This window comes from Barbatula barbatula (genome assembly GCF_947034865.1).
Source record: "Barbatula barbatula genome assembly, chromosome: 3".
Lineage (NCBI taxonomy): Eukaryota > Metazoa > Chordata > Actinopteri > Cypriniformes > Nemacheilidae > Barbatula > Barbatula barbatula.
This window is the reverse complement of record NC_136764.1, coordinates 20,682,971-20,755,059: the sequence shown is the minus strand read 5'-3', so window position 1 is coordinate 20,755,059 and position 72,089 is coordinate 20,682,971. Positions and strand designations below refer to the sequence as shown.

The window sequence follows — 72,089 nt, the reverse complement described above, 5'->3', positions numbered from 1 at the left end:
AATCTGTCTGAAAGTCAGTCAGCATTGCCTTACTCTGTTCACCTTAAAAGATCACAGCTGAAACAAGAGGGATTAAAATGTGAATGCAAATGTACGCAAGGAGTTTTTCATTTTTCATGCAGAGCTCCTAGATGGTCTCTGCACACCAGGATGGAACAACTGACTCTTGAAAGGTCCCCCGATGTGCATGTGATACAGTCACGGCTGAAATAGTTCCTGTTAATGGAAACGTTTTGATCTGACGGAAATGTTTATCATCTACAAAATGGTCCAATCAGTAAAATGTCATTGCCACCCTCTTCATTTCCTTCCTATATTTAAGAACTTGTTATGGATTTCTTTTTGCCTCTCTGTTTGGAACACTGTGAGAGCTTTTGAACGTTTTCTTTTGTAAGAATTCAAGGTTTCATCAGTTGGACCCCATGGGTAGCTGCCAGCAGCTTGTTCTTTCTTAATTCCCCCCGTTCATGACATGAACAAAGTGCATGTATGGAAGAGACATCATTTGAACTCCAGTCAGCATTATACTTATCATAGCCTTGCTCTACACAATGTAATTTAAACGAAATAGAATTTTAAATCATAACGCACACCTGTCAAATTCAATATTAAAGCTAATTTAATTGCTAATAAAATTGCGAGCCTCTACATCAGAATGAAAAATGAATCATTGAAATTTAATATAGTACTCATTTACAAACTTGTTAGATGAGATCTGAGTCCACATACAATGTGTCACACAACTCTGTTGTCTGATTGTCTCAACCATCCTCTACAGCAGTGGTTCTCAACTTAGGGCCACGGTTCCCCGGGGGGGCCCAACGATGGATCCAGAGGTGCCACAGAATTTTTGTCATTTTATAAAATATAGAAATTGTTCATAAACTGTATGCAATCAAACGGAAAAAATAAGCCCACCAACCAAATTAACTGATGTACCAGCAATGTAAAACTGCATTGTTTTTGGTTTAACAGAAATTCTAAGTTTAAGATTGTAAGTCAATATTTGGGGGGGGGGGGGCGCAACGCGATGCACCCTAACCAAAGCCTTACAACGAAAAAATTTGAAAACCACTGCTAATGTATGATGTATTAAATTCGAGCCTTGACATTGCATTATATTAGTCTTGACGCAAACACAAGCTTCTGACAATGAAGAAATCTATAGGATATTTAATATATTCATCCCTCTGTGCTGAAATGCATAGCACAGGCTTCTTTCATGTGTAATGTGCTCAGTAGTAGATATCCTTGAACTAATGTCGAGAAAACTATGACTACCAGATCAGAATTCGTCTTCTGCACGTAGCCTTTAAATCTTTGAGTTGTGACCTCTGGATATGTTTTTCTCCTTATGATGTTGTGACAGACTTGATTAACGGAACAGTACAATGGTTGTTGTAATTATTCTCTCTTCTATAATGCATCATGGATAATATTTCCCCATGATTTATACCGCACACCGCAAACATATTCATAAAAGGTGACCCAGCGGCAGTCACACAACCGTGTGTCATTCCAAATAAAGAGACAGATGAATCAGCAGGAAGGAAGATGAGCGCAACAAATTCTTGACAATTGTTGGAGGTTAAATCCACAATATATTGACAAAAACAGGTTTAAAATTATTATTTAAAAGCAATTGACCTAGGAATATTAGGAAAAGTCATCCCTTAAAAATGGATAGTTCATACAATGTATTCATACTTTATTCACCCTTGTGTCATTAAAAAAGATGATTTTGAAAAAGTTTCAGTGGGTTTCTGTGTTTACAATGGAAGTTTGCCAATGTTGTTTGGTTGCCAATGTTCTTTTAACATTAAACAATGTTCAAAAATATCTTCTTTTGTGTTCTGCAGGAAGAAAGAAAGTCGTAGAGGTTGGACTGACCTGAGGATGAGTAAATGATCAAATCATTTTAATTTGGGGGTAAACTATCCATTTAAAACCAACATAAAACAAGTCATCTTTAAAACCCCAGCTAAAATAACAAGCTGCGTTTCTGAGATTCGTATTTAAAAGTAAATGTGTAATGTGGCCATGTGTTGTTTTACTGATGTTTAGATTTTTTTCAGGATAAAAACGACCCTTTTAAACTTTAATAAATTAAAAGATTTTTTAAAACACAGAAGATTTGCTTAATAGGATTGGTGTTACAATCCCAAATTTTCAGCACAGTTGAATTGCCCAATAGGACATTTCCCACGCCATATGCAATAACAGGGGGAAGCAGTCAAGAATATGAACAGAGGAAAGGAGGTCTGAGGCTTCACTTGGTTCATAGGGTTGGCATCCTCGGTGTTTGGGGGATAAATGATTATAGAAATACATGGCATACTTACCTTTCCTTGCTATTATCAGAAAGACATCTCACGAGTTGTGTGTCCCACTTTCATCACATCCATTGTCCTGGGTGAAAGATGCCTATTGGTGAGGTGTTGCTGATAATGCCCTTTGTATGGTTCCCATCAATGCGACACATCGTCAGTTGTGCACCTCAGCCTCATTGGGTGTTTCGGCCCTTTATCACACGACACCCTCAGCCAAGCGAGGCCCATTGCAGGTTGGTCAGACCTAGGTGTGTGTCGCATTGTTACAAGATCATCTGGCAGCCCATGCTGACAGCAATTGGCATCTTCTTTCCGCACCACTGGCCAGTTCTTGATTATCCTCCACTAGACCTGTCTTGAATACATGACCATGAATACACCCAGAGCAGTGGGCAGCTATCACTGCAGCGGAGAATCGAACCGGCATTCTCAAACCATTAGGCCACGACGGCCCACACTGTAATGCATGCTCAGTCCCCGGGTCCCGTATGGCATAACATTACAACACATTACCGAAATCAACGCAACCATACGCGCCAAACCCGTTGACTAAGGCTAGCCCCACTGGCACCGTTAAAGCATGCTCAGTGCCCCCGGTCCCGTATGGCATACCATTACAACACATTACCAAAATCAACAATTCATAATGCTGAAATCCTAGACATAATGAAACAAAATAATTTGGCGGTTTCTGAGTTCAGATATAGAAACAAATATGGACACACTTTGCAATCAGAACAGAACATCATGAATCAATACATATTGAGATGAAGAGCAAATGATGAGATTGTTTACTGACCATCACATAGTCAGTAAACAAACTGGGGCTCTACATGATCTCACTTCTCACACTAGATGTAATGCAACTCCATTGTACTTGTTAAGCTTTTAATCATTTCAAAGAAATTGTGTTTTTGTTCCTGCTAATTAAAGGATAGTTTTTCAACTCTGAATTCACACAAGCTTCTATTAAAGCGTTTCAAAACTCAATCTCAGTTTGATGCCAGCTGCAAGCAGATGGAGACACAGCTGGCAGCTCTTGTCTTTCTACCCGCTATCTCAGCTCCAACCGATGTACACTGCTGGACACCTCCCAGTCCTCATATCCAATAAGCGGGCAAAAATGTACTCGGGTATGCGCAAGCACTTCAAATAGACAAGTGGTATACACGGGTGCAGTACTCAGCATTTATCCAGAGGAGTTACGGGATACCTGCCGAGAATGATTATAGATCGTATTATACTCTCCATGCCATCTCCATCTTAATTTATTTTCGAACAAAAGGCTACGTTATTTAGCATGTCTTTGTGGTACTGTATGTAAGGTACTTCCAAACATGTAAAGTCTTTGTTATAGGATTAGTTTACCTAAAAATTTAAATTATTTTTATAAACTCACACTCTCCAGACTCAGCGATTTGCAGGGAACAAAAAAGAAGGCTTTCAAGCTGTTTTTCACTTCACAAAGTGGGGGACCAAGAATAGCTTTGTGTTACAAAGAGCAATTTGGGCTTGCTTCTAAAAAGCTAATTTTGCATTTGATAATAAATAACAGATTTTTTATTTTTAGTTTAACTTTCCCCTTTAAAAAGCTGGGCGACTTACTTCTGACAGATTGCATTTGCCAAAATTGCTCATTGCAAATTTCGTCTGTGTGAAACTCATCTGACTAAATGATGTGAGCTGGAAAATATGTAAATCTAAAGACGCAGTTTACGCTCACTGTTTTACGCACTTAAAACCTCAAGCTCCACCCAGAGCTGTTAAATATGAGAGTTACGACACTCACGTAAACCTCCATAGGAAGAACGGCATGCAGAAGTAACTCACATCTCAGAGCCTCCAATTAGAGGTCTGCGTGGGACTGTTTTTTCGTCCCGCTCCTGTAATTCTATTACACACCCACCTGGGTGGTCACCCGCTATCTGCTTAGAATGATATTTGTCCCGAATTTAGATCACGTTTCCACATCTCACATAAACATTTCTCCATAAAAAATATAAAATACGCTATTCAAAAATACATCAGTTATTTTTTTCGACTTTTCAATATACAAAATGTCACAGAGACAAATAAACTAAAAACATTAAATATGCCGTCTGGCTTATACAGTAGCTGCTCATGCAAAATATCATGGACACAAATATGGATTTGATGCAAATTTATAACGGAGTTAGAACTGGTCCACGCATGCAGCACATGCATTTCACAGTCCTCAGATCAGGCTCTACATGTGGTCAGTTAGAAGGATGTCGGGAGTGGGCAGCTGTTCAAAGACCCGCTCCTGTCCATATACCAGTTTCCGACAGCTACCATCTTTTATGCAAAAAGTGTAATCCTTCTACCTACGATAGTTCCAGACATTGCACTGAAGCCCATTCATTTCAGTGTCTCCCAAATGGATTTGCTGTGTATTTGGCGAAATAACTGCATGTTTTTACATTTTAGCAAGTTGGCAAATAAAAATTTAAATTAAACACAAAGACTGATCTTATATTCACATTACTCCCAAGATAAAATCCCACTATACATGTAGCCAACTGAGTAATCAGTGTACACTAATTATAATTAATTGTTGTAATATTTAACAAAATGTATGCAAATACAGTTGCTAAAATCCATGTAAATAGGTTGACAGCACGGATTTGTTTGGAACTATTGAGGGCTCCATGAACCACGACCACACGGCGGTAAGATCCAGTGTCGTAACTCTCATATTCGACGGCTTGGGTCCACCCATCTATGCTTACATACAGCCGCATTGTCTCCTCTCCCATTACTAGCATGGAATGATGAGGGAAGTGAGAATGTGCACTACAGAAAGTTGAAAGCACTTACTGATGCACAACGTGTAATACAACCAGTCTCAACAGCCAAAAACACAGTGATCAAGCTGCGGCGGTGTGTTTTATCCACTGCTAAGGGAATCGATGCATTTGGCTCATACACAAAAGCTTTAATTGGCAGTACACCTCCCACACAATCGGAGCGCTTTACAGCCTGCAGACAATATGGCTATTTATACTGAGAGCCTGCCATTGTCCACAGGTGCCGTCTGGTGGGGTTCAAAACCTCTCGCGTGGGGTTCTCTGTTTGAAAGGGACACAGGCAACCCGGTCATTACTCACCCAGTACATGCTGAGGTCCCTCTCTCTGACTTTATACAAACACAGCGAAGGTTTAGGAGGTCAGTCTATCCATTGTGAATGACCCCGGTGTCGGACTGTGCTATTAGCGCAACCTTCCATAATTCAACGGTTCATATGCTACCACAACAGTGTAATGGAAAAAATAGCCTTGGGTTGTGTTTTTTCAAGTTTTGTGCACCTAACGCTTGGCTTGTTGGTTTGTTCCATATACTCCTCAAGCCACACACTGTACAGTGTGTGGCACATTAAACACACAATCTTAATGACCAAAGTGTTTTTATTGCGCCCTGCCCTGACAATGCCATAACAACTTAACTATTATCCAGGATGATGTCTAACTGAACCTTATTTTCAGACCTCCTCTGTGCTCTAGACCTCTTTATCTTTTTCTTCATTACCCTGGCCACTATTACGGCAGGTTCATTTTCCGTGAAGAGGGGCTTTATTTGTCTCAAGGCTTTATTTGTGTGGACACCCCTCCTGATCCACCGGCTTTCTCCTGTCACATTCTCCCTTGGAGGCGACTGGCTTAGTGTCTACGTGACTTTATCTCCACCTCATCAGCGGGACACTTCTTTCTCCTGCAGCAGACACTAAAGAGGTCTATGCTGGAAAGTTAACACACATGATATACCTGTGGACTGCCAAAAGGGGAAAATCTAATTGAACTGCAATGAAAGCGAACGTCATTATTGTAACATTAGGACATTCAGTTCATTGCCGCAGAACAGTTCTTTTAAATAGTTCTTTCAACGGCCATCGTGTGTTTGCAGATATTACATGCATATGTTAAATTTATGAATGCCTGTGTCTGTCTGTCCATTAACTTTATGTATTTATTTTGTGCGTACTGTACATGTGCACATATTATGTTTTTGTGTACCAGTTTGAAATCTACATTAATGTTCATGCCACATGAGGTCTGTACACAGGGAACAAACACTGATACACAGTGCTTTCAGAAAGTATAGTTAGAGGGATAGTTCACGCAAAACTCACACTCGGTTTGTTCCAAACCTGTCTAAATTGATTTGTTCTGCCAAACACAAAGGAAGATATTTGGAAAGATGTAAGTACCCAAACAAACCACATCCCCCATTTACTGCAATAGTAGGAAAAATAAATACTAATGGTGTAAATGGGGGATACATTTATCTGTTTGGTTACTGACATACTTCCAAATATCTTCCTTTTTGTTCAGCAGAACAAAGAAATGTATACAGGTTTGGAACAATCTGATGGTGAGTAAATGATGATAATTTTCATTTTGGGGTGAACTGTACCATTCGCCTTCTTTACATTTTATGTATATGTCACATTTTATATTATCAAGTATAAAAGAAAACAGATAGCTGGTTGAGTGTGCATTTAGATTAGGAACCTTTGTGACCAGATCAGTGAGATAAAGTCGAAAGAAGTCCCCTAATTTATTCGATCTGCAAATAAATGTTTTAAACCAGCAAACATTCGCCAGGAACTAAAGATTTCTTCATAAAAAAAGACACTGAATAAGGGGTAAATCTGGTACCCAGTGGCATTTTAGGTAGGATGCATTGAGGGAGATATCATTGAAGAAGTAAAGCCAATCTAAAACTACGGGCCCGACTACCTGAATTGCTGTGGTTCTTACACTGCACAACATGGTTTCTTGTCATCAGCATGCACACACACAAATGGAGTGCACCTACAAGACCTTTAGCCAAGAGGCAGACATGACCAACAACAAAACCTGTTTTCTCACAGCAATTCACACAATTACTTCTATTATAGTGCACTATATAGGGTGTGGGCCATTTTTAGTGTGGCCAACACTTTTTACCCACAATGCATTTGGATTTTGTAAACAATTGTACATTTTGAGTATAAAATGCATAATTTTTTTCTCAAATGAAACCAGCACGTCATGAAATGTTCTCCAGAGGACCGCCGGCCTTCAGAACGACTCACATTACGATCAAAAGTAAAAGGCTGAATTTTTTATTTCTGATCCTTACTGCATTGCTTGTGTCGTCATTGCTTTAAGAAAACCGCTTTAGCGTTGTACATGCATAGATAGAGAGATATACAAGAGACAGAGAGCTATTTTGAATCTTTTCCCTCTTTTGCATAAAGTAGATGAAAAACTAAATGGTGAGAAACATCACCTTAAAGTGGTACAGAGTGTGCATATTTGAAAGCCCCTTCAAAAAACGGGATTACATCTTTTAGTCTTTTCAGTTCCTGGAGATTTCTTTTACGATTGTTGAGGCTTGCCTCTAAACATGTGCAAAACATAGGGCAGTATCAAAGCAATTGGACAATATTTGACTCATAAAATGATCCGCCAGAAAGTCATTGTCAGAATGGTGCAAGTGCAAATTATTATGAGTGAAATGACAGAAAGACAGGTATGAATCCGATTCGCACTGTGTTTTATGCTGTTGTGGTGTCAAAAGGGAGACTCAAAAGTAGACAGTGTATAAACCTAACCAAAGCTGCAGGATTCTTGATGTTCATTTACATGACATTAAATTAAAAACTGATTCAATCAAAATTACTTCTGAAGCATGAAATGTACTAACATTTCATATATAAACACTCATAAAACCGACAATTTATATCCCCTTTCAACCAGAGTTGCTTTTCTCTGTTCTCACTTCCAGTGTGAGCTGAACAATTTTACAGAACTACTAAATCTATGGTTTCAGATGCAAAAATTACAATCTTTAAACATGGGTATATCCAAACTTTTTGTCACATGGGAGTGTTGCCATGAGTCACCTGGTGGTAGATTGCACTAGAAAATGTGTCCTTTTTTTGGAAATCTCACCAATTCATGGCCTACATGTAATATTCAACAGAATGAGAGCACCATAAGTGTCCTACAGTAAGAGACATTTTCTATTGGATGCAGCCGATTTTAGGATTAGGAGGATCTATTTACATAGAAGCTAATTTGCCATTCCACCATCAATAAAACATGTGAAACACCACCTGAACACTCAGGCAGTTTACAGTTGGGTTAAAGGGAGCGAAATTATTCTCCTTTTTCCTCCCTCAAAAGGAGAGCAAACTGCCGCGCTTCCATAATAATGAGATCAATTACATTTCTTCGTTGTGTTTTGTGCTTCCATTCCCAATTGATTTCTTTGACGTTTTTGCCACTCCGTTTCTAGAGCCATTTTGCTATTTGTCCTTGAATTCCCAGAGGTATGTACCTGAAAAAAGAACATACCTATGGGATGAAGCATGGTAGAAATATAATTAAAAAAATCTGCAATCCTTTGAAGGTGCCTTGAGTCATACATTTTGGAGGGGACCCAAAATAAAAATGCAACTTTTTTATCTTCCTTTACTGTAGAAACTCAGAATGACAATGCATTCAAATGAGATCAAAACCCCTGGGTTGTCCTTTGAATATCAGTCAGTTTCAATGTATTGCAGCAACTTCACTCTAATGCCTCGCTTCCAACGCGAAAGATCACATTAAAACTCGCTACGTCTTCAAAGTGTAAAAATCATCCCTTGAAATCCCTTTTAGTTCAGATCTTTCTTTCTTCCATTAGTTTTAACCTTTGTTACCCTTGTCTGGAAAATTCATCCACGCCTTTCGAGTCTCCTTTTTACAAGACTTTAGCAAAGCCGTTTAAAACATCTCACCAAAATATCATCAACTACCCCATGCCCCCATGCCATCTCTGTCAGACAGCAATATGTCAACTTCCCTCTTCACATGTGTGTCATCAATCACGCCGCTGAAGCAATCAAGCCGAGCCACTGGGGAAAATTGTCTTTTTGGCGGAAGAGGATGCCGTACGTTGGCCTCTAAAAAACAGCAATATGTAAAGCACCGAAGGGAAAATCTGAAAATCACTGAAAATCTGTCTACATGCTTAGGTTGTTTGTAGACTTTTACAACTAGGCTTTCAGACATTATAGAGTTTTGAAACAACAAGGTCTTTTATCTGTTAGACTCTAGGGATGTGCTATACCACATATTTTCTTGTCAGTCCAAGTACTACCAATATCACTACTTACAGACCTTAACTGCAAATTACCAGTCTTCTGTGATCATGATCAATCGACATTGAAAGTAAATACAAATACAACAAAGGTCGCAGAGCCATTCAAATAAAAGTCACACTCGGATTTGTTGTTGTTGTTTAGTGTGAAATATATTGAGACGATGCTTCTCTGCTGTCATTACCTCCAGCTATCACTGTTCTCTCTGCTTGAATGAATGCCGTGGGTGAGCGTCGACTGCTTGTCTTTTAGCACTTCTGCGAGTGTTCAGATGAGTGGAAGGAAAACAGTTACTATCATAGAGTTTTTTTATACTTTAGATTTTTTACTTCAATGTTTATCATGCATGTGTGTTCACTATGAATATCTATTTGAAAATAAATCACCTTTGATCTTTCGTGACTATGGATGCTCGCAATACAAAAGCACTTAAGTACTACAGTAAGATCGATCTGCCCTTTCTACCTTTGGGCCTGTTTACACCTGCTAATAGGATCTGTCTCGGAAAATCCAATACAAGTGGGCAGGTGAGACGCATCACTGTTAACACCTCATAGTAAAATGGTTTTCCATTCTTGTTTTCGTTCGAATTCAATATTTTTTGTATAAAGTTTTTGTGTATTCGAGATTATTTCAATACGCACAGCGTATGCTTTGTGTTGTTTATGTAGCACCAGGAGGAACATTGTTTATTTTATTGCGCGCAAGCTGTAAACAGCTGAAATATTTATAAAGCTTCTCTGACCCTGACATGCTATCAGTTCTGTTTATCAATGTCTTATTTTGATCAAATGTAATGAGGAAAAAAAGGGCAAAACTGTTTCTGCAGCGAATGATTGACAGGTAAGTAGGAGGTCGTTCGCTGTCATCCCTTCACACGAAGACGGATAACTGTAGCTTTTGCACTTAATCTCAAAGGAAATAAAAAAATGTGGACCTCGTACACCTGTTTTAGCGTCCACGGCCAGCAGGAGCTGGCCTCGATACTTGCGTACAACACCCACGTCGTAAAAACGGAGCAAAAACATTTGAATTTCTGTAGGTGGGATTGGATACATTGCTATGAGTGGGTAGGGGCAGAGCAGTCAAAATGCTTTGTCACAATGGACTGACATTATTTTCTCATGCTTTTTGTCTCCTCCTCACTCCTGTCAGCCTCCCCACTGTGGTAGACAAGCAGGAGGATAATCCCTCTGACTCAACCTACCCTGACATTCACAATGCACCTAGTCTGGATAGAGAGAAACAGCAGGATGCCTGTGCCTCCATATCAAAGCATGAGAGATGAGCTGAGTTTACGCCCAGCCTAAGCTCACTACTCTGTATTGGCTCTCCTGAGGCGCCAACATGATTCATTACAACCGTGCATTCAAACACTATTTAGACGAATTTGCCGTTTCCCAATTTCAGCTGTACCACAGTGACAGAGTGAAATGTTTAACTCTCTTTTAGAACAAATGGAAACAGAATGTGATTTTATGTGATCAATTATACAAATCAAGTGGATTTGTTGTCATCTGCAAATGTCTCTTTTAAGAAACATAATTGGAAAACTTGTTCATTACTGGGTTGTGAGAGAACACACAATGTAAAAGCTCTTTTAGAGCTGTAGAAATATCAACAATGCATTATCAAAGTATTCAAATACACTACATTTTACCCAGTTATCCTTTACTTTTAGATACTCTATGTACTAAAGAGGTACCTCATTTTTACGATTAGTTACGCAGTAAATTGTGTGTAATCTAAAGTGTTACACAATTTTAACCTTTTGACCCCATAGCCTTTTCCATTTTGACGTTTGCATTATCAATGTGGTTTCCACCATGACTATTACCCACAAGTGAACGATATTTACCACTACAAGTAATGGACGTCATATGGACGTTCGACTTGTAGAATTTGACCCGTTGGATTTAAACATAATGGACCTCATGGCAGCACATATTGGTTGGAATTCATGTCAACACATTGACATGTTTAACTGTCAAATATGACGTCAATGAAGCATTTGTGAATCTGGAAGAGAGTTTATAAGTGCAAATGACTGATTTAACGAAAGTGTCCTGAATGAGGCCCCGTAACACAATGTAGTTGTGCAGTTGTATGCCACAGAGGCATTGTAAGAGGTACAAAACATCATTGCTACTCCCCAATTTATGCCACAAAAACGTTTATTTTAACTACAGTATTTAAAAGCCTGAGATTTAAAGTCAGGATTTAACTGAAGTTGCATGGGTCTTTTTTCAATAATGTTTTATAGCATCTAGTATGAAATTGATTTTTTCCTTCGATAAAAGAAGTTGCATTGGTGTTTTTCAATAATGTTAGTTATACGGCATCTAAAAAATGTAGGGAAGGAATTGATTTTGTCCTTTGTCAATTAACTGGATCGTGGACAGTCAACGTCCACCCCATTGCCTAGATATACAGCATGCAGAGAAGAAATGCTGTTCTGAGGGGGGGGAGGAATTTTGACCAGCACAGATAAATTATTTCCAATAAGGCTGTAATATTCCATAAAATAAGAATAGTCGTTTGATTTCCTGATAATTGTCTAGTTCATTTCCTAATGCTGCTGTGAGTAAAACTACATTTTAGGGTGATCACATTATTGAAAGCTTTATATAAGGCTAAGGCTTAATTCATTCTAGCTTTCATTATGCCTCCATTAAGGATGGAATAGCTCATTTGACAAAAGCTTTTATTTAATATCACTCATCTAGATCTCATTAGCCATGCCTGTGTGACCTAAAACTGCCCACTGGTCCCTTATGTAGAAGCCATGATTACAGCTGTATCCCATTTAGAATAATTCATGTAAGTCCCTTCAGAGGAATATGCTAGATGCAATGACTCATTTGATTTCCGAAGCATCTGATCAATTATAGTGTCAGTGAGAGAAATGACACTATGCACATCAGAAAATACTACGCCATCTGAATGAGACTACTAAAACAGATGCAGAGGTCAAAGATACTGAAAAACGTTTATTTAAATGAACAAAATTATTTTATTAAAGGAGGGATGCAACTGTGTTTCATGCATTCTGACAAATGTCCAGTGTTAAACCTGCTGTCTTCTCATGCTTGACATGGTCAACTTGACAAATAACTAAATAAATAATCTACGGGGACTCTATTCTTAGCGGATGTGTACCGGAAGTTAAGTTTGTGGTACAAAAGCGTGCATGCGCAGTAAAGTTTGTTTATGTTGTTGCTTTGAAATCAATACCAACATTGCTATAACCAATAAAAATAACAAATAATGAAAATGGTCCATTCTACAGCATCTATTTACCTTTTAATTCTTGTGTCCTCCAAATATCAATAGCTCTGTTGTACAATCCTTTTTCGTGTTTCAATAACCCTCAATAGGGGGAATGGACGTGTGGTCACTTTACCATGTGAACACCACTGGAGCACTCCAGAGAGGACATTCAGTAAGGTGACTGCTTACAATATCAGAAAACACAATTCTGTACAACATTTCAGTGTCACACCGGAACACCTGATTCCTTTGTAATTCATAGGGAAGTGGTAAGGATCACCGTTGAGTCCAGCTGCTTGTAATGTCAGCAAATTATTGCGCTTTTTAATCCCGGTTTCTCTGTTTTTCCTATTCTCCTCAGCCATTTTGCTCCAAGTTTTACCACTGAGGGGAATGTGTCCTGGCGATCCAGGGGGGGAATCCTGGCGTGTTCATGTTGAAAAGTGACGTCAATGCATACCCTCTATAATTCTTCTTTTGAGGTTTTATTGGCAGTGAGGAGTGAGGTTCAGAATATCAGCTACTTCCCTTTACTTTGTATATACTTTCCCACAGTTAAAACAGTTTAAGATAATAAAAATGATTCTGATTTTATTGCAGCATATTTATTGACGTTTCACCTATGGAGTTACCACAAGCTGGGTTGATAGCGCAGAGTTGTACTAAAGGCTGAAAGGTTTTTAAGGTTGCTATGGATATAGGAAAATTACCTTTTCACATTCTTCAGCCACATTTTAAATGTGTACGTGTGTATGTGTGTGTGTGTTCGTGTGTGTGTGATGTTTAATACGATAAGTACAAACTAAAACTAATATTTTACTTATGTTGGCAAGAAAGATTCATCAGGAAAAGGTAAAATAGAACAAAAATAAGTTTTTTATTACTATAAGTATAAAATTGTATTACTTTAGAAGTTATGATAAATATTTATGGTGTTTATAAATATTTATAATATTTATAAATATGTATTGTTTTATATATGTAGCAGGAAGGGTTAATACCCCTCCTACTTGCACTTGTCATCATTTAGTGTTCGGCCAATGGTCTGGTGTCCGGTGCGTATAAGAGCACGGGCTACCAGTTCCTTAGTGTGCGTCATTTTCCGGGGCCGTGACGTCATACACGCGCCCTGCTGCTTTTTGCTGGAGTGCGCCGCGAGATGTTAGGGTAAAAGTTGCCAAAGCGATTTATCTACCGGCGGTGCTGATCTATGCGCTTTCTATAGAGGTGAATGTGGACATTTGAGACAGATCTATCGGCGCTTCCTGCCAATGAGCTTGCCGGAAACATTTGACTCCACCCACCGCATAGTTCGGGGGTAGTAATCCCGGGGCTGCATGCTTTGTTGCATGCGATAAGGACGATACTGAAGTCTTGAATGTGGATTATCTGCGCTGTGCGTCCTAGTAAAGCCCTGCTTGTGCTGTGCCTCATCAGCTGCTGTTCTGTTCTGTTCTATTTTGTTTCGTTTCGTTTTGGTTTGTCTGTGTTCGGACTGCATCCCTTGGAGTGAACCGCCCCGAGCAAACCGTTTCAACCCGAACCGTTCACGTGAGCTGTTCCTAGCGAGCGGTGACTCTGTTCAGTGATATGCCTTGAGTTTTCACTGTTTACTTGTTTATTTCTTTAATTAATTTCTTTATTTCTTTAATTTTCTTGTTTATTTCTTTACTTAATTTCCATGAAGAGTGTTGTTGAATTTGTATTTGTATTTTGAATTTACTTATCGTATTGTTGAATTTGTTTATTTACAATGGTCTGCTCTGTGTGATTTGTGTCCTCGGGACCAAGGAGTTTGTTCCCTCCCAGAGCTGTACCATAATTCCTTTTATATTACTTTTGTTTTGCATAAAACGGCTCTTTGACGTTTGTTTTCTTTTGTTTGCTGGCAGGGCCTGGGCACCCGGGGGCAGACGAGTGACCAATTAGGTGGTAGCATCTTCACTGTTTGTCGTGGCCTTTTCTGACCTGAGTGGTTGAGTGTGTGTGCGGTGCTAGCGTGAGTGTGCACTGGATAGAGTAATTCCCCTAAAGGTGAATTCTGGAGACTGCCCCTTGGGTACGCCCGGGTTTCTGCTGCAGCCACATTGATATCCAGCTAACTGAACCGAGTGATTGCTGGTCAACACTTTTTTATATAATAAATGATTGTTTAATTATTAATAAAATATAGATTTTTCCCATTACCTATGTCTCTGACTCCAACTGTGATTAGGATCTGTGTGTGCCTTAAGTTTAGAGGTTGTTAAATTCTTGGGGCGAAATTCCCCAAGTGGCGTAGTCGGAAATAATAAAACTGACTTGAGCGGGTGTATGAATTGTTGCCCGTTCAATTCCACCTAAAATAGAGCTCTCCGTCGCTTCGCTACATCTATATATATATATATATATATATATATATATAAATATATATATATATGGTGTTTAAAAAAAGAAATTGGCCTTTTTATACGCATTTTTTGCCAGACAGTATAGTGTTGAGAGACAGAAAACGATGGTCTACAGGAGCTAGGAAATAACCAATTAAACAATGAATACATCTCATCTCAGCTTCTTATGTCAGACTTGAGCGCAAATAAAGAACCTTGCAAACTAGCAACAGTAAACATGGGGGAGTGGCTTTTTAAAGAATCCATATAATAATTATAAACTGGAATATTTATCAAACATTTTAAGCCATTAGTGCTTCACACTAACAGCATTTCCAAAGCACCTGTCAATGCTGTGTAACACATTTATGAAAGGCTAAATAATTTATAACAGTTCAACATAATTAGCTTCAGTTTTTCCGCTTTGTCACTCTTTATTAAAGTTGCGATTTTCTGTACCTACTCCTTGCTATCATTTCTTATTCATTCAACAACTGAGTTTGACTTCCGTGATTCCAGTCACACAAGAAGGTCAAGTAAAAATAGCTCTATTCTTTTGGTAAAGAGCTGCCAAAAATCTGTGACGGTTCCACGGCTGCTCGGGTGAGCTTTCAGATATGCTATTGCTCCTAAGCCTGGCTCCAGGTTATGAGGGCATATGTAATACATGACCATGTGTTATAATGTACGCAATATGCCAGACATCAAGGCTGTTGATATAGATCCTTAACCTGAAAAATGAGCTGCGTTACAGAACTTTTTTTTTCACCGAACAGAAAAATAAAATAAATGTATTGAACTCATTTCAGCTATTTATTTGCTTTTACAGCCACAGATAAAACAAAGAGACCATTTCAAAATGATTTTTATTTTTTCAGAGTTTACTATTTATAGGTATTTGTTTAGGTAAAATTATCGTTTTTGTTTTATTCTCTTAACTACTAGCAATATTCCTCCCAATATTTAAAAATATATATATATTTGGCAGGTTTGACAGGTCAAAATAACATAATACTATTTTTTCAGAACTCAAATACAGCAAAGAAAACAAGTCCTGCTTTTTTATGATTTATGGTACAGGAAATATTTCAAAGAGAACAATTTACTCTAACCATGACACTTGTAAATAAAATACTCTGAAGTGGAAATCAGGAAATCATAAAGAATATTACTGAGTAAAAAGAGAATATAATTTTAATTTTACATTGAGTTTGATGGCAATATATGATATAGCATCATTATACTATGTGATGGCAAACTCATAGGCTTAGTGCATCTACACAGAGGTATGTCCCTGATGTGACGAGTCTTCTGCAGTGTCACAGAGTTAGTGTCAGATCTATGAACTGGCTCCAAGCGATGCCGAAGGCAATGTTTTCACATTCAGCCAAGCTCACGCCTACGACAGTCTGACAAATGATTACTACTTCGGACAGACTATTCCACATCAGTCTCATGTGGCAGTTCTCACCGCCACTATAAAGGAGTCAGTAGTACAGAGACCAACGGTCATGGTTTCAAGCCCGATGAATAACGCAAAGTATGGCTTGGTCGTTTTTGGGTTCAGAGCATCTATCTAGTGGGATTAGTTTTTAATCTTGCCCCATTACAAAACGTACAAGGATGTATGCCATTAAAACAGCACATGTGTGCCATTAACCTGCTTGTTAAGTGTCTGCATCCAATTATCGCCTGAACGATCTGTCCAATTACACTTCTCTTTTTGCAACTGTCGCTTGTGAAATTTATAAGTGGAAATGAAACACGCTATATGTGTTAAAGAACGGTTTCACAGTGTGCGTTTTTGCTGCTAAAATGTCCTGCCCAAATGTGCCACGGGGACAACGCTAATTGTTTTCCATTTTCATGGTGTGAAGACTAGAGTACGTCTTCAAATGTGGCTGGCTTTCTTGATCATCTAAAAGTAGACATAGTCCCATCTGGCTATCTGCTGTTTATACTATCACTTAACAATTTGCATGGATTCCTTGAGAGTGTAGACTTTGTTGCTTTTTGTCAGACTTGTACGTTTTTTTATCTGCTGATGTTGGATAGTGTTTAAAACATGGATTTCAGGCCTGGGCAGAGACGATCATGGGTAATGATGAATAAGGACAGCTGATTTAAGATGGCAGATGAGAAACGAACAAATCAGGACTTTAATTAACTTGGATGAGAAAGAGAATTTCTAAGTCAATATGTGGCATGCAATGTATAGTGATCTTTATTACTGCCTGCTGGCGAGGTATCCGAGTGTCATTCTCGGTGAGATGAGAGTAATGATCTTTTCTGATGCTAAGTTGTTTGTGGTTGCAGTAGCTGTATAGAGCATTAAAAGAGCATTTCAAATGGTTCATTTAATCAGCATTTCTTATTTTGTGTCCATTTGTGGTGTTGTGTGGACATTCCAGTCCAGTCTGTTGTTTTCAATAAAATCAAACGTCAAGAGTAACAGCAACGTGAAAGACTGACAGCTTGACAAGACACATGCAAAAAGTATTTTTTAACTTATACATACATTTACAAATATTACTGCTGTATTGCTTAAAAGTGAACATGAACTTGTTTTCTTTCAGTATTTTCATTTTATGCAAATAGAAACAATATTTTTATTTGAAATTTGGGAGAAATATTGTTAGTAGATCACAGAATGAAACAAAAAATTATAACACATGCCTATAAATAGTAAAAATAAAAAAAACACATAAAATGGTGTATTATTTTTTTCCAGCAGCTGTATGACATATACACGTATAGAAAAGAATAACATTGCCATTGCAGGATGAGTTTAGGGCCCACAATACATACAAAAGAAAGCCCAAGTAACATACTATAGTGTTTGAATCTCTATAGCTGTCCCACCTGTCATTGTCCGAAAAGTTTCTGTTTGGTCAATTTGATAAACTACCGAACAGTAAATGGTACAACAGCATTATATCAGGAAGTCTCCTCTCCACTTTCTTCTTGAGTTACTTTGAAAAAGTGGAAGATCAACAAGTCTTGTTCTGGAGCACACCGTACATCTCATAAAGGGCATGTAGGACCCTGAAAGTAATTTGCCTCAATCTACACACAAAAAGGCTCTGTGTCCTCTATGGGCTAGTAATGAAATGGGCAATTATGTAGTTCGTTATTTTGAACTCGAGCTGCCATGTTGAACATGGGCGTGGAGAATCCACTAGTGTTAGCTCCTGCACCATAAAAGTAGTCATCAAAGGTAGCGTGGAAATTGCTGAACACTGGCGAGCTCTGTGTCGTACGACTCATCACGGTTTGATTCCCCAAGCAATTTACGCAGACGGGATCAAATGCATTTGACATTGCGGGACTCATTCAAGGTCTATTCTTGTGGCAACTAGTATGTCTGAGGGAGACAAACAAAGAGTATGATAATAGCGAAATGAGAATAAAAAAATGTAAGGAACATGAACAGAGGAAGCAATTTTCTTAAATATCTAAGGCTGGGGTTGTGCAGGCACAGACATACATTTATGAATGTACAAACATTTTCAGACGTTTTCTAATACACTTGTGCTTGCCAGCTCCAAGGACCTGTGAGTAAGATTCTTTTAATGACTTAGATTTCTGTTGAACTAACTTAGTAGAAGTAGGCTATACTCTAAAAAGTGCTGGGTTGAGATATATTGTTAAGTTCACACTGCTGGGTTAAAATTACCCAATTGTTTTTCACCCAAACATGAGTAAAAATACACCAGCAGCTGGGTTAAAATAACCCACCAATGGGTAATTTTTAACCCAGCAGTGTGTTCTTTCCAATAATTATGCAACCCAGCACGTGTTACAGTGCATAAAAACAATATTCTCAGAATTTGGTTTTATAGCACATTGAATTTCGTATATTTTTTTTCACACATAAAATTGCTCAAAGAAGTGATTAGCTGCTGGAAAAAATGTCATTAAAAGAAAATCAATGTGGAACTATTCAGGAGAATAGCCAATCACAATGAAATCATAAAAAATGCAGGTCTCATTATGTTTGACGCACACGCACACACACCGGACACAATGAAGAGGTATTGAAATTTAAGCAACCATAAATTATTCAAAAACTTGCTGTGAAAATATGACTGTGGAAACATCATGTTTGAGGGACCTTCTGAGGTTATCTTAAGTTCCAAAAATGTGTATTTCATCCAAATATATGTTACAGTAAAAATAATGAATGCAAATCAACAGTTGACCAACTTTAATTCTTGTAGATCATAAAGACTTACAATTAAGGCATTTTATGACCAATTATGATTTTGTGCTCATTCCTCTATATTTTCTGTAACTGTGACAGAGTTAGGCCACTCGGCTCTGCAGCAAGCATTGATAAATTCCTTAAACACTAATAAGACTCTTTAATGAGAACAGGAGAGGCAAAAAAGACAAAGCTGAGGGATATTAAAGCAGAAATCTGTCAACAAAATCCAAGTTGACTATGAAAACATTTGTCTTTAGTAGGGGCATCCAAAACAAATACAAATCGCTCAGAACCAGATCTTGTTAATTCAGATGCCTCTTGTTACACTGTGCAACTGCATTTTTCTTTTTCAAGGAGTGTTAAGTTAAAAGCAAAGAAGAAATGAAAATAACACCCTTGTTGATGTGCGAATAGAGTTGTGTTAGTTCAACACAGCACACATACTGATCATAAATCTGTTCACACCATCACATCAGAACAGAATAGCACTGCTGTCAGCTAATCAGCAAAAATAAAACAAAATTAATGAAGTTGACAAAACTGCACAGATTTACTTCTTTGCACATTGAACTGTGAGGATTTTTAAATTTTGATGCGAATAATATTTTTTTATCAATAAATGTTTGACTTTAGTTCTTGAAATTCTGAATAGTGTTTAAAAAATGCATGCTTACATAAATTATTATGAATTGAGCATTTAAATGTTACCTTTTTTTTTGAGCGTACTGTAGAAAAACTGTATTTATACTTGACATACGGCATTATCACCTAAACTGAACAGGTCGGTTTTTATAAATTCATTCAAACTATAAAGTATAAAATCAAATATTTGATATGCTTTTGGTTTGACAATGATCTATTCAATATTCTGGTGCTGATGAGCATCCAGTTGTGCAGGAAAAGTCCATTTCAGTGATGAGGCTAATCAACAGACCACCATCATCATCATTAACAGAGAATAGCCTCTTCCTCAGTGCAAATAAACACAACAAATTATCAATCAAGAAAAAAGCATGAAAAAGAAGAAACGTTGATTTCTTTGTGTGACTTTGGGTAGATGGTGGCAGGAAGAGTATATAGAGGCACTTAAACATACAAACACTACTACTGACACCAGATGTGATATTTAGGATGGTATAGAATATGTCAGAAATATTAGCAGGGTTGGCAGGTCTGCTGCTTTCATATTGTTGCCGCAGGTTGTATTATTCTGTGGCTAAAGGTGTAAAGATTTTGTTCATCATTAGTCATTTTTGAAGGTAAAATGAAATTATTTATAAAACAGACTGGGCCCAATTATAAAACAGACTGGCGCATTGGTCTAAAGCACAGGGTGCAAGTGCACTTAAATTTGTCTGAATTCACTTTTGCTTGTTCAAGGACGGGAAAAATGGCCAGCACCGGGCGCATGGTCTAGAAAGGTTGCCCCTGCATGTCCCTCTGTGTGTAATAAGATTAATAAATTAGTGCTGTGTACCCGAATATAGTCGCATATTACTAACGTGCTCTTTCAATAACAAAAAAATATTGTGCTGTTGACTTTTGACCAGGGTCCAGTTGATCAATTGCACAGTTTATTTCAGTTATAGCACACAAAATAGAACACAGCTAGTTTTCAGACCAGTACGCCCATGAGCGCAAATGCATTTGCTATTTAAACAACATGGCACAGGACGTGAAAATGAAAACTGCGTCAGGCTAAAATGAACAAAAAACATTTGCATTGCACCGAGTGTATGTCCCGCTGTCATTATTATAATGCTGTAAAGTGATAATCAAAAAGAAACTAAGTAATTCCTAAAGGTTATTGTGAAATATGCAGTTAAGGTGTGGGCAATATATAATTTCTGCGCCAATTTCGTGTGGGATTGTTTTAAATGCTGCGCCATACTTGTCACCCGTGCAGGGTTTTTCCTGGCGAGTGCCGTGCGTCGCCTAATTGCGAGAGTTTGAGTCTGTGCTCTCAGATCTTTTTCTTTTCGGAGAGCGAATCTGGTCCTCGTGCCCTCCCGCCTTCTTCCTTGCAACAAGTTGTGAGACGAAAGCAGCGGGGTAGAGAACATAAGCGTTCGGATGAGTGCAGGCTCACACCGTCTCTGCGTGCCTTGCCTTCTCCATGGAGAGATGACTCGCCGGTTCGTTAATCTCAGCCTGACCAGCGTCCCTTGGCCTCAGCCAGTGATATGGTCTCATTTGGCGGAAGCGAATTCAAGGAAGACAGCAGAATGTCTTTAGTGGCTTCAGACGCGGAGGAACTGTTGGGCTCATCTAGTGACCATGCCCCCTTGCTGTCTGCAGAGAACAGCGAGAGCTTTTCCGAGTTCTCACAAAGGCTGTGGAGGAGCTGGGCTTAGAAAATGGATCTTCTACGGAAGAACGCGCTCGTGGCCACGTGGATGACTGGTTTCTGCTGGGGCGCCATCAAGCCCCTCGGCAGCGGACTTCACCATTTTTTCCGGAAGTTCATGAGGAACTTACCAGGTCATTGCGTGCCCCCTATTCGGCTCATCTACGACCCTCTTCTTCCACCACTCTCACCACGATTGACAGCACAGAGAAAAAAGGCTACGAGAGGCGACCTCCCCTCGATGAGTCTGTGGCTGCACACTTATGTCTGTCCACTGCCATTCGATGGACGGCAAAAGCAGCCCACCCTTCTAAGCCGTGTAAGATGACTTCGGCCTTCTTGTCCGCCGGCCAAGCAGCTTCAGCACTACACTCCATGGCGGTGATCAAAGTCTACCAGGCTAAATCCAGAGAATGGATGAGTCTGGGGGTGACCCGGCATCCTACAGAGAGCTGCGGAGTGCAACAGATCTTGCTCAATGCGCCACCAAGGCCACGGCCCAGGTGATGCAGATCCATGGCCAGTCTCGTGGTGCTCGAGCGCCACTTATGGCTGAAGCTCACGGAGATGGAGGCTGACAAGATTCCTTTCCTTGACGCTTCGATCTCTCCTACAGGTCTCTTCAGACCCATGGTGGAGTGCTTCGTGGAATGCTTTGTGGAATGCTTCGCGGAACGCTTCACGGCTGCGCAGAAATCTTCGAAGGCCATGAAGCACTTCCTGATGAAATAACCGGGCTCCAGGTCCTTGTCTACCCGGCTGAAGGCAGCACCTGCACAGCAGCCACACAGACAGCTACACAGACAGCGCCAAAGGCGGAGACCCGCCAGCGATCCCGCTCTGGAAAGCGTTTCCATCAGCACCAGGGACACCGGCCGAAAATTATGCTGGACCCTGTGCCTCAGGCACCACCCTGAGACTCAGGTGAGGAAGGACCCAGGTCTTTCTTCCAAGCAAGCTGTTTTCAGTGCCCAAGCACCCTGTTCTGTTTCGGGTGCTGGCGAAACTGTGTGATCATGTCATGCTGTAAATGATGGGCACAGTTTTCGCCCACTGCAACCCGCTAAAACTTTGTCAGAAAAAGATCAATCTTCCTCTTCTGACGAGTGGACCTTCAAGGTCCCATCGTAGTTAGAGCCCACTCTACTAGAGGTATCGCCTCGTCCTGGGCTTTGTCTAGCAGTGTGTCTATCGCAGATATTTGTGCGGCGGCCTGTTGGGCTTCACCGTCCACATTTACCAGATTCTATATTCTGGATGTCCTGGCCTTAACGGCTCAGGTCCTCTCTGTTTAAGGATTTATACTTGGTTGCTGGCTGCACACTAGCATTAGGATGATTACCGGACAGGGCCACCTCTTAGCAGGGCTTCCCTGCTCATGCTTGGCCCCAGAACCTTGTTCCAGGGTGGTCTTGAGTTATGGTTCCTCTTGTAGCACGGCGGGATTGTATTGGTGCCCCATAGCATCCTGCTACGCAGTACGAGTGAAGTATCGATAGGGAACGTACTCGGTTACTTGCGTAACCTCGGTTCCCTGAGAAACGGGAACGAGTACTGCGATCCTGGCTGTGCTTACAAGCTGCATGGTCGTTCGCTTCAGTCGAAGTAACCTGAGGACACTGCGGCGATGTTTCTGCTTATGTAGCCATAAGCCCAGCTCCCTTTGGCAGGCATTAAAAATGTCTACAGTACAATGACCTGACTGAGAGTGAAAATGATTTTTTTTGTTTGTTAAAATTAAGAGCAATGTTGCTATTATTATCATCGTGTTTGTTGATTAAATGTCACGGTCTTAAACACTATAGTTATTAATATTCATTAATGTTACACGCACCTCCAAAACAGTCAAGGTAGTTTTTACAATTAAAGGCCTGAATAATTGTTTTTATTTAATACACCCAGTTTGAAGACCAACATTTACATGGCAAAGCATTATTCTGGATTATCATCATCATTGTTGCCATATTACAGTATAAAAATACTGTAGGTCTTGTCTTGTTCTTATCCAAAAAAAGAAGATTTTCAAATTCACTAAAACGCAGCTAATTATATTGTGTATTGTAAAAATATATAGTCTTGTAACAGCAAGACAGTTTGTGTGATTGGCCAACCAGTACACGTTAGCCTGCGAAGAAACAGTGATTTTATCTTGTCATAATTGTACCCAACTGTCTCTTTAAAGATCATTGGTTTATCTGTCAGCAGGTTTGTTTCCCAAACAGGTTTGCTAAATAACTATTGCTCCTGTCAGAGGAAAAAACACACATGTGAAACTCCCAAAGCATTCAAAAAGCTGTCCTCCTAAACACTTCAACATTATTTCAGACAGCTGAGCACATTTAGATCAGTGAAAGCTGTTGATGGTCCGAAGGCATCATCATCATTAGGTGGGTATTAAAACTCTTTATCTGCACATTGTGAGGGTCGTGGGAATTGATCATGACTGGATTGCAACACAGACTTTTCACAGTTGATTTATAAGTCCTAGTAAAGTCATAAAAGGTGTTCACTCAACCATTTGAATCCAATTATCTTTTGCAGAATGCCGTTGTTATCCAATTAAAACTCTTTCTGCTCGTGAGAATTATAGTTCTAAGTTATTTTCTCACTTTTGACAGATGTGATTTATACTGAAAGTTGTAGGCTCTATGTTGAATGTTGGTCTAGCATAGAAGGGTACACGTCACACGGGGTGAAAAAGGGCAACGTAAGACTACGGGCTCTAAACGCAAATATACATTTTTTATTCTGAGATGGAAATAATCGATTTAGTATGAAAAATGTCTTCATAAACCAGCCGGGACGTTTAAGTGGTATTCTTTTTTAGTCATTGCTGCCTTTTATGTGGTGAGAAACGACGAATGTGCAATAGATGTAAGTTTCAAGATCTGGAATCATGAATTTTATTAAGCAATAGAAAATATACACCAGGGAAAATAGCTTCCTATGAGTTCAGAATTTTTTCTCAATTTTCAACTTTTTCTTCAAAAATCAACTTACTTTCTTCCACTTGAAGAGGCCGGTGAAAAACAACAGTAAATTAATCCCACAGCAAAACCAGATGACAAAACGTCTTGACTGCGGCCCCTTTTGACCAGACACCAGGAAAACGACACACAACTTCTGGTTTACGAAACATGCACAGCCATTACGGGGTGTGCTGGTTGATTTTCTCTTCAAAGAGGCTGCTGAGTATTTGCACATCGGGACCCCAGCCGTCGACCTCACTGAGGTCCAGAGGATCAGGCAGGTCCAGAGAACTGATCGAACCAGAAGGGGAGCCACGGCCCTCGTAAGCATACGTCTGAAGAGAATCGTATGGAGGCCCGCTCATATCCAGATCGGCCTCGACAACTTTCAGTTTAATCACCTCGTGGATGTCCTCATCTGGTAAGGTAAAAGAAGGGCTAAGGGCCTCTGTGCCTATCGCTCTCCAAATCTTTGTCTGAAGGTCTTTTCTCAACCTCATCTCCTCGGCTGCTGCAGGGTTCCTCAGCGCTGCTATATCAAAAGCCTCCGTGTCTTCCTCGCCTCCACCTTCGTCGTCATACGTCACTACGTTCTCTCTGATATCCTCTGCTGAGATGATCAGAGGCTCCATTTTGCTCTTCTTTCTACGCAGGGTGACAAACAGAACCACGATGGCTACGAGAGAAGAGACACAAGTTTAGTTTGATCATCCGTGTAGATGCAAATTAACTTTACTGTAATCCTGAGTTGTAGGGCGCAGGAACACAATCATCTGCTCGCTGACATTTTACAGCTTTGGGTAAATAATCCCTAATAATCAATCACTTATCCACTGGTGCAAAATCAATGATGTTTTGCAATAAATAGCCACGAACTGACCTAGGTGTCATGGTACTGCCTCCTTTTGTCTTGATTTTCTAGTCTAGTGGCAGAATCATGATAGAGTCACGTGTTTTGCGTGGAGAGAAACATATTGTTGTCGGCCTGCTACCTGCTACCGTTGGAGTTATTTACTTTGTTGGATTCTAGCCGTGATTTGGATGTTGTGTTATTGTTTAGTCTTGTCATTGTCATTTTGTTCAATGAGTCCAGTTTTTCTATTTTCTTGTTTTGCCCCATCTTGTGAAGTCTTGTTTCATGTTTATATTTTAGTTACCTTCCTGTTCACTCCCCATCGTGTATTTTTTATATTAAAGTTATTTGTTATTGCACTGCTGCCTGCACTTGGGTTCTTCCACACCACAACCCTGACACCTAGGGCCATAAAATGATTAATCGTGATAAATCATCCAGAATAAAATAGTTTTTCCATAATATATGTCTGGGTGCTGTGCATAATAATTAGAGTTGAGCCGGATACTCGGCTGAAACGAGTATCCGGTACGGATAAAGCATATTTGCCGAGTACAAGTATTATACGAGTAATACGAGTCAATATCTGTGCTCGGATGGAATAAAAATCCTCATTGGGTAGCTGACTGTGTCTGCGTTCTGTGATAGGCTAGTCACAGCGCCCCTCCCTTACACATACAGATTTGCTGTGTCCCGCTCTGCTCACTCACACACAGAATGCTGAGAAGAGAACAGCTCTCTTTCTCTCTCTGTCTCTCCCTCAGTCACTCAGGTTCGCGGGTCTTTTCCGTTAACGTTTAGGGTTTCTTCAGCTTCAGGTTTGTTTTTTATTTCGTTTTTTTTTGCAGTACTTATTAACAGAGTTCTGGTAAACGTAGGGTTTGTTCAGACGTGGTGCTTGGTAGAACGCGACTAGCGTTGCGTCTCTGCCTGTCTGAGATTTTTTTTCTTTTTTTAACCGTCTGCTGATTCTAACCAGTTTTTTGACTTCAAGCAAAAAAATAAAGTAAGTAAGTTAGTGGTATAAATGCGTATTCTGATCAACGGGTTCTGATCAACCCATAGCAATTGCATGATTAAAAATAACATACTGGTTAAAGCCCCGCCCCTTTCAAGACAACCCGACCACTTCCTGGTTAAACCCCGCCCAATTCCATGTTAGGCCCCGCCCAGTCCGAGTACAGATACAGATACGGATAATTCATATGGTTAACAGATACAGATACAGATACAGATAATGCTGTACTCGCTCATCCCTAATAATAATTTTGTATTTATAAATACATACGCATTACATTTATTTATATTTACCAATCAGTTAGATTATATGTAAAAGTTTGGTTTTAATAAACACAAAATTAATTTGCATCAATACATATATTACGTAAACACAAACTTTTATTTGGATGTGATTCATCTCAATTAGTCCTTTGACAGGCTTAAACTGGAAGTCAGATGTACTGTGTTTTAGAATTTACCTTTTGTCACACTTGCAAACGGTGAGAGATTTAGAAACATTTTTCATCTATAACCAATTAACAATGTTTATTAGAAAGTCAGCTAAACAAAACCAATTCAGAAGAATATTTGGAATATGCATCCCTCTGTATTATACAGAATTATTCTATTAAAACATCTACAACAATAAACATTTTTGCCATTGTCTTTCTCGAAATTGCTTCATTCCTTCAATCTCAACTCATATTTTTTCGCATTTCTTGATAAATACACATGGATTTCCAGTCATGTCCAAAAATAATTTGTTTTCTTTTTTCAATTAATGCTAATTATACACAGTTATGGAAAATGGAAGACAAAAATCTCTTTTTTGAAAAGACTTACAGGCCAAAAACTTTTTAATCAATGAATTAATGAATTAATAAATGAAATGACATTGCAATGGACTTCTTTTGTCACTTGCAGCCAAGATTTTCTAAATAAACAAAATTGTGGAATAATGTGCAGTGCAGCTAATGTCTTAAGTTTTTAAATAATAAAGTATTATACTGTACAAAAATATAAACATGAAAAATAACTACATTTGCTACTTGTTGAATCAGTTGAACCGATTTTTTTACAATTTGTTGTTTAATCATCCTAGTCTGTCAAGGTATGTGCACTCTTTGCAGTTGTTGTTCATTGTTTCAGCCCACACAGTTGTGCAGTAGCCAAGCGCTCCTGAGAAGTGTCTATATTTGTTCTTGTCAGTGGACAAGAGTGGGAGAAGGGGTTTTCACACATCCTGCAAGGTGAAATCTTTTACTTTCAACCAATAAACTTTCAAGCAATGTTTCTTAGAATGTGAGGTAAACCAAACCAACTCGGAAGAATATCTTGAAAATGCATTCCTCTGTATTCTACCCCCATTCTAATAAAAAATATATTTTTGCTTTTGTTTGAAATTAGAATGACTCCATTCTTTTAATCTCAACTCATATATTTTTGGCATTTGTCGTGATCCCGGTCACGTCAGAATTCCGGTATGGGTGTGTTTTGTGAGAACATGATATGTTGTTTTGACAGCTCGCCATGTGCTGTGTGTCTGCGTCACTGCAACACTTTGGGGACCTTGGACTGAGTTCAGTTTGTTTTCAATTTTTTCTATAAAGTTCTGTTTACTCGCATTGGAGTCTCCGTCTGGTCGTGTGTCAAGACAAAATTTCCTGATCAAAAGAAATCTTTGTTTTTTCGGTTTACAATTAATGCTGGTAAAACAAAGTTAGTCTTTTTGAAAATGTAAGTTACAAAGACCTTATTAGCTTACAATTTTATCTAGAATGTTTAACAGTCCTTCTGGTGTAACAGATCTTCTGGGTACACTCTTAAAAATAAATTTGCTTCATGATGATGTACCATAAAGAACCTTTAACATCTAAAGAACCTTTTTGTTTCACACTAGGTTCTTAATGGCGAAAAAAGTTCTTCAGATTATAAAAAGACAAGAAATAGAAGAACCCTGTTTTGTTCCACAAAGAACCATTCAATCTATGGCATCACTGTGAAGAACCTTTTTAGCACTTATTTTAAGAGTGTATGCACAGGCTTGCCAGCATACCAGTGACAAAATGAAAATTCTGTCGTCAATACCATATTATGTTGTTAAAAACATATAGAACCTAATCCATAAGGCCAGAACTTTCATGGAAAAATATAAGAAACATGTTTCCTCTTGTGTTCCATGGTGAAATGAAAGCCACAAGTGATACGACTTGGATGTTAATGAATATTAATATAATTTTAATTTTGGGGTGAACTCTGTCAAAATTCATGCTGCCATTAAAGGTGGACAGTCTAAATACTAAGAAATGAAATCATTGTGTTAATTTTCATATTAAATTTTATAAGTCATTATAATATAACTTCTAATAACTTTTATAATTAAATAACGAAATGTGTTTTTGGCCCTAATTGTGTTCCTTAATTTGACCCACTCTTTAGGAATGAATCAAAACATCAATTTTCTCTTGGCCACAGTGTTTTCTGTCTTACCCAAGAGGATGAGCACACACAGCAGGATGGCGATGAGGGCTCCGGTGCTCAGACCAGCCGAGGACAGGAATGCTTGAGCCCTGCACACAGGAGCTCGGGCTCCACGCTGGCATGGACACACCCTGAGCGTAAGCGTGCTGGTGCTGCTGAGGAGGGGCTCTCCTCCATCCCACACAATCACAGGCAGCTGGTACAGCTCTTGTTCCGCCTGGCTGAAGCCCTGTCGGCGCGCCAACACGCTCACGCTGCTATCTGTCAGAAAGAGCAGAGGTTTATTCTTTCTGGCTCCGTGCGTGAGGACTCTGTGCAACACGAGCCAAACAAAATAATTCGCTCCACATCCTCGCTGGTTGCCAGTGAGAATAGAGACAAATTTCTGAATATTACATTGTTTCATTGTTCATCTCCAACAGTTCAACAGTTCCACATTCATTTTTAAGAAAATACAGAGTTGTTAAGCAGAAGTGTTTTTCCGCTCATTTGTGTGGTTCCTTTTCCCTATAAAGTAAACTAATATAATTACAATTGTGGAAGATAAGTAATTTTTTGAAGTAAAAAAATCTAACAAATGAATGCACGTTTCACAATTTTCTGAATCACACTGGCACATGACTCTCATTTCGATTGAGTGTGCTTTAAAGAAACGCTTGTTGATTGCATCTCTCACACACCAGTTCTGGAGGTCTGGTGTGCTGACAGCTTGTAAACCTCACACACACACACAGTGACAAAAGCGTCATGCTTTATTAACTTCCTGAACCAACTCTTCTCATTTTTGAGGCTTCTGGAGGATTTTCACTTTCTATCTTTCTACTCACATACGTTCCCACCCACAGGCAGGTCCTAAGCACCTCAGAGTATGCACAGTCATGTACCTCTATCACTGCAGCTGCGTGTTGAGCGGGATGTGTCATCTAACTTCAGTCTGGAGAGAAGGGTGGGTGGTTTAAGGGTTTTAACTTGGGTGCAAGTCGTACCCCAGGTGTCTTAGTTATTACCCCCCAGGAGATGAATTCATCAGTTGTTCTTGTATATACTGAGAATTGAAATGTTATACCTACCTGCAGGTGAATAAAACATACAAACCATATATTGACAATAGAAATTGCTTTTCGAGAAAACACAAGCGTTTTAAATGTAAATGTCCAATGTGTATTTTTTTGGAGGATATATTGACAGAAACGCAATGTAATATACATAACTATGTCTTCAGAGGTGTATAGAGAACTTACATAATGAAGTATTATGTTTTTATTTTCTTAGAATGAGCTATTTCTTCCTACATACAGTGTTGGTCCCCTTACATGGAATTCGCAATATTGTTTCTACAGTAGCCCTAAAAGGCAAGCTGCTCTAGAGAGCGCGTTTAGTAAACACATGAAAGAAGCAAAAACGTGGCAACATCTTTTTCCTGTGTCAGTCACCGTAGTGCTTCGAAAGGGAGGGGTGGGGTGAGCCATTGGTTGCAATTCACAACCTCACCGCTCAATGCCGCTAAATGTCATGCACCACACCTTGTAAACCTATTACTTCCTTTTTGTCTTTTACCAAACCTATGGCCATGTAAGAGAGGCAGAGCTATTGATCTCCAGCGAATTAACGCAGAACCAGCAGCTAACGTGTATACATTAGATATTACAGAAAGTGTTATAACAAAAAAATGTAAAAGTCAGGGTTAGGACAACACAATTTGCATCTCCGAAAGATTCAAGCATAAATCAGCCATTTATGCAGTGACCTCTACATTTGTATTGGACCTAATGATGTTGGGGTCTTTTTAATAGTCTGCAGGTATTTAATGTGTTCAAACACTATGTAAAATGTAATGGCAAAGGGTGGAATGATCATTAGCGAATCTTGACAAAGTTCAAATGCGCCATTAATTGAATAATAAGCACTTGCCTGCTAGGACACACGAGAATGAACCAGGCATGCAATGTAGATAAATTCAACTTTGTAAGATACGCTATGCAATAAATAAACAAAGAATTTAATAAATAAATAGAAAATAGCAACAACAACAAATACTGCCAATACTGCAGTTCTGGCACGGGTCCTGATCGCTGTAGCTGTTATAACTTAATGTAAGTGTTTAAATGCTGGAGATAAATGGCCTGAGTTCCAGAGAAGTAGTCAGGGAGGAAACCTCTCACAAGCTCTCGGATGAGACGTGCACAACTGCATGTGATCAAAAAACATATTTGAGTGACAACTTAACGTCATCAAGGAACTTGTGGAAGGGGGCGCCATGCCCTTCATTACCCATTTTACAGAAATGGTAGATTCAAAATATAAACTGCGTCATAAAAAATAACCGTCAAAATTATATTATTCAATCCAACCCACAGCCATTTCCCTGGAGGGAACTGAAAATACCTTCAGAGGAAATTTCCATCATATTTTTAATGCCTCACCCTGCCAAATAGTCTGGCCGCGTGGATGGAAACACAATCACTGCAGCGCCACAAGCTCAAGGAGAGAAGCGGTTGTGTGATCGAGGTTGACAGTCCTACACACCCACCCAATCAGCAACCGGCCGCGACAAAGCGCTCGTTGAGCCCCTGTCGAGGAATCCCCCAAGCCCAACGCGTAGAACAGTCAATAATGGTCCATCCACAGGGATGATATTTAAGGACGGGACCGGCTGTGGGAAAGCTTGGCTCGTGCTGTTTTATACAAACTAAAATAAAGCTTGAAAGCACAGCTGCTCTGAGCTCTGGACTCGTAGCGTCCACCTCTTATCTCCCTGATGTTCATCTGCAGCTCGCCACTTACACCTGATTCTCCAACTCACCAGTCCAGCATTAGAAGGAATCATTAGAGTTCGCACGTCTCCACCGGGGAGCCTTGAGCTAACATAAACATGGAGCCGGTTTCCCGGGAAACAGCAGCACTGGCCTCGCAATGATATTAAATAAGAGCGCTAAGGGGAGGAGAAGGCAAAAATGAGGGTGATCTGTGTGACAACACGTGGTGCTAAATATGTTTGTGGAGAGGCACTGAGGGTTTGCCCAGAGCAAACATCAGGAAATCAGTTGGAAAACATTAGAAGATTCCATTACTGAGATGCCTTTGGAGAGGCTCTTTAGATCGGCTTATTTGACTTTCATGAGAGTCTGTGTACAACTTAAGCACTGAATATAGAATTTGTTTTCGTAACCAAATCCTAAAGAACAGGCTTTCCACGTCTGACCATTTCCACACGCATGTGGATAATTTGACTTTAATACACTATTTCAGTGGCAACATCATAAACAAACGTTATGTGCCCAAACATTACTTCCGGTGGACCTTCCTCGCAAAATCTTTAACTGTTAACTGTCAATTTCATACAATTAATATACAATAAAATATTAATATACATTTTATATATATATTTATTTTATAACCAAACCTTCCACAAAGAATCTATAAATGCAGAATTTTATTTATTTAATTTCATACAATTTATAAAAAATAAAGATGACAAAGTCTATAAACCGAAAATAAATTTGACTGCACAGTTGTGGTGTAAAATACACTTCAAAAAATAATTCGCTGTTTTACATTTTTAAGTACAATCAACTTGAATTTTTAAGTACAATTTCACTTTTTTTTACACATTTACCTGACATTTATGCATTTGGCAGCCGCTTATATATAAATCTATTTACATTGCATTATTTTATACATTGTATCTGAGTATGTGCAATCCCCTGGGATCGAACCTATGACCTTGGCGATGCTAGCGCCATGCTCTAACCTAAGGGTGCCCAAATTAGGGGTCGGGACCCCCAGGGGAGAAAAGCTGCAGACAGAAAGGCCATCGTCCTCAGGAACATAAAGAGGCACATCCATCAGCACTCGAATCAGTTTGATGAAATTTTTCATAATAGTTCATGGTTTATGTATAACAACAAATAAAATAATGAGTAAATAACTAGTCATAGTCATATTACTAGTCATAGTCAAAAGACTGTGTTCTTTTGTGTTGGCATTATGCACGTGTTTGGATAGACCTAATTAGCACATGTGCGCAGTTGCAATGTTACAATGTTTATAAACCTTAGCCACTTCTGAGGATAGTGGGGGTCTCAAGTCCCTTATTTTGGGGGTCGCGGGCTGAAAAGTTTGGAAACCCCTGCTCTAACCACTGAGCCACAGGAAAGCCGTTATTAACATTACTTTAAGTTTTTTAGAGTTATTTTTGTAAGTTATATCAATTCACCACTGGCAAACAGTAAGTTGAAATAACTGGTAAAGCCAAGATTATTGTGCATATAAAAAGACAGCAAAGATTTTTTTCAACATTTTAAGTTATTCACTATTATAAGTTTTGTGCTGCTTTTTACCTTCATTGTCCTTCAGAGTGAAATTTGGATTCACTGGAAGGTCCTCTGGTAACGCAAAGGAGAACTGACCATTGGCAAAGTTGTCCTTATCCGTTGCCCTGATGGTCTGAATGACCTACATAGAGAAAAATAAAGAACCAGACAGAGATAAATAGGAGGAAAAAAACATGCTTAGTTTTTACTCCACTTTAAAAATTAGGGTTGAATTGAAGTGGCACTAAAAATATCTAAAAGAGGCCCTTTGGGCACTCAACTCCTAGAGAAGGATCTGGTCAACCTAGAAATGTAATTGGACCGCCTGGGCTTCTTCTTCCTGTCTCTGCTTTTGAAAGACATTAACTTCAGACTGAAGACCTAAAGCCCCTTGCCCAGTGGGACGTGTGCATCACAGACATTGAATAGATAGATGGTTTCAAGGATTGCTCAGCCCCATGATGTTCTGTCAGCTTGTTAATCTAATTGGTCACTGCTAGCGCGTCAGCAGCAAGTGGGAATCTTCTCATGCAGACTATGGACCATTATTGAAGCTCTTCACCTGTCTTTCCCGTGAACCCCAGTCCATTTGACATCAAAGTGTGGTTCATTTGGTTTGTGTGAAAGCGGTTACAGGAACTCTGGTGCTCACCTTCTACATCAAAGTGTTGTCAAAATGTGGTCTGTTGTAATTCGCAGAAGTGAAATGCCACTGATGTCATTTAATTTGCATCTAGCACGCCCACGGTCACACTTATTATACTACAATGAATTTCTGTAGCTGCTCGTCTCTGGATAAATTGCCGGCGGAGAGCTGCCCACATTCTTTGAATTTCTTACAAATTTGCATTGGCGGAAGACAAGCTAAAAAAGCCTACACTATGATACTGCTCAACAGTTTTATTTGTTGTTGTTCAAATTACAGCGTGTAGTTTCATGCGGTTTAGTACTGTGGATCAATGCAGAGCAGATCAAATAATACTGTATAACCTTCCTATGAGTTGACACCAGTCCAAGCAATCTGGTTTTGTCTTATCTCTGTGAAAACACTTAATAGAGGCCACGGCATGACAGTAAACCATGATTGTCTTACACTGCTACAGTACAATCATGTATTCTGGTAATTGGAAAGAGGATTTATTTAGACAGGCCAGTTCTAGCCCGGCAGACCAAAGGCCACAATAAAAAAAGAGCTAATTTCTGCACTTACTAATGGAACTCTGCCTAAAACAAAAATGACACAAAATGGGTTACTTGACTCAGGAGAAGAGATATATGAAAAATACGCACAGCACCCTAAAAGACGGCTTTAATTAAGCAAAGGTCCGAGATATAAGTTGTATATAAAATCCTCTTTTAGGTCCTCTATTCGTCAGAATAATTTCCCATGTCTTTATTTCAATAGCCTCCACGGTTTCAGACAGAAATGATTGGAGAGGACCCTTGATATTTAATCTATGATACTGCCGCTCAGCTTCCCACGTCATGTGGATTATATGTGTCCAACTGCTTAGCGATCTCATGGAAAGGTAAAGCTCTACCAGATATGTCACTCTGCCGCTACCCATCGTGGGACAGGACAAAAACGTGTGATGATTAACATTTCCTGCGAGCAATTTCTATTCCGCTCATTGCAAACTGCTATCTGCCGGTGAATACATTGATACACGCTGAATTATTTATAGGTTTAAAAGCTTTCCAAGTCTGTCAGTCCACAGATAAATCCATTCCTGACAGTGTCAGACCTAGCATAAGGGAAGCGTACGCTATGCCATGTTTATGCACAGGTCCGTGGCGTGGGTGTTTATACAAAAAGGAAAGAATGACTTAATGAAAGCATGGGGAGAGGGTTTAAGACAACATAAAAGATAGGGCAGAGGAGGAAGGTGGCACAGCAGTGATAGGAAAAAACGAGCATTGAGGAATTGTCGAGGGAGATGAGAAGTGGGATTGTGACAGGTTGCAACAGAATGACGCTGGACGTGAAAGAAAGGACAGAGAGAGAAAAGTGAGAAATGAGGGGAGATAACTAACCTGGCCTGGCTTGTAGCCTTCACACACAATGAGGGCGCTGTCTGTGGCGATATAGGGCGCATTATCATTGACATCCAAGACCTGCACTGTGACTGGTACAAAGCTCACCAGATTTGGATTGTCTGAAAATAAATATGACAAATGTTCAATTATGAATGTTTCTGTCAAAGGGATTAAAATACAAGCTTGAATATGAATAAAACTGACGTATGAGGAATTTCCCATGACTGAAGTCAAGCCATATCAGGACACCCTGCAAGTGAGATTTGCTGAATATCACCTTTTCTTTTCAATATAATATAATCTGTCATTTAAAATCAAAATGTAACATTTTAAAGTTCAGTATCATGGTGCGCTTGTAGATTTGTTAGATTGTGCAATGTTATGGTTTTATGTGCTCTTATTGGTCTTGCACATTTACAAAAGTTCTACAGGCTTTGATGTACTGTAGAATGCTGCAGGAATTAAAATTTGGCGTGGGAACATCAAAGTACACGTGTTTCGGATTCTCATGAGAGGTGTGTCGTGAGTGGTTGCCCTGAGATTAACTACAGTGGCCAACATTATCAGCCCACGGGCATTATCAGAGGAAACTTTTCGCCCATTAGCTGAACACCATGGAGAAGAGAGAGGTAGGATAATTGCTTAGATGAGCATCTGTAAAAAGAAAAGAATACAGATAGGAAAAAAGAGACAAATTGACCCTGTCCCCCTTAAAGCCACACCAGCATGCCATGTGTAGCCTCTGCATCAATCCAAGAAAGCAAGAGTCCTTTTAGAACCCATTATTTTCATTCAATACCAATTATTCAGACTTCAAGGCCAATGATTCCCTCTTGGACAAGGAGTTCCAAATCCATACTTCAAGAAAAATGCTTGTTTCAAAAATGAAGATATCAGTGGTAAAATGGTTCCGTACATTTCTCAGAAACCCACACACGCTGTCAAAAATCAATGTGCACAGAGATGATTCTGTCCTTAGAGTAGTACATACCAATCTCTGAAGCCATAACAGTGATGTTGTGCCAGGCTGCTTCCTCTCGGTCCAGACTTCTTGTGGTTTTAATGAGTCCACTGTTGGCATCAATGCTGAAAAGGTTATCATCTTCGGCATTCTGGTCATTGAAATACCTAAAATTGCAAAAATGTTACGGTCACGTTTAGGTGCACATACAGCCATGGAAAAAATGAAGAGACTAAAATTTGCTAAAAAGTGAATATGAACTTGTTTTCTTCACATTTGAGCTATGAAATACTGGCCAGGTCTTTGACCTGTTTCTGTAGTTTTAATGTTCAAATAAATGCATGAAATTTGGGGAAACATTTTTAGTAGTTCACAGAAACTAAATCAAAAATATAAATTTTACCTAAACATACCTATAGATAGTAAATTCAGAAAAACTTAAAAGTGGTCTTTTCAACGGCAGTTATATACTCAAAAATATGTCATAAGTTGAGTTTGGAAAAAATTATCTCTATTCTTCAGACATGTTGTTTATATTTAATACATTTTGACATGCTGGAATTAACATTTGATCGTACCATCTTTTAAAAATCAGATCAGCACTTCTTAAACATACAGTAAATATTATGTATACAGCCATTAATAAGCTGTTATAAACTGCCTATTATTATTTATGAGAGTTCACTTTAATTTACATTCAGTAATTTAGTACACCCTTTTATCCAAAGCTTCTTACAAAAGAGGCGAACAATGTAAGCAATCACAATAGCAAAAAGTGCAGAATATACAAGTGCATCCCAAACTTATTAATGCATAGGCATTAAAATCGTAGAAATCATTCATATAATGATACCTATCAATATTTATATATCTTAAAGCAGATATTTATTTTCAATGATTTGGGCAAAACATTTATTTCACCAAGCATTGTTGTGGTCTTAGCACAAATGCTGAAACTCACTTGACTTTACTCCTCGTGCTGTCTGGGTCTTGAGCAGTAACCATTCCAACCTCCGTCTCGGCTGGGGCATTCTCATACACATCCATGATATAATAGTCCATAGTAAAGACCGGAGCCTCATCAACATCCCCGATGATGAGCTTCAGCGTTGTGGTGTCTTTGAAAGGGCCCAGGTAAGAAAAGCGTGGATCCAGATGGGTGTTGACACCTTCGATGTTTAAAGAATAAGCCTTCTTCTTCTCATAGTCCAGAGGCTACATAACATCAGAAAGAAGATCAAGGGAGAGGCAGATATGACATTTGGCCAGCCTGGGAAAAGATACGACACAGCTAGAAGAACAGACATGAATATATTTGGCAGGAGAACCCAAATCTGAAGCTATCATGAAATGCAATGTATATGAGGACCGGTAAAGTCTAGTCCAGACCTTTCTGAGGGAGATGACTCCTTCTTTTTTGTCACTGTCAGTGGAGATGGAAAACATGGCAGCTCCTTCTTCATTGGTGATTTTGTATGTCATCTCTGCGTTAATTCCGAGGTCTTCATCATTCGCTTTGATTTTTCCAACAGCTTTTCCTACCTGAGCAGATTCTGGCACGTACAACTGATAGTTCTCTGGAGTGGAGAATTAACAAACAGAACAGATGCGATTTTATTAAACAATTGAAAGCTATTGATTCACATCATACACAGTGTTGCTGGAGCTCAGCTAATTGTAAGAGGTTTATACAGGATAAACTCGAGCTAGCTCAAAAAAAGTTGTGTACTTCTACAAAATAAAGCTGAAAGGAAAGCAGCCATTTGGAATACATTCACAGTATGTTCAAAGGGATTTAGGGATCATAGCATTTCTGTAAAGACGTGCCTAAAATCCACACTATTCGTAATGAACTAGAAAAGAGAAGAGCCGTACTTTGAGGGAATCTTGGTGGATTGTCGTTGACATCGGTCACCGTGATGTTGACTGTGGTGGATCCTGACAGACCCCCTACAGAGCCGGCCATGTCTTTGGCTTGGATGATGACCAAGTACATCTCTCGCGATTCTCTATCAATGTTTGGCAAAGCAGTCCTGATGACACCTGTGACCCAGGGGTAGAAAGATAAATGTAGTTCCCGCTGACCTACATAACCCACATCCCATTACCACATGTTGAAAATGCGATTTCCATTTCCTGCTAATCACAGTCTTGCAAGTACAAGTTTATAACTCACATAAAGCCATATGTCTGGTTCCAACATCAGACAAATGGCTAGAAGGGACAATTTAATAATTTTTCCACAATCTAGTGTTGTTCTTAAAGAGATATTTTTTCCTTTAGGAACATGAGCTGTGTGGCATTTCCAGCCATAAAAACCCCTGACTGCTGACAGAGTACATGTACAGAATTCCATGTGCACATCACAGATCACTGACCCCTGCTTATAATGGACACACGCTCACAACACACGATTATCTCCTGTCTTGCTCCTGATCCAGTTTGAACCTGACAACACACCAGCGTGTGTGGGCTGACCTTTGAACACAAAATACTATAAGTGTGTTGTGTTGTGTTATAAGGGACTCCAGCCCTTACCATGAACCTTCTGTCTGGCTGCATGCACACAAACTCACTTCTATATTGGCACAATGTGTGCTGGCCATCATCTCGTGCATACTTCATAGCTCTACAGCAGAGTCGACCATCTGCTTCAAACATTCCTCTCAGGAGATCAGAGAAAAAATCAGAGAAACGAAGCGATGGTTGGAGATCAGAACAGGTTGAGTTTGCAATGTGAACTTGTGGAATATATTTAATTTAAAGAATGGGTTAGCTAGATATTATGTAATAATATATGTAAAGCCTTAATACGTTCAGACCCAAGGTTACCAACCCTCCCTTTCAAAGAAAAGAATAAAAAGAAATACATCCAACCTAAGCTACACACAAATGCAAGTCAAAATGAAATGTAGATTAGACATACTGTACATGTTATAGAGCAGACATCATTGTCATATGTTTCTTGTTTTTACTAATATTGTTTAACCCATCCTATACTTTTCTGTTTTCAAATACGTTTTCTTAATCCGACTACCAACTGCTCTGTACTGTAAAAGGTGAAGCTATGATATTGCAATGATAAAATAAATAACCATATATAACTATATAAATAAGTTATTTATTGATCTACCAAATATATAACTGTATACAGGATATATTAAACACTATCAACTAAATAAACACTAAAACTTTTTTCATTAATCTTCAACATACATAAACTGTATTAAAACGTCTTTTTAATAAATGTTTTAAATTGCATGTAATTTTTGGTTTCTTTTATAATTATTATGCTATATAGAATACACCCACACACGCACATAAGCATCACATCAAACTCCAGATGTATACACATATGCTTACATAAACAAGCATGTATGCGGACCACGCAGAACCTGAGTGCTAGTGACAAGAGGGAATTTCAATTGCATGTGATGTGTGAAAATGTGAGACGGACAGATTTATTATTCCAATATACAATGTTCCCTTTTTAACGGACAAGACTAGTGGGAGTGAGAGAAAATATGCAAACAGATACCTCAATCCGCCACAACAAATAAACACACCGCAGTGTTGAGCCCCAGAGAATGTCATAGAGATTGCACCCAGCCCATTGAGAGCAGACACCACCTGCCAGGACAGGGGATTTCGGCAGACAACTCACCAAAAAACGCAAAATGTTCATGTTAAACAGGCTCTTAGTATTCAGCTAGTAGCCACAAAGCAGAGACGGGGAGTAAATAAAGCAAACAGAAACCGACACTGATGCAGAACCGGGCAAAGCCCTTCCTTTTGTACTCTGGGTTGATTTTCTATTAAACAACAGATAGTCAGCCCTTTCTAGTGAAGGTGTGAAACATTGGCTGTGTTAAGCATCAGCCACGGTTAAATGGGGAAGTCTACCAAGTGCACAAAAGTGCAGAGTAATTCTCAGCTAAGAGGATCAGACACAATCATGCAAGTTAGTATTATACTTTAATAAAGATGGATGGGAGGGAACACTGGCCTGAGGCAATTTCTCACTTAGCCATTACACGGTAAGGAAGAGAAAATCAAATTCAGCCGGCTACATTTCTGAAAGGAAAAGTACAACCCACACTACAATTATTCTGCAAGAATAAGACTTGGAAAGATTACAATATACTACACTTGGAAAAGCATGAAAAATTAAAAGCAAAATAAATCTTTACATAATTATCGTTAAATACATTTAAAAAAATCATCATTTTTTTTGTGTTTGTAATGCACAAAGAATCTTTTTTAATGGAATTTTCACGTATTTTTTAAATGTGTTAAACATGTCATATTACAGAAATAGACATCTAAGTTCTAAGTTAGGTGTAAAATAACATCATTTTTTTGACGCCCCAGCTGCTAGGATATTTCTTTATTTTCTGGATATTGTTTTACACTTTACCATGGTGGCACATCTCATTGGTTCTCGCTTATCTTGTGACGAGTTGTCATATTTGGTGTGACGGAATGCATGATGACTTATCGTGAAACATAAGAAACATCAAGTTATCGACGTCGAATGTACTTCAAACATCTATTATGTTTACATTCAAACTTGACATAATTTTTTCTTTCACAAAGAGATTGTTTAACTTCAGAGAACATTTCCCAACCCTCTTGAGTCGTATGGCTTACATCAGAAGGACATTTATTAAACGTCTTTGGAGTCAGATACACATTTTGATACACTCAGGTGCTATTCAATAGCATTACAAAGCTAGGAAGATTATTATTGTAATGTCCAGAATATGAAATTTAATAGCGTCTAGTGGTAAGGCTGCGAATTGCACCCAACGGATCACTTCACCGCTCCCTCTCGAAGCACTACGGTGGCTGACACAGAACTGAGATGTCGTCATGTTTTCGCTCCTTTGCTGAAATGTGAACTGTAGAGCAGTTTGTCTGTTTAGGGCTACTGTAGAAACAACATGTTGAATGTAAGGGGACCCATGGTGTATGTACAGTAGGTTGAAATAGCTATTTCTAAGATTGTGATTGTTTATAAGTGATGCCGTGATCTTCATTTTGGGTGAACTATCTTTTAAAACTAAGATGTTTCTGGGTTTTATAGCTGTGGTGCTCCGAACAGCAGAAGAGATGCGTCTCCACCAGCTCTATAGCCCTAAATCCTCGACACTACCACTCTCCTACATAGTGAAGGTGGCTCTCTAAACCTGGAGTATAGGATTATCTGAGAATGATTCAATCACTCAAATAAAAACTACTCTTTGTGCTAAGGACACAGCACTTTGTATCAAACCGAGGAAGCAATACCAATATGCAAGAGTGCAACACACACAAAACGGTGCTAAAACATGATTACATGGCATCTTAATCCTATCAAAACATTCATGTGATACCCACAAACAGAGGATTAGCGATCAGAGAAAGATGAGAGTTGAATGAGTGACCATGCGGGGATTACCATTTATCCAACCTAAAAGCTTCAACTCTGAAGATACCACTGGAAGACAAACCACCATCAGAGATCCATTGCTTCACTGGAGGGCACAATCGTCCCGGAGGGCCCAGCGGGAGAGAGACTTAATGAGCAATTACACATAATAAATAAACGCTCAGTAAAGCATCCATGAAGCAATTCTGTGTAAATTGGCTGGGTTTCAAGCTGGATATCTGAGGGATGGCGGTGTATACTGGTGCTATGCTGAGTCTCATGGGTCAGCGGCTTCTGTTGTTGCTGACGGAGCACTACTGAACAAACCGTATACACAGCTGGAACAGATGCTAGTCACCATTTTACCCTCTACAATGATGATATAGATGTTCGCACGCACACACATAATCACACACCCTGGAACGCTCGACTGAAGACAAACCACGGCACATTTATCCTGCACCAAATAGGCTCCATCCTGGGACATGCACGCTGCAGGTTGGCACATTCAAACTGGGACAAAAACCCTCCAGCCGAATTCAACTTGACATGAACAAACACTACCTCCGTGGAAATTGAAGCAAATGGTTACTAGGCACAGAGTGGCAAAAGGGGGTGGGGGGGGGCGTTAAATTGGGATATACACTGTAGGCGAGCGGTACATCACAACAAGTAGGACACGTTTGGGCTCACTGCAGAGTAGTTCAGGCCAAGCCTAGCTGTACTTTCACAATTCACTCACATATTGATAATATTAAGAAAATGATTTGTTTATCCACCGGGGTAATTGAGTGTACCGTGCGAGTCTCTGAAGCGAAGCATACATATTTATCACTCAGAGAGTGTAGGTTTATTGATTTTATTTTTGAGATACAATAGAGAGAGATATTTCCCACTTGCTTTATTTGAGTTTCCTAGAGTCCACACCTCTTTCAGTAGAGCAATATACACTCACGTCCTTCACATCAGTCTAAGATGCAAATCCAAATGAATTCTGACTTGGATCTTTCGAATGTCAGCACAACAAAAGATTCTGTTCCTGGTAGGGAGGAGTTTTTCCCTTCACACTTTTTACGCTTCTTATTTTGTCAAAGACAGCATGAAAGCTTTTCAACAAAATGAGGGCGCTTCAATTATGGTCCACAGAGGGTTGAACAATAAATTGGGAGTTCCTTTGTGAGCCAAAACGTTGTTTTATGAAACTGTATCTGCGTTTCTTACGGGCTATTGTGGAGTGACTCATGCACTGATGACTTTGTACTCACAGAGACAGTTGGAAATATTCTACTGGAGGCTTTCATAATCAATGACATCTCAAAACATCATTACCACATTCAGCGCTCAGAGAAAATATCAGGAAACTTAAAGGGATAGTTCACCCAAAAATTTAAATGTATGCACCCCGGTGTCAACCTGTATAACTTTCTATCTTCTGAAGAACACAAAAGAAGATATTTTTAAGAATGTTGGTAACCAAACATCATCGGACCCCATTGACTTCCACATTATGGACTCGAATCTGAGAGATTTTTCTAAATATCTTCTTTTTTGTGTTCCAAAAAGTCATAACGGTTTGAAACAACATGCGAGTGAATAAATGGCAGAAGTTTCATTTCCGGGTGAACTGTCCCTTAAATGTAGTGCTCATAGCCGACAACTTGAAAATAAAAAAAACTATGGCAGGTATAAAAAATATCTCTTATCCGGCTTATAACTTGACTTTTAAAGAAATCTTTAAAACAGGTGATATACAATAATAACATAAGCCTTTCCCTACCAGTTTTGGGTTCAACAGTGAAGAAAGGCTGCCCTTGTAGAATACTGTAGACAATCTTGGCACTGTTTCCATAGGTGGGGTCATCAGCATCTGTGGCAGTGACTCGGAATACTGAAGTTCCTAGTTGGGCAAAAACAAGTATTTCCATTTCTAAGTAACACAAATCCAAACAATAAAATCATCACACCAATATTAAGATTTTTCACCCAGCTTCAATCTGGCATATCGCAAGCACACTACACTTTCTTCTCTATATTCACTTTTCATATGCCTTGGCTTTTTTCTCTATTCAAGAGATTCATCTCATGGTTCATTGACCTGCACTGGATTGGATTTACCTGTCATAAGCCTCTGCTTCATGCCTTGACGCATCATATGATGCTTGTATGAAGTGTGAATTTTGGATGGTCAAGATAGCACTGCTATAGTCCAAGCCACATTCTTGGTGTATAAAAGAAGAGCACAAAAGAAGAAATGAATCTGGCTCTAGAAAAGCCATTAAAGTGCAGAGGTCCTCAACCTCTATCTATGATGCCAGTGATTAATCCATCACCAGTTGGTGAGTGGAGACAGGGAGCTCACCAGCTCAGTGGTGATGTTTGCGTTATATTTCATGGGATTTAATAGTGCGCTATATCATTGTGATAATGAAATGTGGAGGGAATGAGATTAAAGACATTATAGACTAAAAGTGACCTGTTCCAGGTGGAAGGATTGAGCAGACAGGTTGAGGGATAATACTTCCACAGCTCTTTGGCTAATGTCCAGCCGATTGATTTGGATTGGAAGGAAGGAAGAACTTTGTGGACAATTAGGACATCCCTGACAGTCCATTAGGTTGGATAGCATCTATTTTACATTGATATTCCACATGAAGATAAACGTTTACAGTATCTGATGATAAACAGCAGATAATACGCTGATGTTCCTTTTGGTTTGGAAGGTTTGCGATCAACAGTTTTTATAAAAGATATTGGTAAACATTTTAGATTATTACGTTGAAGTGTGATACACAGAAACCAGAGGGTCGCTGTGAGTATTTTTTCAATTTCAGAAGAAAAGCCAATACATGCTATCCCCTTGAGAGGCTTTCCAAAAGAAACAATAGATTTAATAAATCCCACTATAATTCCAGCTCAGCCAACCAGCAGCATGAGATGAGCTTTTTCTGGCCTGTGTCTGAACTCAGATCTGCAATGGGACTCTGCAGCGCTTTTTCTGAAAGTGATGACCCAGCTAATAAAACCTACGCTGTTCTGCAGTTCCACCTCCCAAAGCCCAGAGTTCCTGACTGTTGGCTCACCAATGTCTGCCATCTCAGGCACAGAGGCTGAAAAGGTGCCGTCTGGGAACTTGGGGGCATTGTCGTTCACATCCTGCACCTTGATGATGAATTCAGACTCCGGTTCCACAGCTCTGTTGGTGAGGCGGTCGATGGCCCGAGCATGAAGGACGTAATGGCTCTTCTTTTCCCTGTCAAGACTTTTCTTAGCATGAATGTCCCCTGTCATTTCGTTGATTATGAATATGGTACCGGCACCTTCTCCAGAGAGCAGATACTGGACCGAGCCATCACCTTTGTCTGAGTTTGAGTGTAACTGTAAGAGAAAAGAGAATATTTATTAAGATGTAGAATTTTCTTATGGTCTCAATAGCACTGCTCAAATGTAAATACTCTGTGGTGTTTAAAGGACATAATTACTTTGACAAAATCACTATCCCTACTAGCATAAACAAAACAACAAAGCCAAATAAAATAAAAAAGGGTATAACATTAGTTCACACAATCAAGCTCGCATCAGCTTATATTATCTCATCTACCTTAAACAATATGACGCTATCACATCTTACGTTTAAAAATTATTCAGCTATAAGCAGTTTATTGCTTTGCTTAGGAGCAAATTACCCTCCTCCGTCCCCAACGCCGCTTCGCATTTACAATCAGGAATCGAATTTCTGATATTACTTTTCATGAATCACAATAACATTTCAATTATGTGTTACACTTAAATGTCATTAAGAACTAGAGTAATGACATGTTTGTTATATTCTGTTAACCCTAAGGGAGGTTATCGCTGCACTACCCGCTCTTGCTGGTGGCATGGATCCACGCCAATCCAAACTGTATGCTAATTGTCAATAACTTTTTATGTTAGCTGTCCAGACAGAGTTTATGCATGAATTATTTTGGTTTAAAATGTTTTTTTTAAAAACATAAATGATTCAAATTTTAATATTTGTCACGACTGTTACTTGCTGAGCATGAGAATATCCTATATTCTGAGATTTTTTTCAGAAGAAATGGCTGTTTTTGATCAGAAATTTCCATTGCAAAAATTAAACGAATTAAACCTTTAGTACACCTATTATTCGTGTTTTCTGTGACACTTCATATATTTATGAGAGATTTATTAATTTATTTGTAAAAAGGCATGGTATGTTAGATACTCATCTACATTGATATTTGAGACTGAAACCTTTTGTTTCTGTCTATAACATGTCAACCATACTGTATGGTAAACAGATATGTGACCCTGGACTACAAAACCAGTCATAACGGTACATTTTCTGAAAGTGAGATATAAACATCGGCTATACGTGGAAACAGGCGTTTTTTATTTTTGAATGGTTTGTTAGGAAAGAAGAATATTTGGCTGAAGTAGAACTATTTGAGAATATATAATCTGAGGGTGCAAAAATTCGTAATATTGAGAAAATGGTCTATAAAGTTGTCCACCAGAGGCGCTGTAGCAGGTCGTTGCTAAGCAGGTTTGTTTTTACACCCTCTATTGGGTAGCCGCTGTAATGATGTTGTGGAGAGTAGATGAACCCGAAAGTGGAAATTCTAAGCTTTATAGATACCAAACTTGAGTGGGCAAGGCCCAAAAAGCGGGGAGCAGCAAGTGAAGTTTGCAGGTGTATGTCTGACCATTCTTGTTTGTGATTTTGCTGTATCCACTCGCAAAAATAAAGTTTTGAAATATTTATAATAGGAAATGGAAAAAAGATATTCAGTGAACTTGTTCTTTACTTAATATACCAAAGATTATGGCATAACAGAAACATTTATCATTTTGACGCATACTATGTATTATCGGCTATTGCTACAAATGCAATTTATGACTGGTTTTGTTGTCCAGGGTCACATATTTCCTAATCCCACCACATTTAAATGAGTTACGAAGTAGGAGAAGCCATTACAAAATATTGCATTTAATGCCTTGAGCTAAGATTCTACTGTAATGCCAAATACATAAACCCAAGCAAGTTAGACTTTGCATACTGACTAAAATGGCTTTTGCCGTGTATCTGATGATACCTTTTGGTAGGTATATGTTTGGTATATGTGGTTATGATACACATTATTAACGTATGTCCACAGATGAATATCATGAAGGAGCAGTTCTTTTTAACTGCTCGAGTAAGGCAGTGAAGATGTAGGACGTTGGATGAGCCCCAAATAGTCTGAGAAACAGCTATTTTCAGGCCACTTATCCAACAATAAATGCTGTCATTTCAGTCACTAATGATCACTAATGTGGCTTCACAAAAAAGGCAATGAGTCTGATCCAAACAAAAAAAAGGAGCAGCAGGAATTGGCAGAGCATGGCCCATGGTGTGAAAATAAAAAAAACACATTACTTGGCATGTTCTGAGTTGCTATTCAAGCAGCTTTCCTTTTCCCCACTGTGTTCCCATAATTCTTGGCAGCTCCTGTAATCCCACTGCAGTGAGCAATTAGTCAGAATGACGTTCACCTTCCAAACCTTTCCCCCCTGGCTAAGAGGGACATTCACCTTCACAGATATATGGCAGGCAGACCTGATACCCAGCCATTTCTGGGGCTATTACTTTATCTACAAAGCTGGTCACAGCTGCAATGCAGCAATGCACATATTAACACACTTGTGTACACAAAGATCTATACCCTGACTCCACGCCTTTCACTGTGGTAGTGTATTGTCATAATCACCTGCTGCAATATGAAAAATCTTCCAAGTACAGTGTAGCTGAAATGGAGTGACTTTTTGCCACAGCTATACTGTATATGTGCCATAAATTTGCTTTAAAGATAATAATTTGCATTCTTTCTGGTAATGAAATTATGTCATTAACATTTCAAATGGCTAAAATAGTTAACATCGCTGAACAAACATAAAAGTTTTACATCAAATATCTGCTCTTGGCCTACAAAACCATCACTGGTTTTACACCACCATATCTTCACTCGCTAATTCAGAGCTATGTACCCATCCCATGCGCTCAGCTATCTAACAACTTCTTATGGTGCCGTCCCTCAAGGGGAAGATCACTCACGCAGGTTCTCCCTCTTGCCACAAGATTCTGTAGTAGGAACAGGCTAAAAACACATCTCTTCCATCAACATCTGTCCCATTAGTACGGTCTTCTACGTCATCTCTACTTTCCTAACCAAAGCCCCCCCATCAAAAAAAAATCTTGACTTCATATACTATGGTAGGGTAAGTTTTACTGCACCTATGCATTGTACATTTGTTCTTTGGTTGCACAAATTGCTTCTATCGTTTCACCTACTTTGTAAGAGCACAAAATGCCATTTAATTTTCACGTCTTTATATTGACTGAAGACACAAATTATGTAAATGTCATTGCTATACTTTGGTATTATTAAAGATCATTTACATATTATATTTAATGTCCTTTCACTTTCAAATTATATTATCATTATACTGTTAAACACACAATTGGAAAGTAAATGAACGCAAACATGATAGAAAAAGAGAGCAGAATTGAGTAAACACGAGTGAGAGACAAAGTGCATTGACTGGTCCAACAAAAGGTGCGGTGATTCCAAACAAACCACTACCAGATAAGAAAAACAGGAGAAACCTGTCCGACGGACACAGAATCAAATGTGAATGGAGACAGCCTGGAAAACACAACACATGAAATGTGATTAAATGAGAGCAAACACTTGATCACAATAAAACTCATTAACCTATGAAACAAACTAGGTATGTTGCACACTTTGCATTCTAAGCAGATTGAGTCTGTTTGGAATACACAAAAAATATTGATATCCAAAAGTCCACATTGAAAATCTTGGTTTTAACAAACGTTGGGTCGGACAGATTTAGGCTTAAGGGTCACAAAACTTTCAAAAAAACAACATTAGAAATAATTCAAATTCTGGACCATTTCTTGGTCACTAATTGATCTTAATGAATATATATAACACTGGCCATAAAAACTCTTGTACAAAAGATCCAGAAGCAAACAAGACGCTTTTTGTAACACTGTCAAATCATGCTAACACGGATCATCAAGTTTTGCACAAACTTACGTCTGTGCCAGCTTGAGCGCATGCTGTCATTCTCGGAAAAAAGGAGAAAGTAGGACATGCCTTCAAAAAAGCATGTACATTTTCCAATTAATTTATTATGCTGAAAGTATAATTTGAAATAAAAAAAGAACCCTAAAAATACAAAAAGGATTTAAACTTTTGGACCTCACGTTGTCCATACAAATGCATGCCGGTCACTGCCAGTCTAATATATGCTTTATTGAGCACAAGACATTTTATTTCTGCCTAAAATTCTGCATGGCCTATTTAATATTACACAGATGTTCGGTTTTAAGTCTTTGTGTGTGTATGAAATTTTAAAGAGACTTTAAAAAAAATATTACCCCACATTGTCAAAACAAGTGCCTCATAAGAGTTACCATCAGACTGGAACCGGCAGTATTAGACAGAAGTATCAATATCCATAACTATGCCTACACAAAGAATGCTCTGAAAGATAAAAGATAATCAGCAGACGCACTCTCAAAAGCCAAGGCTGTGACAAAGTGTTGGCGGTTACTGCCTCTGCAAACCTTAGAGCACAGGTTGCCTCGTGCGCGGCTTGATAAACTGCCCACGCTACAAGAAGGAAGGGACTGATTAAATCAGGACTCAGCCTCTGCTGCTAACCGCAAATTAAAGCCGGCGTACTGATGGAAAGGTCAATTTTACACTGCACCAAGAGCCCTTCACGTCAGAATAAGGAAGCGTGCCTGAGTGGCACAGAGTTTGGTAATTTGCCATTAGCGAGAGTGAGGTGAGCGGTTCAATGTAAACCTCAATCTTAAAATCAGTGATGACAGATATTCATCAGTTACACTGATTCTGACCAGTTCAATGCAGTGGACCGATGTCTTCCTCTATAGTGCTCTATATGTCCACTTCACTGCAGACCTTCTTTAACTGGACCATTGACCATACGTTCACACTAATATGTGCCACCAGTCTTCTTATTAACAGAGAGAGAGAGAAAGAGAGAGAGAGAGAGAGAGAGAGAGAGAGAGAGAGAGAGAGAGACCTTCTTGAGTGCCAGCAGCTTGCTTGCTCTTTATTACAGATCAAAGCTTAAGCTGTTTGTGTATGTGTGCATATCTTTCTGTCTCTCTTTTGCTCTCTTGGGATTTGTGTGTGCAAAAAAGAGAACACATGAAAAGGGAGCATATTTACCATAGCAATAATCTACAGACAGTATAAAAACAAATTGTATCTGCTAGGCAAAAATACACTAAACAAATATATTCGCTCATCTTTTCTCAGAATAAAAGAGTGCTGGAGTGCTTGCTGGCAACATTTTGACGTTATTAATTCAATGTAAAAGAGTTGAGACAAATAAATCAAAGAACATGTGAATCGAGCACGGGGACATTTCCAAAGTCCATTAACGGAAGTCACGCCACTTGGCAGCCATGTTTGCAATGCCTCTGAGAAGCTATTTTGCATCATAGCAAGTCCACAGGACAATTAAACAGCATATTTCCAATCAATAATTAAACATGACATGAACTATACGTTGGTTTGCTAAGCCTTTATTAGCCCTTTTCTGAGGTCGCCTCATCTACTGAGCCTGCGCACAGGCTGGCAAGCGCCTCATGAGAGTCACGCCCCAGATAATAACCAGTCTGTACTCATTGACGATTGGCTTGTTTACTGGAAGGAAAGACTTTCTTCACTAGAGCGGCCATATTGAGCCATTTATTGTAACAGCAGTGGCGCATCTTCTTCATATTAATATCGTTTTATCTCATTCAGTCAGAAACCTTGTCTGCGATTTGATAGAAGTTAGTAACCAGTAGATACCACAGATGTAGTACCTGTATGATTTGTACAATGGAAAATAATTCATATACATATGGCTGATGTTCTTCCGCACATCACAACAAAGGTGCAGTAATGTGACCAGGCCTGTGTCATAAGAAATGTACAGCTCATGGTTAAATTTTCTTAACCCTCATTTTTTTTATCTAACGCCCTTTTCCTGTCTCTCTACACTGTCCAGTAATTAATAAAGGCAAAAAGCCCAAAAATATACAAAGGGCACGACACGATAAGAGACAAAAGAACCCATTAGAAACAAATCATGTCGCTGCTGGATGAGGCACAATGCAACAAGATAAATGCTTTGTTCTTAACATGTTCTGTTGTTTTTTGTTGCGTTGCTCACGTAGACCTAAACTCTAGTTATTTTTTGGTACTATTAGAAAATATTTACTAGGGATGTTACATTTCATTGTATGGTTATTTCCCCTGATTGTTCTCACCTGTGTCTTGTTAGCTTCATTAATGCTCTCTTGATTCCCGTATGAATTTTTAGGTCTTGTATTAATTTAAGTATGGTAACAGGATGGGTCTTGAGGCTTTCTTTGTGGCTTGTAACCTTGCTGTTTGTAGATTCAACGTGTAACAGAAGGCACATGTCAGCCAGTGCGAATAAATAAATTAAATTGACCTAACTTGTCATAAATGTATCTCAAAGATGTTTAAATGGCAACCGCGGTTTATTTTGTCCAATCAATAAACTTCAGGGTCATTTGTGTTAACCAACATCACTTTGATGTGTTACCAAAACAGGTCTATCTGGGTCCCAATTACTTCTCTCTTTTTCTGTCCGACCACTGAAGTGTAGAGGAAAGATGGTGGTCTGGGGGGACCAGACAGGAAGAGGTGTGGAAGAAACTGAAAGAGAAGTGTGGACGGCAAGTTGGTGCCTTAACCCATTTATGTCAACGCAGTCAAGACCTCAGAGAAAATATTGAGTTCATTCAAATTTCTCTCTCCAACAGAGGGGTCAGAGCACAGCTGATCTAAATGAAGTGGCACAAGTTTGAGCAGAATAAGGTCTTCCGCAGTTTCATATAAAATAAAAATGTTCTCGTGCTGCGTTTTCCTTCTTTACCTTATTAGTAAGATTTTTCCATACAGGAACTCAGCAGAACTAGTAAAGGGCGCAATAAGTGCTCGCCAATTTTTGATCATGACTCAACTCGGTACAGAATTTAGTCCACTGATTTTTAAAGAGATTTTTTATATAGAGACTTTTTAGTGGTCTTGCATGTGTCTGTGTTTTCTTACAAAATTGTAGGAAAATTTAGGAAACCCAACATTTACAACATTTTTAATATAGCATTGTATCAAAGCAGCTTTACTGTACATACTGTACTGTGCAACAGTGGCAAACAATGTAAAAAGTGCATGTAAAATTTTGGATGTAGCCTATTGTATTATTATTATTACAAAATACAAGTACCGTATATGTACCAACCACAAAGAAAATCTTACTTTTACAATCAAAGCGAACTTAAATAAGCATTTGTATCAAATGTATTATCAACTCTAAAAAGTCATCTTCAAGAATTTCAACAGTACATCAAATATGTAAAAAGAAAATTTACATATTTGATGTACTGTTGACATTCTTGAAGATGACTTTTTAGAGTTGATAATACATTTGATAAAAATGCTTATTTAAGTGCGCTTTGATTGTAAAAGTACGATTTTCTTTGTGGTTTCATAAAGGTGTAATATCCCAATATCAAAACAACAAAAAACCCAAATGTCAAAAAAGTTAATATTAATGTTGTTAACATTAAAATAATTGTCTATAGGACAATTATGGAATGGAAAATATCATTAGGTATAGAATAAAAAAATATCATTAGCTCAGTATAACAAATTACAATGGAAGTCAATCCGAATAATAGATACATCCAGATCTCTGTGTGTATGCGTATCAATATTTGGGAGATAAACTGACCAAATCTAAGGACATTTAATTGATTAATACTTGATTTCCTGATTTGTAAATAATAAAAACACGTTGTTAGAGCTGCCTTCTGTAACTTTTGCTTCTGTATTGCAATCTCTGTTTGAAGCTGGTTACTTTAAAGTCAAAACATTTCCCATGAAATTTTCCCATTTCACATTTAAATGGGTAGATATTAAGCGACCTATCAAATGTATCAAAGGGAGCACAACACACGTTTGACTCAGTTCCTAAGTTTAGACAATTGATGGCTGCTCAACCTGAATTCTGTCATCTTCTGTTTAACCTTCACCTCAGTGAGGCAATGTCAAATGCTGTCAGTGTCACCATGGATTATTCCAACTCATGAAACGCTGTGACCAGTCTTCACAGAACAGAATGAGCAAATGAATTGATTCTACCGCTTTTGACTTGTAGAATTCACTGAGGGATCTTTGTATCTTGCTCAAAGTCAAAAACTATACAGTGCCCTTACAGTGATCAGCATAATGGTTGTCTGCAACCTTGTATATCAAGACAAACAAATAAACAGAAATGAAAATAGATTCCATATGTTTTCTTCCACGCAAAAATACCTCAGGATCCTTCATTTTCTCCTTAACGCAAAGTCAAATAAATGATGCTGTTATTAGTGGGACGGATGTTATGGGTCAGCCTGTAATTTACAAGCCAAATCAATTTTCTCTGAAAAAAACCCCCCATGCTGTTCAAAGAAACCTGGATACTGATTAGTCTTCTATGCTGTTTGCTCAGTTCCAAGAAAATGACATGATTACAAAAACATGTTGACGTTTGAAGCCGAGATTTATCTAATAACACTACGTCCATTGTAAAGTCTCTAGTTACCAGATCAAGATGACATTTTTTCAAGGAATAATTGGTTCAACAAAACCATAATCTACTCCAGAAAGGACAGCTCACTTTCTTGCAGATAATCACCTGCCCATGCATAAACATATGGCCCCAAAAACAACCACTCAGCTCATATTGAAATAAATAGCTCTTACCTTTCCCACGTATTGCGCATCTGGTCCGATGTGCTCCTCCAAAACAAAGAACTGATTCCAGATCCAGCCTCTCTTGGGCCGATGGTGCGCATCCTTCTCGCCGTCGGGAGATTTGGTCTGGTTGTGGTTGAGAGTGGGTCTAATGGGACTGGATGGGGAAGGCGTCCCGTTGCTCCTCTGGATCACGCACAGGCACAGCAGCAGAGGGCAAAGACAGGCAGGGCTGCCGGCTGCTCTCATGTTAAAGAGTTACTGCTCCAAGGTCAGCTCACCCAGAGGTCTCCCAGAGTGGGCGGCTTTAGACTCCGATCAGACCAGTTCGCAAGCCTTGAATGGTGGCCATGGTTAAAATCCTGTTGTTGCTGAGACCGAACGGGCAACACTCACATCCTGGACCGAGAACAAGACGTCGATTCATTGGGGAGATGGCATCCACCGTAGGCTCACTTGAGGCGATGGCAGGTCGCCACGGAACATCTGTGTGAAGGAATAGGACAGGCTGTACTTTCATGAGGATGAAACGAAACCCAGCCAACGGTTATATTAATTTCTCATCAAATTGTGGATTAGCTCTTCTTGTGGAGATCTGAAATTGAAAATTGGCTTGTTTCTTTTCTAAATGCCTTCAATTTAATCAAAGCCCATCACAATCTAGCCGTTTGCCATTCAGAGAAACATCTAATACATTTTAGATGGAACATCTGTTCCAGTATAATAGCAGGGATCATGAGGGCTTGTTGGTAATGAGAGCTCAGCCTGTCAAGCGGATCCAAACAGCATGAACAGCATTTTGAAGATCAATGGTGTGCAATGCATGTCCCTGATTCTTGGTAAAGTAGCCGATAGCTCTCGACTCCTCTGCCTACCTGTCCATTCTGATATATCACTTGAGTAGAAACTCTCTCATACTCAGACAGCATAAGGGATACTGACACAAATAAATGAAGTACCTACTGTTTTTGAGCTAAAGGCAAATAATATTTAAAATAAAATATAATAACCTCTTTTTTCTTTGGAACAAAAATTAAGATATTTTGAGAAATGCTACAGTGGTTTGAGTGTCCATATAATGGAAGTCAAGGGGGGGCCAACGTTGTTTGGCTACCAATATTCTCCAAAATATATTATTTTGTGTTCTGCTAAAGAAAGTCAGTCAAACATGTTTGGAATGAGATGAGGGTGAATCAATAATCGAAGAATGTTTTGGTTAAACAATCCCTTTAGAAATTGTTAAACGGCATGGGGCAGTAAAGCAAAAAACAGACAACAATGAAAATGCTGCAGGGTGGACATTTTCCGTCACCTTAGCTCTATGTAAACATTTCATTTTGAAGATGTTAAAAATACTCACAGAAATGGAAAAATTGACATCCCAGGGATCTAACATATGACCGGAATACGTATTTCATAATGCACCACAAACTGACAGTGAGGTCTAAGACATATTTTGTTTGCAAGGAAGATGCCAGTATGACATGTGAATCAGGGGCGTTTCCTCCGAGGAGGCAAGGGAGGCAGTGCCTCCCCTCCCCCTCGAAAATAATCGAATGAGAATATTATTAACAGTTCAGAAATAAAATAGGACAGCGGATATAACATATTTAGCTAAATATGAGATAAATCAGCGTGTACAACAGTGTGAAACAGCGCCCCCGCTCGAAAGAATTCCAAAGGGAGACAGCGTTTCTCTTGCCTCCTCTAAGCTCATTGACTTTACATATACCCGCTAAAGCGTGCCGTGAGTTTGAGTGGGGGTAATTGAAAAGAATGGAGAAAAGTCACGTGAGAGGAGGCAATGCCTCCAACGGGCTATGATTGGATAACTCATCAGCGAGATCCCGCCTTCCTGCTCGTCTTCGTCATACATTTTAAACTGCGGGCGCTAAATTAGATTGAACGTTAATTAAATTGTTTAATTAGTTGTATTAATCGGAGTTTAGGATTCGTGTCGGAGATAGCGGAGTCAGAGGAGTTATCGATTGTTGACACAATATGACGTGGTTCAGATTTGTTCAAAAACTTTTGCTTGTGATCAGGCTTGCTCAGGATAGCAGCAAGGCTAAAGTAAGTCACATCTATTTGATTTGATCTCCTAAATGCTTTGAGTATTTCTGGGACTGCTAATAATTAAATTGATGGTATTGGTAATGATGTTATTCTTATATAGGAAATCCCAAATGTTCCAGAAGAAGATGAATGTGGTGCTGATGTACCTTTTCCCAAAGCAGGGAAAATAAAAAAATAAAAAAATCAGAAGTACATACTGTAATGAACTTGTAGTAATTAAAAGGAATTTTTTCACACATAAACACTGAAATGACACTGGTTTTCTGACAATCGCACTTGTTAATAGTGCAGAGATGAACAAAAATTACATGGGTAGAAATCTGCCTCCTCATTTTTTAAGTCCACCGCACACCACTGATGTGAATATATCTTTAAACTCTAAAATTTATCAGGGCATGTCCACCATAGTACAGCACTGTTTTGGTTCTTCTTTATTTGTTTCTCGTGAAATTTGATTTGATCATGAGACCCATTTCATAACATGATTTCAATAGCTCACGTAAGTCAGTCATTCCGTATAAGAAGTTGAGTGCAGCAATAGTCTAATACAGAAAAGATAAGCAACTGAAGTTTTTTTTTCATTAAATGTGCCTTTGTTGATATAGTCTTCTAATATCTTTGCAAAAGAGCCACTACTATAGTATCAAAATCACGCAGAATAATTGAAGACCACCAATCCAGTCAAAAGAGCTTTCTTGCCAGTACTCTAGGGTAGTAACAAACAGTTTATTATATTTTATGTATTGATTTACAAGGAAGCACATAAGTTTGTCAAAAACAATATCAACTGATTCAAAGTTATTGGGGTATTTTGTTATTTACACCACTATTGAAAGACTCACTCCCATATCTGTCATATGGAAACAGCGGGGCATTTAAAAAATGACTGCCAAATGTTGAAGATTCTTTTCTAAGAGGAAAGTATTTTAATATTTGTATTTCATGTTTGTCTATTTTCTTCCAGAACTGGTCACACATGCCTCTTTCAGATAAGCTGCACACTAAGCAGCACGACACATTCTGTTGCTGGCAAACGCTAACCAACTGATCAGCCAAACTAATAAGAAACTTGCTTAGTTTGAAACTATGAGCATCTGAAGTAGTTTTACACTTAAAACTGTTTGTGGGAATTTGGGTATTAGCGCTTTTCCAGTCAACAGAGGCACCCACATATGGACACTGATCAAGTGACATGGATTGTCTGGTCTTTATGATATCTTTAAATGTTTTTTTATGAAAGACAATAGCAGAGACAAAGTTTAGAATTAATGCACAAACACAAACAAACATTTTGAATTGCAACCAACGGCTCCACCCTCCCTTTCAAAGCACTATGGTGGCTGACACAGGACTAAGATGTCATGTTTTCTTTGCCGAAGGAGATATTTACGAAAAGCACTCTGAAGAGCGGTTGGTCTGTTTAAGGCGTTAGGGTTTAGGGCCATGTAAGGAGATAATGTAGATAGAATCTGGATGTATATACAGGTCCGTAGCCAGCCAGTTGAAAGGGGAGGTTCTTTTTTTCAAAAAGTGGACCTTTTTGCAGTTTTTCTCCTCCTTTTTTATTTAATTATGAGTTTCAATTACTTCATTTTGGTGACCTTTTATGCACTAATTTCTGCTGGATTAGCTTGTCTGCTAGTATCTTAACCAGCACGCTTTTTGATGCACCTAAAATATTTATTGCATTGTTGTCAAATTGCTTCCTCATGTAACACTTCTGTCAGTCCATACACAGTTCACACGTTTAAAGACCACACTAACAACAGAATAGATTTAATGAACTTTACTGTCAATGCCTCTTTGCTATGTTTTATTATTATAATTACGCTACGTTTATATGGCTATTATATTGTAGACCAGGGGTCCCCAAACTTTTTTCTGCAAGGGCCACATAATTCTCCCTGTCTTTGATGTGGGGCCGGGTTGGTTTGTAACAGAAAATTACATGGGCCGGAGGTACTACTTGAATTATTGTGTTAGATTTAATTATGATTTGAAATGTATTTATTATGCCTCCTAATGGTAGAATAGTTTATTAATAGTTAATAGTTTAGTGCTACTCAAATTCAAAACATTTTCTTATGCATATTAATTAACCTTTCTCTTTCCCAACCGCTTGGCCATTTTGTCGTCTCTTTGACATTTTCAGATGGTTCGCGTGTCAGTTCTATCGCAATGGTACATTGTGGATTTAACAAAAGATTAGGCTATGTGAGTAACTTAGAGAAATGTGGGTCTGAAAGCCAATATTCTGCCGCTCACTCACGGCCCCACGGTTCCTGATTGGTTAACGCTGCTGGAATTTTCGCCAAAGTTCAGATTTTTCAACTCAACATCAACTCGCGTCATTCGCGCGAATCGCGCCGCCATTAGGTCATCGCATCTTTGCATTGACTTAACACGCTTTATTCGCGTTTTGTGTGAGCACACTATAAGGCATTGTGCAGAGGGCCGGTCCAAATCTGTGGGCGGGCCACATTCATATATATATAGAGGCGATGCTTCTTCACGTTGCTTTGAAAAGTGTATTGCGAGAACTCTCTCTGTCTGCGCACGCACACACACGCGTCCTGCAATAATAATCATATTTATTTGAAACAGCAACCCAAAAATTTGTCACAAGCATTGATTAAAACAATGATGACAATAATCACATGAAAAAAAAACGGACCTTTGGCAGTGAGGGGGGGGGGGTCGTTCGAACCACCCGAACCCCCCCTGCCTACGAGCTTGATATAGAAACACTTCAGTATAGATGTATGAAGATAGGTAACGCTTCATTTTGTAAGGTCTTTATGCACCACTGAAGACAGTTATGTATGTTATATTGCATTTCTGTCAAAAGATGTACCAAAAGTTTGACACAGTATCTTTCATGCAACCACCTCAATAACTGTTTCCTCCGTGTCATCCAGTATCACTCACCAACTGATCTAAACTAACACACATGTGTGGCATACATGCTCATGCACATTTTGTCCTCCAGAAATGACTTCAACTGGAAAAGAGCTCTGAATAAACATATCTAAATGCAGCTGGGTGTTTGGCTTCATCTGTGTGATGAAACGTAACTGATGTCAGCATGCCCAACTGAACCCACCGGCCCTGATGCAACTCCGTGCAGCAATAGGAATTACCAGATGAATGACCTCAGGTCATTGAATGGTGCTGAGCCTGAAGTAGCTCATTGCATAGAAGCTGCCTGAGCTTTTAATGTCTGCACGCTTGACATTTGTACCTCGAATAGTGAAAACAGGATGATGAATGTTGGATTGGACACAACCATCCCTGAACGAAACAAAACAACTCAGCGTACAAGTCCCAGTTTCATCAATGTATGCTAATTACACGCAAATTATATTCCAATTATGCAAACGAAGGAAGTTTTTTCCGTGTGATCTGTTTTGAATTTTGTTGGAGAAATCAGCAAATCAAGAAAGCCAGTTGTAGGTTTTGCTTAGCTTTTACACATTCGTCCTTTTAAAACAATCTTTTAATGCGATCGCATGTTACCGTTATTGGAAGGCTCATTCAAAATAATGTCCATCTGCTCAATCAGAAATGCTATTTATTTACTGAGGACCACTGAAGACTTTTCGAGAGGACAAGGGAGAGTAGTGCCTCTTCGCACTTTCTTTAAGCTTATTGTGTTGCTTTGAAAAGAAATGGCTTTTTGAGAGCCTTTTGACTAATACTAGACGACAGCTCCATTTTCTTTTATTTTGTTCCAGTGTTTTATGTTAAACATAAACAGTCGAACATTTTTCGCCACAAAAACCTCATCTTCACAGTGTGTCACGCAAACTTCATCTCTCCGTGAATGTGTTTTTAGAGATATTTTTCAGTTTTTCAAACATGGCTCATTTGTTGCTTTTCTATATCAAAACGTAAGATATCAACTCATTGAAAATAAATGTGTGTGGTATTGCGCTACAGCGCATGCCAAATTCAACATGGGCTTTTTAAGGTCAAAATAACGAAGAATAAAAGCATCAACTTCCTTAACAGAATTGAGCCGAGATGTGTAGATTCTGTCAAAACCTGTGTTGTGCTAGAGGTTAATGAACATGCATTCTAAGCAAAAAAAAATCTAAAGGTGTTACTTATGTAAATGAAGAATTGTTCTAGCAAGCTGGGAGGCACAGATAGCTCGCGTGCCCTTGTTCAGCATTTCAAGAGCAAAGGTGTCTTGACTGATTCGCTCGGGTTTCTTGAGGTCTTCAAAACAAATTTGTAATACTGATTAGAATCCAGTGAAGCTAATTAGGATGCTAATTGGAATAGAGTGGAGCTCGGATGGAACAGTGGCTGAGAGGCGTCTTCTCACAATGACGTTCTTCCATGTTTGTTCCTGTTGGCTCTTCGCTTCACTCATTGTTTGAATTAATCTTTTTTTACATGCAAGTAAAAGAACATCAATGGTTGAATATTCATTTAATTTAAATCAAAGTCAGTATTGTAATATTATTTCTTTTGTGGATTACACTCTAAAAATACCCATGGTTGGGTGAAATGGGAACAAACTGATCTCTTGGTTTAAATTTACTTCGAAAGTGCACATTTTTGACCCCACCATGAGTTGAAATGGTCCAGAATAGGTTAGTTTAAACCCAGTGGTTGGGCTTGTCTATATTTGATCCAACCTTGGGTTGAAACAACTCAACATTTTTAGTGTATAAGAACAGTATTGTTAGCCAGTATGTTTCTAAAAGCGACAAAACAAAGTAGCACAAAAGTATCTTCCACATGACCTACGTATTACATGCCTTCTGAAGTCATTTACATCCTCGATCATAATACATTTTCAGTATACAGAAAACACCAGCATCACCATTATGTATATAACTATCAACATTAATATAAAACAAAACTACTCCACCTCGTTTTGGAAAATGTGTTAATGTGAAACGTTTTTAGAGAACTATCCTGGAAAACTATTCCAATAATGTTGAAGAATTAGCTCACACATCGGAAATATCTAGGCCTATTGCACAAATCTTTTAGAGATTTTGGAGACACGAAGCATTGCAATATCCCCAGTGTGGTGGGTTCTACCCGCTTTATTTAATTATTATATTTTGCTTCTATTTCTCATGGCTTCTTCGCTTCTCAGCACTAAATTGCAGACCTTTTTACAGAAGCGAAGTGCATTAACAACCTCGTAGTTTCCGTGCAGCCTCCCTCTGCGTTTGCACCCAATCTAGAGGCGTGAGAAGGTGATGTCGAGACTGATTGCTTGCTACAGGATTAATAATATCTGGGGAGGGACTCAACGAATCCATTTGATGCATGTCACCTTGGCATGTCCACGGCATGGAGATTTTAGCTCAGACACGACTGACCCTGCACATGAGACAACTTCCCCCATACAATCAATGTAGGCTTAGAAAATCACTGTATCATTTTCAGTCGTACAAATCTGATTGTTATGCATCCCCAGTTTACTTTGAATGCTTGAATGCTTTTCCAACATGAAGATAACGCATGCATTCCCTGGGGATGAAAGCAAAATGCTTGTAATATATAAACTTGAGGACTCAAAGAAACAAAGACGAGACATTGTTATGAGACTATCAACTATAAAATCAAACATAAGATGTTTCAACAGCTTCACGTACTGTGCTTTTTGTTCATACTGTTCGTAAGTGAGAAAAAATATAAAACACAGCCGGGATGAAGTGGGTAGTGCTGAAATGAAAACAGATCAACAGACAAACAATGCCTTTCTATTTACAAGCAGCTGCTCTGTTTTGTCTTCGACTACATGCATAGACAGACCAACTCTTAGACTTTCTGAACGCTGCCTCTCCATCAGCCAGACAACCGGCAACACTCAACCTTCCATCAGCAGATGTGAGAGCCAATCATCAAAAAGAGAGAAAAAAGGTCTTACCTTCTCAGTCTTTCCTTAAAAGAACACAGCGCTTTGGAACATGGACGGGTGCTCCAAATGTTCCTCCACATGTTTAAAGTCACGCTGAGTGTATCTGCAGCTCTCAATCCAGCCCAGAACAGTCCGCTAGCTCCAAAATCTGCCAGCCTGCTGCAGCTCGGGAGGTGTGTTCTGATTGGCCGGCTCTGCACACTGTCATATCCACACACACATACATCGAAAGTCAGCCGTGCTTTTTTTCCCTCCCTCACATTTCCTATTCTCTCTCTATCGCTTCTTCTCTTGCTTTACATCTCCAGCTCTACCTCTCTCACTTTATCTTCCAGTCTCTTTATATCCCCTCCGTCCACAGCTGGGAGAGGCACACAGGTTCTCTCAGAGAGCAGCTCAGTCAGTTTTTGGTTTAAGGCAATAACGCGGCTCCAGAAGGAAACCTAATTAATAATATAGGGGGAGCGCGGAGGAAAGGGGTGGGGCGGGGGATGATGCGAGGCACGTGCGCTAGCGAAGCCCCCTCAAGACCGTGGGCCTTTTTTTTTCAAAGGAAAGGCTATCATGTCAGCTCATAACAGAGGGCTTCAGGAACAGGGCAGTAGCTCTGTGGCAAGGTAAGATAAAAATGTGATAAAAACAAAGCCCTTGAGGGACAAGAAAAAGCTTTATGTACCGCAACTCATAGTCATCAAACCCTCAGCCGACTCTCTGAGGCGATCCATCATTTACCTGCAGGACTCCCTCTTCCTTTCAGCCTCGGCAAAGGTTGATGATTTATCTTTTCGACTCCATTTATTTATTTACATTTTTTCCCCTTTCTCAGCTCTGCCGGCGTCCTTGCAGGCGAGCTTATAAAATGGAGCTGTCTGGCACTGAGCTTTTGCTTTTAAAACCTTTTTTTTAGAAGTAGGAAAAATGAATTTGAGTTTAATTGCATTTATTTGTGTTGTATGCTGCTTTGGCTGACTGTATGTTTTAGTTTTGCTCATCTGTAAAAATAAAAGCAATTACTTTCGCCAGCCAAGCATGATATATAAAGCTGTAACAGAATTATAAAACAATAATTGACCAGGTGTCGAAGTTACGCTACAATAAGCACATATTTGTTATGTCATTTTTAAAATGAATAAATCAAAATTGTATATTGTTGCCTAGGAAATAGAAAGCTGTTAGGTTATTGATTCTCTTAACTGTTCTACGTAACAATGAAACAAACCACCCTGACATACTAACAGCCTGTAAAGCACACCAACTATTATCAAAAGTGCTTTTAATCAGTTGAACATGCTGTCAGTCTGTGCCTGTGAATCTTGTGAAAAAAGAAAAACTTTCTGCATAATTTCATGGATTTTCAATGCCCATCTTGAAGAAAGTGCTACGACATCTGTCCCTTTATTATACACGTGATACTCAATGGTTTTATCTCAAGGTCTACATTATTTCTGCCAAAGTCTGCACAGAAAAAAAATTGTCTTACGGTGTTTGTGAAGTATTGTACAGGGAATGGAAGTCAGGATATGGATCTGACCAGCCCGTTTCTCAGCAAATCTGAAAGAAAATATATTATGCACTTGAATGAATCTTAGGTCAAAGTCTTAGGTGGAGTTTAAGTCTGAGTGGGTGTTGAGAGTAGCACAGGGACGGGGGATGAATGACATTCAGGAAACAGGTTTCCATGGCTCTTTTGTTCTAACTGTTCCTTGAAAGGATTTACTTCTGTTGCATGTATTGAAGAATATAAACTGAACCAGTGTTGTGACTTTATTTTCATCTCAAAGAATATCAGAGAAGAAATACAGAGTATTTGGAGTTTTGGTAAAAGCTGAAAAGATTCCTCAACCAAACAACTTGATCTCACAGTAAACCCAGTAAATTCTCTGTATTTCTGGAACTTGTGAATAAATAATGTGTGCCTGTTGACTGCTGTTGAGTGTAAAAATGCCTGCAATTTTCATCTTCAAACAACATCATGTGAATGTAATAAACCTTCACAGACACAATGTAGTAAAATAAAGTTCTGGTTTTGCCTATACCATACTATACTATACTATACTGAAACACATCAACTCAATGGTTTTATCTTCACTGACAGGACAAATGAGATGCATGTCAAATTTGGTGGGCTGTGGTGAAGATATTTTCTTTTGTATCATATTTTAGCAGTATAGTACGATGGCTTTGCTAGGAAGAAAAATGGTTCATACATTGCCACCAGTCAGATTAAGTCTAGACCTTTCGCACATGTGAGAGTTTGTGATTAACACATTGACGGAAGCAAAGAATACGAGCGAGAAATTCACGTGACGTTTTGCCTGCCCTTTTATTGTTCGTTTAGGGCTACTCAGAAAATAATCCACTGGAGTCCTTCGTGTTACTGTTAAAAGTCAGTCATTAACAAAGGTTTTAACCTTAAGTTTTCTACTCCATTTGCAATTTTTTCAATGAGATTTTGTTTTCGAGCAGGCACCACCTCCCTCTGAGAAGACAGATAGTCCAATGATGTTTTTCAATGAACATGTCACATGAAATGAAAAACAGTTACTGCTAACAAAGGTATATATTTTGTCATGAAGGTTCCATCGGTTCATAACAAGTAGTCATTTTAAAGACTGATGGACTGCTTCTCTTTCCATTATTCTTAAACAAATTATCTGCAGTCTCTAGACTGTTGGGATTTCAGCCTGAGATCGGACTTAATGAAAATTTTCAATTACATCGCTTGTTCCTTTTTATCTATTCAAATACCCTGTCACACAACAGGACGTATTATATTGGTGTAACCAACTATGAGTAATAACTGTGTCAGTGTGATAATGACAGTAAAAGCAATGCATTATGGCTATTTCTGGTGACCTGAGCTGCTTTTAGTAGAAATGAAGATCAAGTTCCTGAGTGGGAATGAACCCGTAGTTGAGCAGCGTTTGTCAAACAGATATAACAGGGCAATTTTTTTTACATTTAACACAGATTTTTCCTGACATTTGGAACTTTGTCATTTTCAAGAAATTCTGGGTAAAACAACTATTAAAGTTAACATTTTGAATCCATTTCATGGGCTTAGATTAAATCAAGAGTAGACATTCAGGACATATTGTATCTTATATGTGCCTTAGAAAAAAAAAAAAATTCTGTGTTATTCTTGAGATACCATAATGCCATTGATTTTAAGATGCCATTATTATAGCCTGATGACTGTTTTAAGATTAAGAAAGCTCAAAGATGTATTTTAGTCTGGGGACTAGCTTTATGCTTGGTCTGCGAAACCATATATGTTCAAATGTAAATGATTTATATCTGAATAATCTACGTACTGTATATAACCGAAAAGCATTAATATATAAATCTAATGTTTGACCTTTTCTCTTCCTTTCTCGCCATTAAACAGGTAACTGGTAAATGAGCCGTGTTGTCAAGACAGGGGTGAAAATGTATTCACTCCATACCGTTTAAAAACTGACACAATTCACTTGGGCAAAATTCAATATGGATACATAAAGATTTCCCTTTCTTCCCTTTTATGGTTAGCTTTTTTCTATTTTGTTCCTACTGTTTATCATCAGGTACTTTTCACATCTAGTATACAGTAGTTTAAGTATCATGGTGTTGTTTCCCCTTTTTGTTGGTGTGGTAGGCTACTGCTTAAACTGATAACTAAAAGGTTATAGATTTAAACTTTGGAAGGTGCTTTTCTTAAAGCTAACACCCTCTAGCCCTTATAAAATGCACTGTCTCCAGGGGTCGCGGACCGCGACACAATTCTTCATTGATAGCCTACATGTGTAGCAGTCTACTATAAGACAGAAAAGCAAATAGCCTCTGGATGTTAGGGTTAAAGGAACAAATGTTTCTTTTTTATATACAACCCACCAAACTAAAGGAACACGCAATCTTAATTCTAATACATTGGACAGATGGACACTTGATGTACTTTACATTTCTGTTATGGGGAAAAGGAAAAACATCATATGCCTAATTTTTGAAATATTGATTTGTGGATCACTAATCCCAGCAATTACAGACATCTATGTAAACAAGTCAAGCCATAAGCGTTCAAGCAGCACATATTGCGTACAAACAGGTGGACATCGCTTTCATTTCACACAGCTAGAAGCCTCTTGCACCAAGATTTCCGTGGCAGTTAATTTATCTCAATCTGTTGTGAATGAATTTTCAACAGAGTTGTTAGGCCTTGTAGCTTTAATTGCTGTAGTCTTTTCCATTACATAGCTAAAGCAAGATAGTTGCACGACCAGCCCATAAATCACTTGACATCAGAAGATCTAAAAGGTGTTTTACTAAATTGTATATCAGTCACTCTTAGTCCCTGAGTTTCAGTCTTTTAGCGAGCTCACTTGGCCTTAAAGGGATACTCCACCCAAAAATGAAAGTTCTGTTATGTATTACTCACCCTCTAGTTGTTCCAAACATGTATACATGTCTTTGTTCGGTAGAACACAGAGAAATATTTTTGGATAAATGTCAGCAACCAAGTTCTGAAGCACCATTGACTGCCATAGTAGGACAAATTTAAATGGTAGTGCCCCAGAACTTTTTGTTTTCCTACATTCCTCAAAATATCTTCTTTTGTGTTCAACCGAACAAAGAAATGTATACGTGTCTGGAATAACCAGAGGGTGAATAATTCATGATAAAATAATTCATTTTTGAGTGGAGTATCCCTTTAAGATTCAGACGTTTATTGTTAAATAGTACCTTTACTTTACTTCAAATATAGGATGAATTTTGTATAACATGTTTCTGAATTTGATAAGTAACATTGTTCAATCAAGTTTAAAATGTTATTTTGTACCCTTATAGCCACTTGACCACTTTAAAGGTCCAGTGTATGAAAGTTAGCGGCATCTAGTGGTGGGGTTACATCTCACTCCACCCCCCTGCCTTTCGAGGCACTACGGTGGCTGCACTTGACTAAGAAGTCATCACGTTTTTACAAAATGCGCTAGTTTGTCCATTTCGGGCTACTGTAGAAACAACATGGCATATTCCATGTAGGGGGACCCGTAGTGTATGTAGGTAGAAATAGCTCATTCTAAGGTAAAAACAAAAACATAACACTTCATTATGTAAGGTCTCTATACACCTCTGAAGACATGAAAATACACACAAATGTTCAACAAATAGAGATGAAATAGATTAAATCAAAATTCAAGGGTAGTTTAGCGTTTGGCTCAGCATTTGGTGACAAGTGATATCACGACTGACTCAGTCAGCAGTCTGTGGTCTGTGATGGTAAATGCATTTGGCTACATGATCAGAAAAACGTTCTAGCCCTAGTATAAAGGGACCTGACATCCCAGACTTCCAGAGCGAAAGTTAAACCAGACCCTCCAGCTATATTCATGACTTAAAATGTGTCGATTTGACAGAGGCCTATTATCTGATCGCTTAATCTTGCATCTGTGTTACACTGTGTCAGTGAGCATTTTGCCTGGAAGCAAAACACTAATATCTAACATTTTTAGGTTGCTACAGTGCAAAATCCGTGAAAGATAATCAGAAAAGACTTGAGCCCAGGTCGCCAATAACCAACAGCACCTGTTATGTCAGGGAAAAGGGAAATATGTACTGTACCACCCCTTATTTTTCAAGATCCAAACAAAAACAATCTTCCTTAAAGAACAAGATGAAATGATAAATTATGCTTTCCTGTAGCTGAGTGGTTAGAAGACAGAGCTAGCAACGTCAATGTCATGGGTTCAATCCCAGGGATTGGACATACTCAGAAACAAATGTATATATAGTTTTGGATAAAGGCGTGTGCCAAATGCGTAAATGCAAATGAAAAAGATGTCATTAAAATTACGCACCATCTTGATAATTCGAGTCACGGGGATCACATTTATTCTCAATAAATGTAAAGTCCACAAAGTGTGAACGAGCAACATCAAGACAGCGTGCGGGGTCAAAGTGCTGACATAGACACAGAATTCATCACAGCGGGTAATGGTCCGTTAGACAGTGGGCTAGTCAGGGGCAACTAGCTTATTGACATTCAGAGTGCGTCACAGCGCTCGGGTCCTTATACCGCTGTGGCAAAACACAGCCTCTGAGACAATCACAACAGTGTCTGATACACCTCAGTGAGATGAAGAAAAAGCCACCAGAGGCAAACATGATAGCCCCTCATTTCCTGTCAATGTCCAGCCTGTACTTGTGAGCACATCGGCATGTATATAAGCAATATGCGGGACAAAAAGATCAGATTTGTATCATTGCATGTTCACAAACAAATAAACCTTTTATGCCGCTGTGCGGTTCTCATTTCAGACAGGGCTACAGAGCGGACGCCCCGGTAGATTATCTTCTACCTCGTAATACCTCAATCTGTTACTTTTCCAAGTTTAACACAGAATACACTGTATAGAAAGCGAGAAACGTTGAATAGCATCATTAAGCCTTTGTGACATGGCATATGAGACAAATCACTGATCTATTTCAGGAGAATTTAGCCATAAGAAAGTTCAAATCCAGACTGTAGTGTTCCCAGACCCATTGAAAAACAGAGTTACAACTATTGCATAGACGTCCGTTGGAAGAATGGAATGCCGAAGTAACTTGTGTCAAGGAGTGACCAATAGTTGCAAACACTGCACTGAAGCCCATTCCTTTCAATGTATCCCAAATACAATATGTTGCCAGACATATAGATCTTATAGATCATAGATCTAATATTCATATTACTCCCCAGACAAAATGTTGCTATAAATGTATTCATCGTAGTATTCAGTGTACACAATGTGTTCATATATTTTGCAAAACGTATGGAAATAAAGTTGTCCATTCAAATAGGTTAACAGATTTGTTTGGAACTATTGAATGCTCCATGAACCACGTGACCACACGGCGGCAAGGTCGAGTATCGTAACTCTGTTTTTCAACGGCTCTGAGTGTGACAAATGGAAATCTTTTTGTTTCTGTTTTTTTAACCCATGAAAAATGATAAGCACAAAATGCTCTACTGCGATAATTCTACAAAGCAGTAACTAATCAAAACAACATATGCAGACTCATTCTGTAAAACGTGACACCTATACTAAGTTATGAATGGCCAAATAAATTTACATACATTTCCATTTGCATTATAGTAACAAATATCAAATAATTGTGAATAAATGAGCATAGGAGTGACTAAAGGATGCAGCTGGTCCTGTTTTTATGTGTTTGTCTTTCATCAGTTTTTTCCTATAAGTACACCTTCAGACATTGATTGAATGTCAATGTTGAAAGAAAATGCCTTCATCTGTTCATGGCCTCTGTTCTCCTGAGGTTTCATAATGAGATGCGAGACCGCACATCTCATATCTTTTGAATTTAGGGATAAGTGTCACATTGAAATTCTACACTTTGGCATTCGTTAAACGTGATGGATGGATGCTGCAACTTGTAATTTATTTTCATGGCCGGGCCAACGCCTGTGAGAGATGGAGATCACTAAAGAGGAAGCATTAATCCGGACACTGTCGCTCTGGTGGCTATTTGAGTTACAAGGTCAAAATTTGAGTCAATTAAAAAAATGGGCATAATAAAAGGCAGGTTTTAAAATCAGGAGAGATTTGATTAGATGTTATAAACTTGATATGTGATATAGAGGTGTTAAGTATGGAGAGTTTCTGATAAGGCTATACAATGGATAAGAAACTGCCCCCAGACAACAAAAAACAATTAGTTTTATTACAAAACCTTAAAGAAACTATGCAAATACTGAGGTTCAATATTTACTGAATGTGACATTTCAAAACAAATGCAAGAGAAAACACTGCACAAATAAGCTTAGTGAATGCTTGAAGACCAAAAAAAAACGCAATAGAGGTTTCATTTCACAAACAAATAATGTGATTTATAAATTATTATTAAAGTTTTACAAGAGTAAGGTGCAATAATTAGCAGTAAACCTAATCCATTCATTCAAGAAATCCATTCATTTATTCAACGTCCAACAGCTGAGAAGATAATTCAAAACCACTGAGCAATGAAATCCCTTCTGGAGAGAGAAAGGCAGCAGAATTCGGGCATGCGCTTCCCATGGGAAAAAGGGGACTCTGCCCCTACTGGAGTATTACAAGATGGTTGCGGTTTACATTCACAGTCAAGACAGTATGAGATTGCGTTTGATGGTGGGTGTTCTGTTAGCAGCACTGCCATGGCAACTTTTATCCTACATAAGCTTCTTTATTCTTTATTATCAAACCTCCATTTGAAATGAACTCAGGGAATGGCCATTGAAAAGTTGCAAAGTTTACCGCACTAAAGAGCATTCTCTGTGGCATTCATACACTGTCTACAAGTGTGACAAACAAATCAGAACACAGTTAGTACTACAAAGTTGTCAGCTTTTACCAAAATCCAGCTTCCAACAAGCGTTTACATCTTTTCACCAAATTCATCTTCTTGACGCTTTTCTAAATCCTGCTCGTAAAACATCCCGACATTTATGCCTTTTCTCATAGACAATGTATCTAGAGTTCGATGAGGCATAACCCAAGATATGTCTCACTGCATGAAGCCACTTTTTATTCTTTCAAAGCACTTAATAGAAAGGCACAAATGATAATAATAATCAGGCATCCCTCGCCACCACCTGATTCAGCAGACACCCATTTTGGTCATTATGTTTGACGAGCAAATTCAACGGGAGGTCTGCAGCCACGTTTGGTAGGGGTCCCAATTATTTTTGATCTGAAACTAAGTTGCATGAAATAAGTTAACTTCAACAGTTTAGCTACGTGAAAAAGTAATGTTAACAATTTATCAAAGATTACTATTTTCATGGATTAGCGTGTAAGCATCTTATTATTCATGTATATACACTAAAATGGCATCGTTTCATTATAGGCAAGCCTTTAAAAGCACCATTTGAAGAACTCAAATGTTTTATGACATCTTCCAGTGCACTATTACTCATGTTGAATGAAAGTAATGGAGGTATTGAATGTCTGTTTTGTAAATATCTCATTTAATATGCAAATGTTTGCAAGACATTTTACAATTTGAGTTCAATTTAAAATAAAGGGTATTAAATTATATCATTCACAAGCAAACGGCCTTGTAATACCTACAGTTGAGAAATGATCAACTGAAATGCTGGGATATCTTGTTTATTTTTGTTTAAACCTTGGACTGTGTTGATGCTCACACTCGTTTTGCTGACAGTGATGGATTCCAGTGTCAGGTGTTTTAAAAGTGATCGAAGGAGGACTTTATTTCTGTACTGCTTGCCTGTTTTCCAAGGGTAATGCTCTTGATCGAACTGAGAAGTTAGTCTGCTTTATTTTGTACAGATCCAGTGAAGTTGTCATTTATCCGATTAACCCTCCCAGTTTTTACTATGTACACATATTAATGTACCTAATGTTTTGCAGACAAACATGACACAGACTTTTTATATTTATAATACAAATATACCAACTGTATTTTACATTTGATCACATTTTAGAATAAAATAATAGAAGTTCAGTCATAAAAAGACCTCTATGAAATAACAAAAAACTATGACAAATTGTTCATACTTCATCTGTTTTGCATCTCTGAACCCACTAGGCATTCTTCTTCCTAACAGCTTTTGTGAAGAAATTGAAAAGAGCTCCATTTTCTTCACCCTTTTTGACCCGACACTGGGTTCAAAATAACCCAGCAATTTATGGAGTGTATAATAAGTATTACATTCATCTATAAGCTAACACTAAAAGCTTCACAGTATATGTTCAGAGCATAGAGATCAGGGGCACAAGGGATGTGCCCTTCCATTGCATTACACTTCAAACCCAAGTACATTATTGTGTTTAAACGGCGGCTGTACATGAGACAATTCCCAGCATGCTCGCTTCTTGAAAAAAGAAAACTCCAACTGTGACCTCTCTTCCACTTCATTTCATCGCTGCTCCGCGTGAACAGAGGTCTTTTTCTGAAGCTTTGTTCTCCTCCCGTTCTTGCTCCGTCGCTGGGAGCATCGAACATGTGCTGATTATTTCACTGAGAGTTTTCATCACAATCTCTTGCTACCCTTTTCTTCACTGTTCGTATCCTCACACCGCATGCCCCAACAAGACATTCAAAGCAGCAGTAAGCTGTTGTGAATGTCAATCTCCAGGGAGACCTCGCACTCACTCGCACATTAAACCTTTCCTGCGATTTTGTGCATCTGCTTTTTCCTTTTTAAAGAATTGCGTTTTCTAACCCACTGTCACTCCACTTTGTCCTAACCCAAGGCGCTGCTGTCAGATATGTAGGAGATGGCGGCTGGTAGAGAATGTTAATGCTCCTTCTGCTCTCATCTCAGCTGCCGACAATGGCCAAATGTCAGAGGCGTGTATGATGTATTACGGTTTATGCTTTGAGGTAATCCTGCAATACCATCATGTAGATAAATGAGCTAATAGAACCACAGGTTGTTCATTGCACTTTTATTGCTGAGTGTAATGATTGTCCACAGGAATACTTCACTTACTTACCTACATTAAGAGCTGACAGCTTACAGCCGGGGGTCACTATTATAAGTACGGTATGCATATTCTGCTTCAGTGTAAGATAATAAAGAAATTTTTTATCAT

General features: G+C 38.8%; 1 protein-coding gene across 1 annotated transcript; it reads right to left on the bottom strand.

Moving 5' to 3' along the window:
- Positions 1-24,550: 24,550 nt before the first annotated feature.
- On the bottom strand, positions 24,551-53,804 carry LOC306892672 (cadherin-18-like; the record flags this gene model as incomplete). Its single annotated transcript, XM_079453867.1, has 11 exons — positions 24,551-25,319; positions 28,986-29,237; positions 33,317-33,431; positions 35,324-35,445; positions 36,318-36,454; positions 37,249-37,502; positions 37,677-37,864; positions 38,163-38,330; positions 43,475-43,594; positions 44,778-45,072; positions 53,565-53,804. 11 exons carry the CDS (start codon positions 53,802-53,804, stop codon positions 24,823-24,825), a joined length of 2,388 nt encoding a protein of 795 aa, XP_079309993.1. The 3' UTR covers positions 24,551-24,822.
- Positions 53,805-72,089: the final 18,285 nt, after the last annotated feature.